Genomic DNA, 53,908 nt, shown 5'->3' with positions numbered 1-53,908 from the left:
AAGCGGAAGCCCATTAACGAGTTAACGGCTAGGGGGAAAGTAGCCGAATTCAGGACATCGTTGCAGAACAGATATTCGGCTTTAACTGAGGTGGAAGACCTTAATGTTCAAGCAATGAATGATAAGCTCACAGCTATCGTTACGGAATGCGCCGTAGAAGTAGATAGTAGGCTGTTTCGGCAGGATACCAGCAAGCTATCTCAGGAGACAAAAGATTTCCAAGAAACGCCGAAGCATGAAGACGTCTAACCCCACAGACTGAACTGGCAGAGCTAAGTTAATAAGCGCAAGGTAACCGACAAAAGGAAGTTTAATATGGAGAGAATCGAGCATACTCTAAAGAACGGAGGTGGCCTAAAAGCAATGAAGAGGAAACAAAGCATGCGCCGTGCCGATACGTCTGCGCGCGATGAGTTCCCGATACGAAGCTGTCTCCCGTGGGCGTGCGCAGCAATCGCGTTGTCCGTGGCGCTCTGTCGCTGCGACGCCGGCGCCCGAAGTAACCAAAAAGGACACCGCGGGGAAACAAACCCTAAAGGGGGCGAAGCGGTGCAGTCCCCACACAACAACATTGGCGTGCCAATGTCAGTACCATACTGCTGACGTCACATGTTCCCCGGAAGTCGCCGCGAGGCGCAGGAATGGATTTTTAAAAAATTATTTGTAAATTATTGCCTTCCTTTTGAGGGCTTACACAGAGTATAAGCGGTCAATAGCTTTTACTCTTATATAACGCACGTATTTTATAGCCACTTGGAAAAGAATTGTATGACTCTGTAAGAGCTAAAACCAGCAGTGCCACTGTCAAACATTCTTCACCTTCGTTGCGCTCCCTTCTTGCGGCGTTTACATGGCTGCGACAGAGTCAACGCGGGGCCGGTCTTTCTCGCGTCGACGCCATGTAAACGACTCAGTTCGCTGCGGTGTCGCTGTTCCAGCAGGTAATGCGCCTTCCGGAAATGAATGTAAACGGGAAGGTGCTTCACAGCGAATCGAATATGGAGTAGTGGGGGCTTCGAGGGAGCGAAAAAAAGGCATTTTCGGTGGCTCGATGTGTTGGCGGGGGTGTTTTCTTGTAGCATGAGTTGACGAAGTCGGCAGGAAACCGGGAATCGCTGTAGCCTGACGCAGAAGCCACACCTCAACGCCCTGACTGCTATACAGGGTGGCGCCACCATCGAGAAAGCTTCAATACGCTCCCACGTAATCGCCAGCTGGCTGCGATGAGCTGAAGTCGCAGCCGTGTAGACGCCGCTACAGGCGCTTAGTGTGAAAGGGATGGGGGGTCTCTCGACTCGCTGGCTGATTCGGGTGGTTCAGCGGCGCGTAGCCTCGGGGTGTTTTTCTTAACGCGTCTCCGCCAGCAGTCTAAAGGTAGTGGTCGCTGTAACTACCGTAACTGCGACCGTGCGGCAAATGTGGCTAGGCAAGCCTGTAAAGTGTAGCAACGGTAACGCGTTACCGCATTTGCTGTACGGCTGTGCTAAAACTCTCATAACCTGCCGCACGCGCATGCTTGCGCCAAGTGCACTTCCAGCCAACTAATCTTCGCACCAAGACAATTTATTTGAACATACTGCTAGCCTCACATTTGAGGCCGTTGCAGGAAAGGGACACATTACACATTGAAAGCAACAAACTTGAAGTAGGCACGGTCATAAGCAATTTGAACTGATGAGGCAGTAGATATGCATTCTATCTTGGTTTATACAAACGCTAAAAATTGCAATAAGAGGAGTAAATGATAGGTTAGAATATTTAGCACACGAAAACAGAGACAAAAAGCTAAAAAGTGAGTACATATTCAAGAAGCAATGATAAGACGCATCATCTTTTGACAAATATCAAACAAACAAACAGACAACGAAGTCAAGAAGCAACATAGCGCGCATGCGTCCCGGTCTAAACTATACAGCACTGCTTGATATGTAAGCGATGAAAGTTTCGCGTGATGCGCAACTGACAGCATCGCTAGCCAAGCTGTTCCACTCACGGATCGCTTGTGGGAAAAATGAGTACCGGAATATGTCGTTGTGGAATCTGTGTTCAGTTAAATATTTAGCATGTTTTGTTCTGGGCGGAGGAACGCTTAGTACTCGGGCGAACAATCCCATGCGATTCAGCGTATATCTGCGACCCCTTACAAGCATGTTGGATCAAAATTTCGGTTTGGGCTATTGGTTCATTGCAAGATACAGATGAAACCAGCGCAGCCAAACCAGGACATGAAAGACGCACACAATTGGACGGGCGCTGACTACCAACTGTCTGTTGTTTTGCAAATCAATCCAATATACCGGGTGTTTCAGCGAATACTGTCAGAATTTCTAAATATGCGGAGTTCGAAGTAGAGGGCAAATCTTACCAGGAGCAAACTGTAAGCCACGGCGGATGTCAGCCGCTATATAAAAAAACTGGAGGAGACACTTAAGCTCCGCCTTAAGTGTATGACGCGATAGCGTAATAGGTTAATTCCCATATATGCAGAAGGTCAGTCTCTACTTTACATTCATAGATCCCTGGGAGTACCCATACCCCTCCTGGCGCAGTGGTGCAGCGGTTAAGCGATGCGCCACTGCCCAGCGATGGCAAGTGCTCCCGGCGGTGGGCCTTGCGCGGCCCAGGTTGCTCATCCCCAGCGACCAATCAATTCAACCGCCACCTGCCACGGTGGGCAGGTTGTGATGATGATGATGATGGTGGATTTTTATGACGCAAGAGCATCTGTGGCCAAAGAGCGCCATGATACAAGGTATTTTTTCGTCGTCTCAAGGTGGGGTCAAATACCCATTTCCCAAGCATTTCACCCTATAGGTACCCGTACCTATAGGTGGGTTTCCCGGCGGCACAGGGGATCGAACCTCGCACCTACCGCATGCGAGGCGGATGCTCAAACGACTAAGCCAGCGCTGCGGTTGTAATGACGTCCCAAGGTCACGTGACCTATAGGTGGCCCTCCTGTCTCCTAGGTTGCTCTATGGGACCACCATGATATTGATTTCTCGCTCACAACGCCGACAACGACGCCACACGATTTTCTGCGTAACAGGGTCTTTAATGCCATCGTGTTAAAAATTGCGATAATTAAGTCACTAATTAACTAAAATTAAGTATTTTTTAATTTACACAGTCTAGTGATTAGTGCCAATGGGGAGCTCGGAACTGGCAAGACAATGCAATATCGGCTTTTGAAAAGAAGAAGACATTCTCTAAAACTCTGCAACGTGAGGAAATCCGGTGCTTCTCTCTGCACGAAACCGAAACAGCTAGCGCATGAGGTGCGCAGGAATCTTCGTGGAAACGCAGTGTCCGCTGATGGCGTTTTGCAGTCCTGCGGCGGCCAATTCGAACTGCCTGTTCTTTTGTAACCCATCATGCACTTTCTTTTACTTCGAGCGACGGAGCAGCTAACATAATGCGGAGGCATTGATATCTTTATTTGAGTCCTTCACAATTTAAGCGTGGGCACAGACGGAAAACAAAAGTGACGTTTACTCTAGCTCTCACTGAATTTTTCGATTTAGGCATAGGCTTAAACATCGCTAATTTTTTACGATGCTAGAAGTGGCAGGTGAACAAACGAGACAAACAATCCTCGAAAATGTGTTCATTGATGCGACGCTATTTTAGATTCATATGACACGAAAGCGGCGAGTATCTGAGTGTAGCAGCTTAATAACGTTCCGCATAAAAAAGAAAAAAAAAACGTTAAGGGCGTGTTGGTGATGGTGTTGGGTGCGTTAAAGAGCAGGCATGGTGAGCCTTTACGTTAATGACGCCGGCAATTGTTCCGCGTGCTTGAAGGGCGTGTTCAGTAGCTCCCCGATTGCAGGCCGCACCAACACTCTTCCTTCCTACGCCTCTGTGAATCTGCCGAGTATTTTGATGGCTGTACATCACACGTGTTGAGGCGGAAAAAAAAAGGCTAAGCTCCATGGTCACATTTCTCACTTTCCTCGATCGCGACCGCCATTTTGTTTTTTCTTTGCCGCGCCCTGTGTCTGGAGGTCGTAAATGATCAACACATTTCTTAGCGACGAATCTCGCAGCGGACTTCACACCTTCACGAGGTCAGAAGGAGCGTCTCTCATTTTAAATAAAGAAAAGAACGGCGCATCAACTGTAGACACCTCACCGCAGCGTGAGGGGAGGGACGGTGGTAAGGTATGTGGGGTTTAACGTTCCAAAGCTCTAAGAAACGCCCTGTGTTATCTTCCGGTCAGGAGCCAACTGAAGTTTGAGCACGATGACAAATTTTCTAATCATTCGTCCACTAAAGTTGAGAATGACTTTTGGGTACTATACGCCAAGAGAAACACCAGTTAGAATAAAAGAAAACAGAATGCTTTTCACGCATAATTATGAAGTAATTACTAACTGAATCGCGAACTTTCATTCCCTTTAATATTGTAGTCACCTGTACACTGACAACCCATTGAACCCCGTAACTGCGGTCCGAAAGAAAAAAAAAAGTAATGCCGGAATGCCTTACGTCGGCAATGCATAATAACCACCGACATTTGAAGTTCTGAGACATGGATCTCAGGGAGCCATGTTTGCGCCGCGAACGATTTGAAGCTTGAATTCACCTTTTTCCGCACGGCCATCAAAGCGCATGCGCACGTTAGTCTTCCGTGTTTTGCTGTGTTACTCTGCATGGTTGGAAATAACCATCTCATTGCACAGGTGGAAATGCGAAAAAATATGTACAGTTTTAGTACAACGCACGACACGCTGCTGCTATATAATCTTCCTCGATGCGCCACCTGCGTTGTATTGCTAACAGGTGCGGAAGCGACCGCTACAAGTGCACACCCGCCGCTTCGCATCTACAGGAAAGTATACAGCAGAGGCCACAGGAGTCCCTATGTGTATGTTTTCAAAGTTTCCTGCATAGCAGGCGTATTTACGCCCACTGAGGGAACCATGCCTAGTGAAAAAGAGGCAGCACCCTACTATAGCCGTTTCAATCGAAATCATGGCGTCGCAAAATACGAAGCTATACAAAAAGAAATTTCACCCAGAGGACGACACACGCGCAAAATGTGGTAAATGCGTAGGAACTTGAGCATATTTTACTAAAATGTGGCACTATCCGGACCGATGTCGGCGCAGGCACAGTCAGCTGAGTATAGCCGTTCTGACATTTATGTAAGCCCCGTTTACATGAACTTGATAGCGTCGGATCGAGTCGGGGGTCGGGATGAGCAAGTTCAACCCAGCATGACGACTGCGTGCTTACATAAATTCGGTTTACTTGAGCGAAAAACAGGTTCGCATTTATCCTCTCCCCTTCTACTGACCTGACTCTTTGGCTTGACAGCGCTTGCAAGCACGAGTCAACCTACACCTTTTACGGCAAAGTTGACTGGATTCGACCCGTCGACTCTCGACCATACTCGGCGCGCGTTTACATGAACCCAGTAACCTGTTTTCGGCCCTATAATACCCTTGTCCCAATCCGTCCCTGTCGGGTTCATGTAAAGGCCGCTATAGTGCCTGCAGTCCTGGTTATCTTGGGTATAGTGTGGCTAGGACAGCTCGAGACTATTTTTTCGGACCTCATTTGGTTTTAGTCGCGTCGTGTTCACGGAAGGACGCAACCGCTTTTTTTTCTTCTTGCGGTCTTCACAGGTTTGCCAGAGTGTGTTTTTAAGCATGAAATGCTTTTAGCTCCAGTTGTTGTCAGCGTGCCGCGGGTGACCATGGCGCCAGAACAGAGGAGTACACGGAGCCAAACCTAAACGAACTTTAGCGCAACTTTCAATCACTCCCTGGTGCATACGTGCTACGCTGCCCCCGGAGCAAAGCATGCGTCAGCAACAGCGTGTGATGTGAAAGTCTACACTCTGAACAGGAATACGCCTATACAGGAGCAAAAAGGGAGTAAGATCTCTTATAAGGCGCTCACTTTTATTAAAGTGAGGCTTTAAGCCGCAACGCAACCAAGTGAAAGTGTCGGCGTGTTCCGTAATCCTCACGCCCATGGACAACTCGTCTCGAACAAAGGCGCGGACATTGAGGTGCCCTATCTACTTTCTGGACATGTGTATATATGCTCCCGATTTTGCAATAAACCGTCTGTTGAAAGTTGGCGCTTGTCTGCGTCTCCTCGCTTGTCCAGTCTACACGTATGCGCTATTTTTTCCCCTTAAATATGTCTTACCAACATGCCCAAGACTCATCTCTTCTAGAAAAGTAGAATAGGTTGGTTTGGTTTATGGGGTTTAACGTCCCAATGTGACTCAGGCTATGAGACGCCGTAGTGGAGGGCTCCAGAAATTTCGACCACTGACATCGCACAGTACAAGGGCCTCTAGAATTTCCCCTCCAAAGAAATTCAACCGCTGCGGCCGGGCTGAACCCGCATCTTTCGGGTCAGCAGCCGAGCACCATAACCACTGAGCCACGGCAGAAAAGCAGAATAATACAGCACAAACAATTAGCACTGAACAAAAATTCAGGGGGGCTTTTTGTTGACCTAAAGTGCGGTGAGGTGAAAGCCTTTTGCGCGGTGTTGCTGCTTGTGTCACTGACGCGTGGTTAAAGTGTGAAGTACACAATTGTTTGTGAATATCAAATGCTGGAGACACTGGAGGGCGTTTGGGAGGCATACGTCTGATTTGACGCCTTTCTGCAAAAACTCTCCAGCACCCTAGACAAGAACTATGTGTGCGTTGGTAGGAAGTAGCGTAGCCATTAGCCCGCTCGGCTGCGGAATGGAAGGATGGTGGATCGAATCCCATTTTTTTTCTGGTCCGACTAGAAAAGTGCAACACCTCTGCTGACAACCTTCTGTCGACAACGATGAGGCATTAAAGGCTTTCTTTCGCCTTAAAAGGAACAATTACGGATAAATTCACGAAAAGATGCAGGGTACAGGCAAAAACAATAAAAAGCACTACAAGTTCATGAAAAGTCCAAGACATGAAAAGCTCTCCTGTCCCGGTGTCACACAGGCGAACGGGGGTTAAAGGCGCAGCAGTTAGCACGCTCATGAATGAAAGATGGCAGAAGGTCGGCTTCACGGGAGGCACCCGAGAAGCTAACTTTCCCAAAGTGCATTTCTTGATAAGGCGAAGACCACCTTTTTCATGCGAGAGCATCTCTCGAATTACTTGGCTCATCGTCGTGATATCTGAAGATATCGGCATGTCCCTGCTAAAACGTGCAGCTGATGTGCTTCAGCCAGACCAAATAGGGTCATCCAGCTGGTATGGGTAAGCAAGAGGTAATGATGCATAGTCATAACAGAGACCACATGAAGACGTCAGTGAGCAAGATACGTTTATTCAGGCACATTAGCAGACTGTGCACTACTACTTTTTTTTTTTTCACTCTCATATACAATTCACATTCACATCACTCACACAGCTTATTTACAGGGCTAAATGTACTTATTTACATGATAATAATGACCGCTCCTTTTTCCTTTGTTATCAGGAACTGATGGAAGATTAGTGGCTGGAACATGGTGCCTAAGCCTGAAATGCCTCCGGTGGTATGCCACCCCGAACCTGGAAAGTGAATAAAAAGAAATCAAGGCACATGAACACATAGAGGAAGCATCCCTAACAGCTCTTTCAACAATATTAGGGCACAGAAACTGACAATACAGCAATGGCTAGCAAGTCCTCAACTGAGCCAGTACAGTAATGTTGACTCCATGCCCAATTGCTTTTTCAAATGCTCAAATCTTATAAGATTATATGTAAAGCTAACATGGCAAGACCTTGCATAGTCAACTCCCCATGAGCAAGTTTTGTTGAGCTGTATGCTGATAAACCAAACAACTAGGAAGCCAATGCTTAGCAGATTAAAGTTGGGAAGCAGTGCACATAGATGCGGAAGTGCACGTCTTTGTGATTGAAAGCTTTTTGTGCTTTTTTTTTTCTCTGGACCACTGGGCAGTGAAACCTAAAAATACTAGTTAAATCCAAGACATCGACCAGCCATCCATAGCATGGTGCCACCGAACACCTTCAGTCAACCAATCAATAGCGAGTTTTAGCCTTTTCTGCAATGTCTCCTTCCTCACACACGCATCGTCCAATTGTTGCTGAAAACTGCCCAAAAACCTCCTGTTTCCAAAATTAACACACAATGTGCCAGAAAAGCACAGCGTGCCTCATTACGTGTCACTTTCAAGGTCACACAAAGTCCATGACTGTTTTGTCAGTTAGGCAAACAGCTGCGTATTCGATGCGCTCCAGTTCAATGATTCATGGTAAGGTGTTCTTGCACAGTCTGTGGCAGTGGGAAATGAAAGGACTGCTCCCAAACAGTTCCGACTTGTCAGAGAATTCTGTTAATAGAGTTGACCTAAGGCTACGCATATTCTAGCACTTGCAGACACACACCGGAAATACAATTCACTTAGATGCTCATCCAACTTCCAAGCTAAAAAAAAATGACATAAGAAGCTCACAAACACTTACATTGATCTCAGAGAAGACTGTGAATGCCTTCTGGATGTTCCAGTCATTCTGCTCTAGACATCTAAAAGAAATAGAATACATGCCACAGTGAGGCCAGACAACAGACCAGACTAGACTTCACACAGGTGCCCAGCCCCTCCAAACTCGTGAAAGTTACAACAGTAGAGAAAGCAGAATGTGAATTCATTTCCAAAATTGCACTAAGAGGGACACAGCAAATACACATGCTAGTACATATGAATAACATTTATTTACAAAGCAATCAAGACCCACAAATGCAATGACACGTGTAAACTGACAAAAGGTACATCATCATCAGCCTGACTACGCCCACTGCAGGGCAAAGGCCTCTCCCATGTCTCTTCTCTCCAATTAACCATGTCCTTTGCCAGCTGTGGCCACTGAACCCCCCCAAACTGCTACGCTTGCCTTCTCTTGAAATCCACTCCATTACCCTTAAGGACCAGCGGTTATCTTACCAGTGGTCGTCAAGGTACAGTCCCTGTCAAAGGTTTGGAGCCCACAGTGGCCGAAGCTGGAGCGCTGATGATAGGCAGTGCTATTATTGACAATGTGTGTTATAGTAACAAGACTGCGCCACGCAAGGTCAGTACCTCTCGCTCTCACGAGTCGTCACTGTCAGCACAAGCACGAGAGTGAGAGGCATTACCTAGTGCTGCCTTGATACCAACAAGCGCCACTAACAGCACACCACTCCTCAGCGCCCCCGTTCAGGTCACGGTCGCTACACGCTCAAAAGAGACTGTACAGCCTTTGTCAAAGTTTAGAGCCCAGGGGGTTTGCTTCTGAGCACTATTGTGACGCTCCTGTAGGCCTCATGGAAGTCCTACGCATCGGAGGGATCAGGACCAAAAATCCTCTTACCTTCAGGAGATTTGGGACGCTGAGGACGTATTACGAGCAAAGCAGTGTGGCCCAGAAGCAGACCCCCTGGGCTCTAAACTTTTGACAAAGGCTGTACCTCGCGCATCCCTTTTATAAAAACCATCAAATCAAAACAGGCTAATCTCCTCTCAATGCCATTTGCTCTCCTAAATGAGTTCACAACTGCTAACCAGATAGCCAACATACGCTAGTGATAGAAAATAAGACTAGGCACAAAACCTGCCGAAATTCCACTTCATTCACTGATGCCTTTTCCAACACAACTAGTGGAATGCTACACTACTCTGCCTGTTAGCCACTTATTCAAATGCATAGCCTACACCCGTCTCCTATGGCCAGGAACCATTGCGGTCATTGTAACTCAGATGGGCTGGGGTAGTAAATTCAACTGCTAAAACTAGTGTCAGCCTGTCATGGGGCTGCTTTAAGGTGAACGCTACTAAGCTTGTTTTGTGCTTCCATATTTATTCCCTTTTACAAGAAATCCACAAAAATTTGGGGGTGCAATCATTAGGCATGTAGCGAAGCTTGATCTTATCTTCTTTTCTGGAGTGAATGCAGGTTCAACCTGCACTGGGACTCAGCTGTACAGCTGCTAGGCATAACACACAGCGACAGTAGTTGTAGACCACGCTCGAACAGAACAACACATTGCCAGCTTGGCCATCATTGTTGACGAGTGCTAGCAGCCGTATTTTCAGCTGGCCATCTAACGGCCAGGACTATGCATATGAGCCTCCTCCTCAACGTGCACAGCCAGGAATGCGTACGCACCTGGCCTATGCTGAAATAGCATGGCCTCCGTGCAAATGCTAACTGAACGATCACGGAGCAGTGTTTTATTATTCAAAGGGAAGCGGGTTGCACACGGTGAGAGTCATAAACAGCAGCACCCACCTTTCTGCAAATGCCCTGTTCATGCGCGTCTGAGCACACAGCTCTGTGATTAACCTGTCCCGCTCGGTTGATGCAGTTGGCGTTGCTGCGGATGATGTTGACGGTGTGTTTTCTGGCGTGGGGTATGCCTGTGGATGAAGCCACCGGAGAAGAAGAGTGTAAGCAACAACCTTCAGGCAAGCAAGGCACACAGTGTGTAGAAGACTAGGGCATACAGTCGTTTCATGAAGAGAGTTAACATGCCCCCTTGTGTTAGTAGCCACGGCAATATCATCTTGTCACTGTAAGAAGGTCTACAGCATTGAGGCATATTTGGAGTGACAAAGGCCACAATGAGTGCTGTGGTCGGTTTCTTGGTGCAATAAGCAGCTAAGGCTAGCAAGCATTAAACACAAGGTCAAGATTGTCCGCTTTTGTGTTCAAAACTTCTGCCCTTTCGGAGAATGTAGACAGAAGAAGAATCAGTAAGTCCATTTTCACCAAGCAGCAAGCTGGTGCAAAAAGGAATGAATCTTCCGCAATGCGTTTTTCTTACTTCAAGCTTTGTGCACAAAAATTGAAGGATGGTTTACTGCAACTACTGTATTTACTCATGTAGTTTGCACACTTTTTTCGTTTAAATTAAGGCTTTAAAAAGGGGGTGCGCAAAATATGTGAAAATTTTGTGAACATGTCCTAAAAGCCACTACATAGGTGATAATGCACAACATAAACTGTACATTGCCGCCTATACATGGATCCCTCTATTTCCCCATCTTGCACCCCTCGCGGGCAAAAAAAGAAGAGAGAGAGAGAAAAAGAAAGAAGCCGACCCTAAATGTAAGACGCATACCCTCTCTTACCCTGCACCATGTTAGTACTTCCACACACGATGGCATGACAGTGTATGCACGGCTCAAAGCAATAAATGTGCGATGATACAAGCCCACGCAATCTCTCCGACTTCCCCCCTTCACCTTTTTGAACCTCTAGCCCGAAAAACTGACAGCCCATGGCATGGGAATAAAGGTACATTGCCTTCCCTTTCCTGCCTAGCCTTGGCTGTAGAGCCACAGAAAGTTGTCTGGGAGAATAGTATAAACTTGAGTCTCAATCTTACCCTGATCTGTTCTTCCGTTCCTCCCGTGACGAAGAGAGTTTCATTGACGATAGAAAACCTGAAATCAAGAATACAACCCATCAGAACCAATAACAGGGGCAATGTTACTGCACTATATCACACAGCCATGCTCCACTTATATGCACCAGCAGTTAAAGCAAACCACACTGTGAACGTGGACTACAGCTTTAAATGAGAACAATAAAAGTTCCTCTCGACAAAGGACAGAAACACTGTTCATGCAGTAATCTGTTACGCAACTACTGACCGAGTGAACAAAAAAAAAAAACCCAGGTTTTTCGCTCTCCGAAGGGCAAAAAAGATGCCTGTGGTGAGAGCCTCAGTGGAAAAAAAAACTTCCAAAATTATTCACATCAGAGCAGCAGCAGCAGTAGTTGGTTTTCTGGGCTGACACAATTACTCTAAACGAGAAAGACCGACTGAAATCAGCACAAAAGAAGAATGAAGCTCTCTTTCATGCACAGTGCGACTGATACTGGTAAGAGAAAGTAACATCGCAGAGCTCAGTCTTGCATTTTAAAGCAAATTAATTATTATTAATTTTAAACACAATTATAACAGCGGTGTCCTGCAATGCGGTCTCCAAATTTAAGCTTCTGGTGGCAACTCCAACAGAGCAACGTTTGTGCCATGCTACAAGTGAAGTTTATGATTTTTGCTTCAGTCCAACAACGCAATGGTAGTGTTCATAAACGGCCAAGAAGTACAGTAATCCCTCGTTAAAACGAAATCGCTTTACTCGAAATATCGCTTTATTCGAAAAATCGCTTTATTCGAAATTTCTTTCGGTCCCGACCCAAACGCATGCATTTTAAGCCGCATTACTCGAAGCGCACGAAGAGCTTGACCCGCTTAGAGCGAAGTGGCGAGCGGAGGCATCACCGCCGCCGTGCGTAGGAATCGCTGCCGTGGTGGCGACCCTTTGCGCATGCAGTGCCAAATTAATACCGCCGACGAATTAGACTCATACAGGCATAGAACAGGCCACAAAAGTACCAAACCCACTATCGATGACCTGCCTAGTAACGTGCACCAAGAGAGTGCCGAGTGTCCCCTGCTCAGCGAGGCCGAATTCCATGGTGCAGCGCGCCCGAACCGTTAATCTCGGTCCGAAGCGCATTCCTGGTGTTCCCCGTGACAGAATTCAAACGAAAATAAAGTTCTCCTCGCGCTTTGCGATGCCAGAAAGCCGCGGTGTCTTGGATGCGGAAAAGTGACCAGTCATACTCGATTCGCACCAATCAACAAGACAAACGGTCTAAATGCGTGGTAGGGTCACTGAATTTTGTTGTTACGGCGGGGACACATGTGCGAAAAGCGAGCGCGATTCACCGCGGCACGAAGTTGCGAACGGAATTGCAGTGTCCGATCGCATCTCGCTGCCTGCGCCATGTCAACGACGGGTCGCTCGCGGCAAACGCAACAACGGAGCGGGAGCCAACGCGAGCGCGGAGAGCCGCAACGTCATGATGACGTAGGGCGCGCTCCTTTGAGCCGGGCCGGCCGTGGCCTGCCAGCCTTGATGCTGGCCGCCGGCGTCTGAAAACGCGATAGTATTGTTTGTTCAAGTTCATAGCAAGCCCTGCGGGTAGAGGTGATGACTGCGATACAAGCAAATTTCATCCGCTTTGGTGCTGCTCCTGCCTGATGCGGTTCGCCTGCCGTCTGCTAGCTAGCTCTGTTACTGAAGGCGTCGCGGAAATCTAGTTTCTTTTATTATGGGGCCGGTTGACAGTAAAGGGGTGCCGGGTGTAGCGCCTTTATTTGAGTGCTGGCCAGTCCCGAAGCGCTAACAGCTGCAGCATCGGTGCAAAACCGGCTAGGCTTAGCGGTGACTAGGGCAGTCAGGGAGCAGCGCGCAGTTTGTCACCCGGCGTTCCTGTATTACTGGATTAATGCGAGGGATTACTGTATCAGAAAGACAAAGACGAAAAGACCAAGACACCTCTAACTTTTTGGCCCTTCTTGACGTTCAACACATCCTAGCTATCGTGTGCAAGTGGACCCAGACTGGGATCAAAAGTTCGAACAGTCCTGCCAAATCTGGGACAACTGATGGCTGCAGTTACAATCAACTGAGGCACCAACACTATTTTAGCCCAGAAGGAAAAGAAGCCTTTTTGGGCTTTGGCTTAGAGAACGTGTCATGCAAAAATATTGCCGCAATACAGCTCCTCATAACACTTCTTTTCCCGGAATTGCATTACTTGCTGGTGACTCTCAGGAGAAAAAACAGAGGAAAATGTGAGCACGTTTCAGGAAAAGCATACCCAGTGCCTTGGGGGACGACAAAGAAATTCCTCGTGAAACTCCTCAGCGGTGGCAGAATGAGGCCCTTGTGCACTGGGAAGGAACAATGTGGAAAAGTCATCAAGCAATAAGCAAAGTGAACTTTAACACAAGGACACACAGAACTGAGATAAAAAAAAAAGTAATAACGCTGCCTGCACATTTTACTACAGCAGAACCCCGCTGTTGCCTTCTCGGATGCTGCATTTTCCCAGCTGCTACGTTTCCGTGAGCCAATCCCATCTAAGCTCCCATAGAAACCCATGCAATACAGACTCGGCTCTTACATCGCAACTGTGGCAGCGTTCCCCCATGCTACATCGCGGATGTCACTCCATGATAGTGCTTTGCCCCGTTCCGGCATTTTTTGACAGCCTACGACCAGTCAAAATGGGGCTCTAGACTCCATCGGCGTCTGGCCGCTACAGTGTTCGGCGACTTCCACATTGATACGAAGTGCAGTTAAGAGCAACTTGAATTTTACGGCAGCTGTTGGTGCGGTTCCAACACCGCCTATGCTGCGGCCATTTAGAATACAACAAAACCTGGCCCACAGTGGCATTAGGACCCAGATGCAACTTAAACCGTAAACTATGGTTACAACATAACGCCACATCAAAGCTGCTGTTTCAAGGGTAGATGAGAGAGACAAACTCACCTAGCCTGAGAATTCCAAACACCGAGAAGCACATCAAGGTTGGCTGAAACAAACAAAAAGAGATCACAAGCTCAAACAAGAGGCAACGGAATGTTTCAACGTTAAAACAGAGAGGGTACACTAAATAGTGTGTTTTTGGCACAGATATCAAAACAAACTGCGACCGTTACCATTACTACAGTTGAAAGGGCCCGACAAACCATTTCAACTCACTACTCTATTACGCTAGTAGCGTGCAATGCCTCTTTCATCACAGGTGCAACTGAATCTGACCAATATTCTTACTGAGCTGCGTCCTTGCCCAAATGAGAATGAGAACTCTTTATAGTCTCCAAGTGCCGAGACACCTTGATGAGAATGCCTCAAACAGGCTGACTGCCGCCTTACGGGGCCAACAGGTGTGTGGAGACTTGCATCCTCACAATGTTAGAGGTGCACACATTCATGATGTCATTCCCAGTGACACATGGGCAGAATAACTTCTTCGCGGAAGTGAAGCTCACAAGCAGAAAATGACCTCTAGCACCTGCAGGTTTACCTGAATCAATGTGACATTAACCAAGCAAACGTTGCCAACAAAGTTAACAGAAAAAAAAAAAAGACTTCCGACAACAGTTCGATCCTGATATTTCAAGCTGAAACTTCCATCAAGTTCGAAAGTTTAATTTAAGCAACCTGGAATCGGCGAGATTCCACAGTACATGAACTAGGTAACTTGAGAAAAAGTCTGAACACCAGGAGTGCTCTATTAGGTATCATCCGTATGCAGTACAGCACGTTTTTTTTCCTCACGACAGTGCTGCAGTCATGGACAGAAGTTTCTGAGATGTGGGCTCTTGGCAAAAGTTTATTTTTCCATGGTCAGGCAAAGCAGGCCAATCAAAAGCCCACAAGAATGAAAGGACATGCGCATATCATCTCCTGTAACAAACGTCAGCATACCTTAACGTTTAATGAAGCAAGAGAGAAATAAATTTTAGATCAATAGCTATACTGGTTGCGTTTCGAGCGTCCAAGTTATGCTGTGTCCGCAGATAGAATCCAAGATGGTGGCCTCCATAGCAACGACATTGTATTCCAGTGGTTGCCATGGTAACAGAGGTGGTTACATAATAGAACAAAATAATAACAGGCGGCCATGTAATGCCCGAGTACCATAACTCGAAACTAAACTATATCAATCCGGCATATATCCTGTATGGCAGGCATCTAAGTGTGGCCACATAGCCCCAACATTCGTGTAAAATTTGTGGGCCAACCGTTTGCCACAAAATGCTCCAGATAATGTCATATGATTCGGTGTTTTGTGCAGCATAAATTTACTGCTTAAGTTAGAGCGTAGCTTGCGGCAGAGACCCGAACCAGCGACCTATGTACAGTCGGGGACAAAAGTCTCCGGACCACGTGTTCCTCTAACGAAGCCGATAGCTCTGGTATTACTGATATTAGTCGGCAGCTGGAGACCACACTTGGGGAGGTAAAAGTTAAATTTTTGTTCTTTCATCGCCACAAGTGCGGTCTCCAGCCGCTGTCTGATAGAACTATAAGCTTCTTTTGAGGAACATGTGGTCCGGAGACTTTTGTCCCCGACTGTAGTCCCAATTTTAAAGTCTTTACGAATCCTCATATGAACATTGTGGCTCAACCGTTTGGCGTCTTCAGAGTGATGGCATACGGTTTTGCTTTTGCGTTCCGTGGAGTGTGAACTTACTAGTTATGCTGCACAAGTTAAGAGTCTAGTTCACGGCAGGGATTCGAACCGGCGACCTATGTTAGGTGTGTTTAAGCTCGATATTGGAGTGCTGCCTAAGTGTCGGCTCATTTTCCCCCCACAAAACTGACATCCTGTAAACATTTGTCCATGACTGTACACTGACTACATGGTCACCAAGCATCAAGCATACATGGTTCATGCATCAAGAACAGATGCACGAGTACATTACCGTCACAAGAGGGACGTCCACTGTGAAGGAGCTTGGGTCATGCCTCGTCTCGGGCAACTGGTTCAGGAAGGAGACGATGTTCAGGCGCCCCGACTTTAGCCTGTCTCGCCTCGCATCTGGAAGATTACAAAGACGAAGAAAAAAGCCCAACAGGCAATCGTTAGATTGTAAACTGTCTGACTTCACACTTCTAGTTTGCAAAAGTCGCATGGCTGTAATGGCGAAATTGCATGACCAGCTTGGAATGGTGACAGTCTACAAGTGCAGCCAGTCAAGCCCAAAGCCACCATTTTAGAACAATGTCTTGAAAACAAACAGCAGCTCAGCTCTTGCTAATTTTGTTCCTTTTTTTTTTGTCAACTACCGAAAGAAAGAAAAAGCCAGAACGGCACGGTTTGAAACGAGGACAACACTGTGCTAGTGTAGACTGTAAATTACTGCCCAATTCTGGAGTACAATATTGCTGCAAAGACCTGTAAAGTTTGCTTGCCCATGTGCAAAGCCACCGACATGCGGCTTTATCACTTTATGAAGGTTTATCAGTAGCCACACTGAACTGCTTTGGTCAAATGTTTTTAGGGGAATCCCCCAAGGTGGAGTAGATTTGTAATAAGGGAGTAATTACTCATTGGCATCCACCCAAGCGCAGCCATACGGCTACAAAGGAAAGCTATACAGCTTTCTCAAAAACTTCGTAGTTAAAGAAAAATTCGTCCTGGTCCGGGGTTCGAACCCAGGACCACCGCTTCACCGGAGCAGTCGCTTTACCAATTGAGCTAACCAGGACGGCAAGCTTATGGTAGGGCGAGAGCGAATTGATCAATAACTCGAAGTGGGAACATGAGTAATTACTCCCTTATTACAAATCTACTCCACCTTGGGGGATTCCCCTAAAAACATTTGACCAACACTGTTCCCACTTCGAGTTATTGATCAATTCGCTCTCGCCCTACCATAAGCTTGCCGTCCTGGTTAGCTCAATTGGTAGAGCGACTGCTCCGGTGAAGCGGTGGTCCCGGGTTCGAACCTCGGACCAGGACGAATTTTTCTTTAACTACAAAGTTTCTGAGAAAGCTGTATAGCTTTCCTCTGTAGACGTATGGCTGCGCTCGGGTGCACTCATTCAGTGAGCTGACCCAGGCATACAGAGCCTCTCGCCAGCTCTACCCCCCGCCCCACCCCTCCCTAGATAACAGACGCGCAACACTCTGGCGCAGATTACAAACACATACTCTCCCCTCGCCCCTTACCCTAACCCACTATCATCCCTCCTTCCCCACTCCTGCTTGCGCCCTATGCCCAGAACCCTTCGCTTCTTCCCTCCACATCCTTTCCCTCTGCCCGGCGGACCCTCCCCCGCGGGACCTAGAGATCCTCAAGACCTGGGAGGACTGGGAGACCCTGCTGCGCTCGGAGGACCCGGCCGTGCAGACCATCGCCAGCGGCCGTGCTGCCAGTGTTATGGACCTTCGGAACATAAACACTTGAGTGCAGTGGGGTCGTGCGGGGACCCTGGGGCGTGCCCCGAATTCCTCTGTAAATAATGTTTTCTCTCTCTCTCTCGGGTGGATGCCAATGAGTAATTACTCTCTTATTACTGAACTGCTTCTGCAATGAACCAAGACAGGCGTAGGTGCTTACTGCACCATACCTCTAGAGCTCTTCACCAGCTTTAAGAGCGCGGCCGCGAGCAGTGGTGAACCTGTTCATTGTCCGCCGAGTGCTTGCTGCCATTGCAATCGCCGAGTTGTTTCTGTGTGCGGGCACAAGTTTGCCCTAATAAACCATTTTTGAGCGACACCGGTCACCCTTCTTTACCGATGGCACTGTCTGGGAATATTGTCATACCTCCCATGGCAATACACGACACGAATAAGATGGTATTTTTGCAGCCAAAATTCCCTGACAGGTGCGTTAAGGTGTCAGGATCACGAAAAAGATAAAAGTGAAAGTCTGGTTTTAAGATTGAACAAGTTGGATTTGACAACAGGAATTTATTCCACTAACTACTATAGCAACCAGGACTGCTAGCAATACAAATCCAGTCTAGGGCACTGAATGATATAAAGATATTATTCAAGAATCCTCAATATCATGAGAACAAACATGACGAACTTTACAGACATATTAAAGCACGAGGCTTGGTTTTCTTCTCAGCTTTACAAGCGTTTGTAAAGATATCAAACAAAACACAAAAAGATGACAAGTAAAAGGTCAAGGCTAGCAGTTTACAAGAAAAAATTTTCATTAAAGCTAAAAATTGAAATGCTGCTAGCGTGCTTGCGTAGCACTGTGCTGGGCTTTCACCAAATGCCTTCCTTTATCCCTTGCCAGCTATGCAAATAAGGTGCAAGCCAGTTTAAAAGGCAAACGAGTGCTACTGTCCCTTGGGTCTAATGCCATTTAGGCTTAGGGTCATTTGCGCCGCATGTCACAGACTGCGCATAAAAACGAGCGCGCTAACCACTGCCTTGTTCCACATGACCTACCGATGTTTGTCAGTCTCGCGAGGTTCCTGCTCTCCCTCTGGAACTCCTTCACGTCAGTCCTGGACAGAAGAGAGAGCACACTCCACATGACACGAGCTCCACGCCGAACATTTCCCAGTTTGCGGCAAACGCACCCCGTGGCAAAAAGGTGACCGCAGAATTTCCGCCTTTTAGATCTGCTGCATTTCGCATGTCCATGTTTCATGCACATTGTGAACTGACCAATGTTCTCTCCTTCACCACATTGGTGGGATTGATATGCCTACAACTAGTAGGGCACAGAAAACTACAGAAACAGTACCCAGAAATGGATCACTTGCCATATAGCGCTAGCAGGAGAGCTTTTCAAATCCAGATATAACAGCCAGGACACTTCTTTGTTTTTCCATCTTTTTGCTAAAGAAGTGTCCTGGTTGTTATCCGGATTTTAAAAGCTGTCATTGATTGCCACAAAGATCAGTTTACAAGGGAAATTATAGAGGTCGCAAAAAGAAGATACGTGCGTCAGTGCTGCCTCAGTGTTTTCACCTCACAAGGAAATGCATTTCATGTCTGCTAATCCGTAAATGTTGTTCGACGATAATGCTGTTTGAGTGTTTCCTATATTTCAATGGTTTTATAGCTCTTCTCTGTTAAGACAGTGCGTATATATTGCCTGGTTTCATGCAATAAAACTTCAGTTGTAAGTTAGCGCCCGTCCTGTTTGTCTCCTTGTGTCCGTGTCTCTTTAGCACTATGTAGCATGTGAACCGTCACCAACTCGTCCAAGCTTCCAATCCGGCAGAAATGGAACTACAGCCGAACCTCATTTTAACGAAAAGGCTTATAACGAAGCTACGGCTACAACGAAGTAATCGCTGGGCCTCAAAAACTTTGTTATAAAAGAGGTTCCACTGTAAAAGTGCAACATGCTGGGAACACAATGCTGGGAAAAAATTTTGCCTCCTTCTTAATTGAGGTGCATTTCCTCTTGACCAGACCACTGGCACCTACATATTCAAGACAGCTTCACAGTACCATGTAACTTTAAATAACTGTGTAGTGAAAATACTGCGGTCAGAATTAGGTGAAGTAATGACAGGCACATTGCGACACAGTCATAGAAAGTGCCATAATGGAGACAATTCTCATAAGCTTGCCTAGTTGAAACTGAGTTAGGGATATGTCAGGCTCAAACAAGAACATGCTCGCGCAAAGGAAATGCAAAAATAATAAACTTACTTTGTAGTTGCCAGCTTCATGGCTGTCAGGGAGAACACAGCCTGGGGCAAAAGAAGGTACATTAGATCCAACATGAAGAAAATGGCCAAAATGCAATGCAGTCAAAACACTTAAAATAAAAAAGCAAGAAGCCCACTGACTTCATCACAGAGTGCACGACTAGGAACGAAGTGCACTTTACCAACACCCAAAATTACATAGAAAAGGCCGTGCCCATTGTTCCAATGATAGCCAGCAATCCAGAAATCTTGGCCATCAGCAGAATGTGGTCATGACCTAGCAGGGTACAATTAACTGGAAACCCTGGAAACATAGGTTTGATAAAAAAAACTATTCAGCACCTTTTCAATTTATTTCCCTTTAGAAACTGCCACCCATCTAACGGACCCTAGCTATGTCGAACAGGCAATCTATGATAAGTGTAGGTTCAAGCAGCATCTCAAGAAAAGGCGGAGAGCTTCACAGGCTCAACCTGGCTGACGATCACAATTTCAAGTTTTGATGAAGACGCAGAAGCCCACCCCTCGTGTAATGTCCCTTGTCGTTGACGTCCTTGGACTCCAGAAGAAAAAAAAAACTATCAACTATCAATGTGACTGAGGCGACAGAGTATGTGTTAGTGTTAGTGTTCCCAGCTACTTCCGAGGCGCTGCCGGGAGTGAAAAATCTGGCCATGCAGTGTCCTTTGCAAAACCGAATAAACTTCATTTGGCAGCCAGTACCCGTCTGACATTCTATGCCTCCTTTTTGACCCTGTCTTCTTCTCTGCTGTTTCTTTGAATATCCTCAAAGAAATTTTTCACTTGTACGAAACTAGTCAAGCACTCAAGGCGCGCACTGCCACTGGGAAGAACAGCAGATGACAAGACTCACATTGTCGTGGTAGGCATCAAGCAGGCCACTCCTGTCCTTGGAGTCAAAGATAGAGAAGTACCTGAAAGGGGACAATTAGAGTTCAGAAAAAAAAAAGAATAAATAAGAAAGAAAGAAAGAAAGAAAAACAAAATTAAGGGGGGAAGAGGGTCTTAGAAATAAATTTTTATTAATGAAGTCACAACCATGAAATCTTCAGGGAACATGCATTTTTGCGTGCAGATTCTAAATATGTAATTTAATTTTATGTAGAACAAGTCGTTGTGCACTTACGCAATAAGTTAGGTAACTTTTGTCAAGAGCTTGAAAGAAATTCTACTGCAGGGAACTTGTTAGATCACATGCCATTGGTTTGTCTTGACAACAAGGGATGCAATAAGGGTAAAATTATCATCCTGCCTGTTATAGACTAGGGGAGTTATAGGATTGCTTCTCTGATAGGCAGGATAATAATTTTGCCCTTACTGCATAGTTTGTGATGTCAAGACAGCCTGATGGCATGCATCCTAGCAAGTTTCCTGCAGCAAAATTTATTGAATGCTCCTGGCAAAAAGTTACATAACATATTATATAAGTGCACAAGGCTTTGCTTTACATATTAATCAAATTACATATTTGCAATCAGCACGCAAAAATACATGTTTCTTGAAGATTCCGCTATTGTGACTTCATTAACAAAGATTTTTTTTTCTAAGACCACCTTCCTCCCTTAAAGGAAGCAAGGAAAAGAAGGTGCAGTCACTCACTGCTCCAAGAACTGCACCACGACCTGCTTCACTTCTTCCGATGGAAAGTAGCTGGGCTGAAAAAAAACAAAACAGCAGGCACGTTTTGCGTCAGGAGAACACCCCTAAAAATTTTTGGCATGGGTGTGCGTGACCACTGAGACAACGCTAATCGGTACTAGCTCGGGACATCCCGCGTCACTAACGTGAACCTTTGATTGATGTGCAACAGTGGCTACTGCAATGAAAGACAAAGGGAAATCAGTAACTCTTTCATTACACCTCTATGTTCAGATGTGAGACAATGACCTCATCTTAACATACTCTCGACATCGTCAGGAAATGATAGAGGAATAATCAAATAGTGCCACTATATCCAGCCCCAAACATTACGGCGCTATGAACCCTGTGAAAGTACAATGGTCTCAGTCCACTGATTACACCGGATAAAAGGTTTGGTTTATGGGGTTTAACGTCCCAAAGCGACTAAGGCCATGAGAGACGCCATAGTGGAGGGCTCCGGAAATTTCGACCACCTGGGGTTCTTTAATGTGCACTGACATCGCACAGTACACGGGCCTCTAGAATTTCTCCTCCAAAGAAATTCGACTGCCGCGGCCGGGATCGAACCCGCGTCTTTCGGGTCAGCAGCCGAGCACCATAACCACTGAGCCACCGCGGCGGCTACACCGGATAAAAGAAATATGTGGTTATATGCAAAAATTAGCACTGATTATGCCAAAGACAACACAAATTTTGAGAGTTCACCTCAGACCGCTGCAAACGACCACTGCACTCAAAACATCAACTTGGGTAGTGAGTTCAGTGTAAAAGAATAGCCCAAAACCTAAATGTTTCAAATAATTTGGGGTTTAATCGGAAAACTTTGTAACTTAACACTTACAGAGGCAGCAGGTTCTGCAAGATGCATCAGTTGCAGTCCTTAAAGCGAATTTAAAAGCCAAAATTGGCTGCGAGTTTTAAGATGTGAAATGCACACTGAAGAAAAAGAAAATAAAAGAAGTAACCCGAATGGAGGCGATCAGTCTCAACACATCTGTTCAAAGAACATCCACCCCAACTGTTAGAGCAAGCACCTGGGGCTGGAAGTTGCCTACCTTTGACAACGGCATCGTTTCCTCCACACCGAGGTCAAACGAGATGGGTGGCGGAAGTTCGTTGTGGTCCTGTGCAGAAAAAATAAGAAGAAAAGCCACTGATTGCCCATGAACTGGCCGAACTCTACACTGCCAAAATTGGCACCCGCTGCAAAGTGCAATGCCTGCATTAAGTGAGGCCAACAAGCATTAATGTATACAATGCATTCTTCAAACACCCTTCCCCAAAAGTTTACAAAACTGAATGTGCTAATCAGGATGGTGTGAGGAGTGGAGGGTGTGGGGTTGCATACATTTCGAGTCTATGTATATGCGGCGATGTATGGCGGTACACCGCTTCTTCCATAAGAATAGCCTGCGGCACTTTGGAAAAGTGTTCACCAAGGAGATGAGAGATACACCATTACAGTCAAGTCCACTTATAACGATACTGGTTATAACAATATATTGGATATAACAATGGTCGGTCATGGCACCATCAGCTTTGCCATGTGTTCTATGGTAAAATAAACTGCTTATAGCAATGCTATCAAGGCACATTATTGGTTATAACAATTAAATCTGGTAATTGGGTGTCAACCATTGCAGAAAAAGAAAAGAAATGCTACAACCACACCAGCAAAACCATGCTTACAACACAAAAGCGCGCATGTGGGGGGCCGACCAATGGACTAAGCTGGCGCAGCAACGCCACAAAAGCAAAAGAGGCAGGCGTCATCGCGTCAGGAGAGCTGCTGCATTGCTGCATTGGCTACGCACGCCATGCGTACCCCTAATCAGTCAGTGCAGCGCGCGTGCATGCAGCCAGCGCGGTTTTTCTCTTGTCAGCTGTCACCGCACCCTTGGTTCTGCATGCTTCTTGAATTTCCCTTAAGAATAGCTTCCAAAAAGCCGGCTTGATTCCTGTGACGTGGAGGTGCGCAAAGCTACCGGTGGCGCAGTGATGGCGGTGCTTTGGTCATCGGTGAACGGTGAACATTGTTCCGGTTCCCTGAAGTTAGATTTAACGAGCTTTTACAGGCATTAGAACAATCAAACCCCTCTGGGTATTTACTGTCAATAAATGCTCTGAAGTTTGTCATCCTTTCTTTTTTTTTTCGGCACAACCCTGTTATAACAATTATTGGTTATAACAATGGTATTTCCATGGCACTTGAATATTGTTATAAGTGGGCTTGACTGTATATATTTACCTTCTCTGCAATAACACTGAAGCAAACTACACAACATCACTGTAAACATTACTGTAAACATCACTGTAAACATTACTGTAAACATCACTGCAAACATCACTATAACCATGACTGCAAACATCACTGTGAACATAACTGTAAACATCACAGGCAGAGCAACTCACCAGCAGGATGACCTTGGGGAAGCGCTCCCGCACGGCGCTGCAAAGAGAAGACAAGAGAAAGACAAGGCAGAGCAGGGCCCCGCCGAGCGCACGTGCCGAAGCAGTCAGGCAAAAGCGGTCCTCTCCCTCGCGGCCCCCGTCGTCGTCGCCTCGGGCGGAAGACGAGCGGGCCGACTGCGCAGACAAAAGACTCACGGCACACGAGACCGCTGGGCGAGCACCCATTCCGAGAGGCCAATCGAAAACACTGGGGGGGGCCGCAAAACCACCCCCAGCGGCGCCACAGTCTCAAGGTGCAACACGGTCCAGAGAGGCACAAATATAATGCAAAAAAAAAGAGAGACAGAGAGGTCAGGGCCGCTTTTAACCAGTACAAAACGAATAGAAAGAAACGGCGTAGCCATTTCTCCTGCTGGCCACGAATTTGTCGAATTTCTGGCTGGAAAGGGCACTTTGCCACACCATTCACCCTTTCAGGGCATAAGACTTTACGAGACTATGATTATGCGCACTATTGATTATTGATTATGCGCAACATGACGAACGCATTCTCACTTAAAACAAAGTGCGAGCTCAAGAGTTCTCTTTCAAGCGTACTTCGCAACCAATGCAAGTGCAATAAAAAGTGCGAACGCCAATCAAATGTGTAACAATGCCATTGAACAGAAAGTGCCACAAGTTACGTCGTCAGTGTGGTGAGAAAAATGAGAATCAACAGCTTGTGCCAAGGTTTTGCATGCACACCGTTTTCAGGAATCTGTGTACCAATGCAACAGAATCTAAACGGGGCTTCTCAAGCAGTCCAGTCGAACCCAGTCATGTCGAACTTGCAAAAAAGTTTCAAACTTAACAGAGATGGATATTTTTTTTCATCTGAAAGCCACTCACAGTGGGCATATTAGAGTGTGAAAAAAAAAAAAAGGCGTTACTTTTTGTTTGTTCTTCACTCCTCTATTGAGGATCCCTTTTTAAACGCTATTAATGGACACACCTTTTCTTTTTTTTAAGCCTTAGAGTATGTTGTATTTCACGCTTGCATGCTTCAATCCTGACACACTCTATTCATAATGCTCTCATTATTAACTGCTTAAACTTCGTTATGATGTATTCCAGCATGCTATTTATATGCCTTTATACTATTACTAATGAGTTCTGTTCACTATTATTAACTGCTTATACCTCTTATTATGTATTCCAGCACGCTCTTTAAATGCCGTTATACTATTACTATCGTGTTCTGTTCACTATTGTTAACTGCTTAATAAACCTCTTATGATGTATTCCCGCGTGCTCTTTAAATACCGTTATACTATTACTACTGTGTTACGTTCACTATTCCTAACTGCTTAAACCTCTTGTGATTCTTCCAGCATGCTCTTTAAATGCCGTTATACTATTACTATTGTGTTCAATGTTTTCTTGCATGATGTCCCCCATCCTATGTAACGCCTACATGAGCCTTTAGGGTAAATAATGAAAAAAAAGAAAAAAAAATAAATAAAAATAAAATGAAGAGAGGTCAGTCATCGACAGTTCCACAGAAGCGATGAGTCACACTGATCGCGCACCACACTTGAAAGCACATAGGCACGGACGGTCCTTGTCAGAGTCAGCAGCACTAGTGATGACGTCTTCAACTGCAAGCCACAATGTCGTCGTGTGCAGACCTAAAGTCACCTGCTACTACACCACTACACACAGCACTGGGACAAGTGGTTCCACGATGGTCTTGGAGAGCTTGCCCATCAAAGAGCCTGCGTCCTCTTCACAGCAAGTTTCTTTTCTGATGTCGTTCGTAGACCAACTTGACATAAAGAGGGCACCGAATAGACCGACCTTCAGCTCTCTCCCAATCCTCAGGAGCAGTTAAACCTCAATGTAACGAACTTTAATGTAACGAGTTTCAATGTAATGAAATCGTCGATGTGATGAAGTATTTTAGCTTCCATAACTTCGCACCCATAGAACACCATGTATTTTCAGCCTCTGCGCAACGAAGCAAGTCCTGGCGCACTTTCAACAAAACGAAATTTCGTTGCTGGCTCGAAGAGAACCAGAAGCAGAAATGTAGCACCTTGCCACTAGAACGGCAGCCGAGTGTCACTGAAGCCAATACTGCAGCCGTGGGCAGAACTGTTGTCAAAGAGTAGGCAGGTTGTCTTGCCAGGACATCAGGACTTGTGAAAGAAATCTTCTGGTCACTCCTGCCTTTCAATCCCTGCAGGTCACTCGATTCAAAAGTGTATTCTTCAAGCATCACCAAGCAGCACGGGGACTTGCTTGTTGCAACGAAGAATGGTCAAGCTACGATGAAACATCCAGGTTTGTGGCTGACGACATCAGTATCTTCGCCTTGTTACCTTACCCACCACGAGGCTTCGCAGGGATCGTGCTTCACTGCAGTGCACTTCGAAGTTTGATCCACTCAATCATGCTATCCATGGCACAGCTCTTATTAGTGACTGCCTTGGAAGATATTCATGTGGCACTTCAGAGAAATTTGGTTGCTGTATCATGGGGCAGGACACAGAAAAGACTAGAGATTAAATGCCGAGAAACAACTTGAACACTCCCACCAGTTCATACTTATCCGCACGCATGTCCAGGAACAACTTGTATACCCCCCCCCCCCCCCCCACTTCATAAGTATCCGCGCACACAAATTTGGCTCCACGGGCACCCGGCCTCTTCTAAGACGATGCTCGACATGCTTCCTGGAATCTTGCACTCTGCAGTAACTTCCTATTTCTTCTTGACTCTTGACGATTTGCAGTTCCACAGACAAAGGGAGAGTTTGCCGTTTCGTGGGAGCCGTTGCACACACACACTAAGTTCAGTCGACAGCACCACTATAAACCACACATAAAGTGTATGGCACAACGCACCAACAACAAAGTCCAGTTGGCTGCTGCGTGCCTCATGAGAAACCCCCACCATTGACGATTAGCACACGCACTGCAAAAGTACTCGCAGGCCCATGCAGGATGGCCAACCTCATGGCAATGTGGAGGGAGGTCCGAGTCTAACAGCACTATCCCAAGTTCAGACAGACTGTAAGATCAGACTGCAAATTTCTGCTCAATGTGGCCGTATTTTTCCTCTACACAGTCGCAGTGTAGAGCAGAGTTGAGAGCATTCAGAAGTTGTTCCATATAAAGAATGGTTTTCTATCAAGTTCAACACAACTGGGTTCCACTGCGAATGCTTTCGATGCCCAAGATCATCTGCCCACTTTTCTCTCTACCTGCGTGTGCGAGCCAGCATATGTATTTCCATCTTTTACGACTGCTGTATTTTGCAGTTACCAGTGGATTTGCCCTCCTGGGGTGTCTGTGCACAACAGCTTTCTACAATAACACACTAAAGGCAAATGTGGAGAACGTGTATGAAAACAAGGCCTGTTTTCCAGCTCAGATTGTACTGAGCATTTACTCAAATCCATGACAAGTCCATCCTAAATATTCAAACAGAACTCAAGCAAAGCCAAGGGAAGCTAATGAAAATCTTCAGAACCAAAAAGAATCCTAAAAAAAAAAAAAACACCTGCAAGCATCACTCATACAATGACTGCCATTCACGAATGGCCTAACAAGAGCCTACACAGCAGGCCTAACAAACCTTGAAACAAGCTGACATGATGCCAGGCAAAAACAGAACCTGACCTCTTTTTGTCCAACTGGCTATGCAACAATACAATGTCATGCATGCACTCGTTCCACCACCTTAATCGAACAAGTGCCACAGGAAACTGCGCAGAGTACGCAGAGGTCGACTCAGGGCCCTCTGGGAAAACAGCTCGGCAGTAAGTCTTCGATCCTGAGAAACGAGCCTTTCAAATCGGATAGTGGTTGTGCTGTGCACCATGCTCCAGAGCCCGCAAACCTCGACAACGCACGTGCCCGCCAACAGCTGCGGTCGAGTGCCCACTGTTTCCCCTCACATCTGCCAAACTGCTTCTTCTTTCTCTCTCCGGTGGCAGCTGCATGTATGCAAGCAACCTGTTCCTCAAAATGGCCGCCGCCCAGAGCAACGGCATGCCACTGCGCTGTTGCCAGCGCTCGCCGCACGCAGCCCTTTCTTGGCTCGTCTACCTAGAGACAGCTTCTTTCTTCGTCTTCTATCAGTGGCGAGCTTTCATCAAATGATTTCCATGCAAACCCCTCCTCAGCCGTTAAATTGAAACCCGCTGGCGCTGAGGAGAGGCGGGGGAGACGGAAGGGAAGAGCTTTACTCTGAACCAGCAGGTCAACAGCAGTTTTACGCAGGCACGATGAAAATAAAACGGCTAGCTACAACTTTTCAGACGGCGCTGGCCACGGCGGCGGAGACCGCAAGCATCCGAACCAGACGGGCTGGTCCCTGGTGGCTGGCGTTCCCGGGGAACAGGGAGACCGTACCAGCCGTCACGGGGATCCACAGACCCATTTGTCTTCACAGCTTCCTGCCCTGATGTCAAAGACATTTAGTTCTCTTCGCAAGCAAATAGGGGGGGAAAAGGGGGACCTTCTACAGCACGAAGGGTCTTGCCCCGCCGCGGATGAGTCTCAACGCTCAACCGTGCCAGCCAAAAAATGAAAGGGGGTGACGACATCCTCAACGGCGCTTGTTTTAAGTTGCGGTATGGTAGAAATTAAACGGCAGAGAAAGAGCAAAGTAGGAACGACGCGGCTGATTTGTCTGGGTGCTCTGGTAGACGCCAGGGCTGGAGCGGTTGGCTTTGTCTGCCTGGGGCTTCCCATCGAGCCCAGACACAAGCAGTGAAAACGGATGTGCGGATGAAAAGTGGGCACAAACGCGGGCCGCGTTCTACGGCGAGGTATTGTGGGCACCTGAAGAAGTGGCGGCTCCGTGCCGTTTGGCTGGCTCTGCTCAGAACCGAAGGCAACCTTGCAAATGTTTGGCAGCTGCCCCTTCACCGTTTACTCGGCAAAATTCAGATGGCCGACAAAGCAGTCCACTCCCATGAAATGTGTGTTTAGCGCTTGGCTCAGAGTCGGGCCTCTGCAGCTCTGGGCACTCCCGTGCCTCGCCAATGACTGCTCGGCAGCTAACAATGACACCGCTTCCCCACCACCTGATGATTTTGACCCCTCGCTTTCTTAGAGGCAATCCTGTTTCCATGGCATCCTTGTCACCAATGCTCAAGGATTCATGCCTGCAACGCTGCCACCTAACTCTCTTCTTCGTGTGGGAATAAACAGTTCAGTCTTCAGCTCTAAATCAACCTGGATCCAGGAGCGTCTTTGTCGCTACGCGACAGCATGCAAGACACAATGGCCAGTTTAATTTCATTAACGGTGGCGCAGTCAGGGCTCTGACCCTGACCCACCGCTGGCTCTCACACGCACGCACCGAGAGCTGTTGGCAGATGACATCTCAATGGCAGTTCCAGGAAAGAAACACAAATCATTTAGGCAAAAACCAAGGCAACGATCCCGTGCCTCAGAGAGCTCAAAGAACAGACAGTTCAACAAAACGAAACTAACAATGCTGCAAAACCTAGAACAAACTGTGCGTGAACTGATAGCAATGTACTCTACATAGTACAACTGTGCGAGCCGTACTCCCAAGCACATTACAAGTCCCACATGTTCAATTAGGCATTTTTATGTTGAGGTATAAAACAATGCTGCTCTGAATAGCAGCTTACCAAAAGCCACATACTGCTTGCCATTCGTAGAAAATCCCTCAATTGCAGAGTCACAGACCTTGCAAGATCTCATGTGATCCTAATCTCATGACAACTTGGGAGGAAGCACCCTTTCAAGGAGAAAAAAATAATATGATGGGGTTGTTTTTTTTTTTGGCTACAAGCTGTTCCACCATTCGAAACAAAGGGCTGATGACTACAGTTTACAAAAACAATTGTCACCGATCAGAGGCTATAAATTTGGGCTCAATAAAGGCTCGACTGCTTCGTGGTGTGCCTTACTGCAGTCTCGTGCCGTTGCGTGAAGCATGCATACGCGAGGTGGAAGAAAAGCTTCCCTAAAGTGCAGCTGCTGGTGAAGATGACCACCAGGGTACCGGTTTCATACCAGTTCAGCTGGAAGACATCGTGCCGTTCGAGCGCCATTACCTGATATACTCCGTCTTGTCGTTGTACGAGCTGCAGACCGGGTTTCCTTCCAGGACGAGCTCTTGCAGGGAGGACATGCCCTTCAAGCTGTCCAGCTCAGTCATCTTCGTAATCTGCGCAGACCCAGCCCATGAGACGCACTTGCCAGCTCATTTATCCGACTATGCTAATCAGTTAATCAGTTAACAATTGCATTAAGGGGGGACACTGGTCTTGAAAAAAAAAATTTTATTAATGAAGTCACAGTTACGAAATCTTCAGGGCTTATGTATTTTTGTGTGCTGATTCTAAATATGTCATTTAATTTCATGTAAGACAATTTCTTGAGCACTTATGTAACTTTCTATGCTAGTATTTTGCGGAGAGTTTTGAAGAAAATTTGCTGTGGGAAACTCGCTGAAATGTATGCCATTGGGTTCTCTTGACACCAAGGAATACAATAAGGGTGAAATTGTCTTCCTGCCTATCATAGAACGTAAGTTATAGAGTTTTGAAGTTGTTGCTTCAGAAATGAGAAGAAAAGTGTGTATTGCTGTTTCTGAAGTGGCAGCTTCAGTACCCTATTACTCAAGTTCTACGAGAGCCAGGATGATAATTTTACCCTTATTGTAATCGTTGGTTTTAAGAGAAGCCAATGGCATGCATTGCAGCGAGTTTCCTTCAGCAAATTTTCCTCAAAACTCTCCGCAAAATACTAGCATAAAAAGTGCATAAGTGCTCAAGGAATTGTTTTACATGAAATTAAATGACGCATCTAGAATCAGCGCACAAAAACACATGTGCCCTGAAAATTTCATAACTATGACTAAATTAATAAATTTTTTTTTCAAGACCAGTGTCCCCCCTTAAATTTCGAGATCTCATGAAGAATCATCACGCACCTCAAGGGTAAGTGTTTACCTTCACGAACAGCACTCCACGCTTCGTAGAGGCTTCGTCGCAGCTACAATCGGACAATTCTATGCCATTGGGGAAAGTGCCACCTTGGATTCAAATGGATTCAGTGTGAGGATAGACTTGAGTTGTGTGCTCTGCACTACTCCATTTAAAAGTGGCCTACAAAGAAAAGTGCGCAAGCTATGGGGCACCATACCACTGCTGAGAGTGCGGTAACAATAGCCTCCGCTGCTTCCTGTCCTGTGGGAGTTGTTGGAGGCACTCGATTTTCCCCACACGTGTCCCGCATGCCTGCCTGACTGTGGTGGTCTTTTATAGTACCTCAACGGCAAATTTTCGAGGTATTCAAATATCGCCATGCATACTTCAAGATAAGACTCCCCATGAAGCATCTTATATAATACCGTGAACCCCTGTTTCTTCTAGTTTCTAGCAGTTCAAGGTATCAGAACTACAACATTTCCCTGACAACATCAGTCCTCGTGTGCCTGCCGCAGTCTTCAGCAACTTGGGAAAAAGTAAAGTGGAACAACTCGATTCAGCTCCAACTTCTCAAATCAAGCATTTAAGACTCCAGATCAGAGAACTGGTCATTAACTGGGCTTCTCGCCATTGCCTGTCCTGCCCTCGAATGCTTCCCCCTCAGGTACTGTGAATATGCAGCATATTTCGAACAACCTGATACCTGGCTTCCGTCTCTGTCCTCTAAATTCCACTTACAGAGCCTTCTTGTTCCCCAATTCGGTGCCCGTAACCCTTACAACTAGTCCCTAGCTGCTGCGTTTCATTCAGGAAGCTCATCAGAGCTAAGTGCTCCCGTCCATTTCTCTTTATTATAAACACCATGGAGTAATGTAACAAGCCCGCCCCCCTTCTCTCCTTTCGCCCCATAACTGCCCCTCAATGAGAAATACTGCAGCTGAGCAATTCTGGTCTTCTGGTTTTTGTCACAACATAACAAAGTCATACAGTGCAGCTGCACGTGGAGCTCGACACCCTAAACGCAGCTGAGAAATGGCACAATATCTCCCGAGTCTGCATATGTGCTGCTGCCTGAGCAATCAGTCCGACGACAAGTGCAGAACTGCATCTGTTAAAGGAAAGCACCTTATCCATTACATTCGACCGCGAAATAATTTGGCAGTGAAAACTGTAGTGTTAGTAATCATAGGTCCCCCTTACAACCACGATCACAATGTCACCAGTCTTCATGATCAAATTCATCCATTTCAATAACTCACATTCAGAACCAATCACGCACTGCGAGAACATAATGTCTTGAACTGCTTTGCAGATCTCTAACAGCCTGTACATCTAAAAAATTAAAAAAGACTTCAATGTGAGCTTTTTAAGAAAGTAATTGAAAAAAGAGAAAAAGTTCAGAAACTTCATAGCTGCAAGCACTGTCAGAACATAAATCCAAGCCTCATTCCAAAAGCTTAGACTCGAAATAGTGTAAAAAAAAAATAAAATGTTCAGCCAAGAAAGTTCACGGTTTGTGCGGTTTGATGTCCCAAATCAACTCAGGCTATGAGAGAGTCCAAAGTGGAGAGCTCCAGATAATTTTGACCACCTGGGGTTCTTTAAAGGGGGACACTGGTCTTGAAAAAAAAATTTTTATTAATGAAGTCACAGTTACGAAATCTTCAGGGAATATGTATTTTTGTGTGCTGATTCTAAATATGTCATTTAATTTCATGTAAAACAATTCCTTGAGCACTTATGCACTTTTTATGCTAGTATTTTGCGGAGAGCTTTGAAGAAAATTTGCTGCGGGAAACTAGCTGAAATGTATGCCATTGGGTTCTCCTGACACCAAGGAATACAATAAGGGTGAAATTGTCTTCCTGCCTATCATAAAACTCAAGTTATAGAGTTTTGAAGTTGTCGCTTCAGAAATGAGAAGGAAAGTGTGTATTCCTGTTTCTTAAGTGGCAGCTTCAGTACCCTATTACTCAAGTTCTATGATAGGCAGGAAGACAATTTCACCCTTATTGTATTCCTTGGTGTCAAGAGAACCCAATGGCATACATTTCAGCGAGTTTCCTGTAGCAAATTTTCTTCAATACTCTCCGCAAAATACTTGCATAAAAAGTGCATAAGTGCTCAAGGAATTGTTTTACATGAAATTAAATTACACATCTAGAATCAGCGCACAAAAATACATGTGCCCTGGAAATTTCATAACTATGACTAAATTAATAAAATTTTCTTTTCAAGACCAGTGTCCCCCCTTAATGCGCACTGACATCACACAGTACACGGACTTCCAGCAATTTCTCCTCCATCGAAATGCGAGCGCCGTGGCCGGGATCGAACCCGCATCTTTTGGGTCAAGAGCCGAGCGCCATGACCACTGAGCCACCATGGCAGCTCGTTCACCCCCCAAAAGAAGATTACCTGAAAATGGCCTCTGCCCTTACCTTGTTGTTGGCAAGGTTGAGAGAACGCAGCTGCTTGCATGCACTGTGAAGTGGGCCAAGCGGGTAGAGGGTGACCAGCCGGTTGTTCGAGAGGTCCAACGTCTGAACCTGCACCAAAATAACACAAGGCCACAAGTGAACATGATTCCCTTTCGATATTGCTCTCGGGACAACTGTACCCAGCAATACCGAAACTTTCCCATGACAAAAAGGTCTGAAGAGGTACAAGGATTGAGGTAGTGTGGAATGCTACCCAGTACTTAAGGAGGAATAGGGTCTTAGAAATAAATTTTTATTAATTAAGTTACAACAATGAAATCTTCGGGGAATATGCATTTTTGCGTGCTGATTCCAAATACCGTATTTTCCGGTGTACAAGACGCACCCTCGTACAAGACGCACCCGCCATATATGCAGGCTGTCATTGAAAAAATTGGTATATAAGACGTACCCGTGTATAAGACGCACCCCAATTTACCCAGTTAGGCTAGTGAGGCTTAATTTAGCATGCTTATGCGACCATCGCAAAATGCACAGTACGTGGGAGAAGTTCTTAAGCAACGCTAAGTGATCGAAAAAGGCAACACTCACGCCATACCCGCCCACGTTTTAGCACAAAAGTAAAAAAAGCGAAAGAACTCTCTTTTTGTCCACAACAATTTATTTTTACATAAAACCTTCAAAGTCTTCATCTTCGGATGCGCTATCGAAAAGGCAACGCGGCTGAAGCATTCTCTTTGCACTACATACTTGCAAAGGGTGACTAAAAAAAAACGCCGGCTTCTCTTGGCCTGTCTTGACAATGGCGAGAAGCGCGACTGTCGCCATCTTTTGGCATTTCACATTACCTTTGCTTGGAATATTAGCTCTATGGCTTGGGCTCTCCGAAACGGCCGCGTGTTTTAAGATCCCGGAAGTGGTCAACCCCGTCGTTTCATGATAAAGTTCACCTAAAAAAGTTGCGCATGGTGGTACCCGCATTGAAGTATTAACCATGTTACAACGGCGTTATTGGTAGTAATATTTTTTCGGTGAAAAAAGCTTGAACATGAACCTGAGTAATTTCTGAACTCACAAAAAAAAAAACGGAAAATTCGCATATAAGACGCACCCTTGTATAGGACGCACCAGCAAGATTTTCGAAAAAAACCCGCGTCTTATACACCGGAAAATACGGTATGTAATTTAATTTTATGTAAAACAAGTCCTTGTGCACTTATGCAACATATTGGGTAACTTATGCCGAGAGTTTGAAAGAAATTCTACTGCAGGGAACTTGTTAGACTGCATGCCACTGGTTTCCCTTGACATCAAGCTATGCAATAAGGGTAAAATTATCATCCTGCCTCTAGTAGAAGGTGAGTTATAGGATTTTGAAATCCCCAGTTTCTTCCCGTTTGTGAAGTGGCAAATTCAAAACCCCCAACTGAACTTCTACGATAGGCAGGATAATAATTTTGCCCTTATTGCATAGTTCGATGTCAAGACAAGCCAATGGCATGCGTCCTAGCAAGTTTCCCGCAGCAAAACTTATTGAAAGCTGTCGGCAAAAAGTTGCATAGCATATCATATACCGTATTTACTCGCGTAATAGGCGCACTCGCATAATAGGCGCACCCCTAGTTAGGGCGCGAAAAATCAATTTTTTTATTTCCGCGCATAATAGGCGCACCCCGAACTTGGCACTGTGATCAATACTGTATTTACACGATTGCAAGCCGACGCCTCGCCACCCCCCGCTTCCCAATCTTTATTTTAACAAAGTTTTTGCTGAACTGACTACTAGTCCCTACTAGTGCTGCTGCCGTCGCAGCTGCTGCGGACCCACAGCACGTACAACGACATCGCGTAGAACAGCCGCACACAGTTTTCAGGGATGCTCACTTTAAACGTCTGTTTGGAAAGCTTAATCTCCAGCCGGAAACGTTCCCGAGTTAGGCCCGCGAAAACCTCGGCGCTTGGAGTCGCGTACGAAAATTTAGGGACGCCGCAGTTGCCGCACTTCTCAGCCACGTCGTATTTTCCGACCTGCCGCACGCTTGCCGCGTTCGAGAGCAAACTCCCAGCCGTGTAGCTGTTAAGGTGCTTGCCCGTAGAGCTAAAACATGAACGCTCCGCGGCAAAGCCATAAACCACGATAACTATCGCGCTACCGCAAATCCCGGCACTTGACAGCAACAAAAAAAAAAAAAAACGAGCTGGAGATGCTGATGGCGATATAGATAGCGAAAGCTCGCGGCGGAGGAAAACGATGATGATGATGAGCTTGGCCTTGGGCGCTCTCCGTGGGCGGCGTCTGGAAGCTCCTGTGCACGTGTGTGGCCTCCGCGATCAAGCGCTCGTTGCGCGCAGCCGGAGCCGATCGCGGAGGCCTCGGTGCGTGCATTCCGAAAGTTTCGGTGCGGCCCTTACGCGGACATTTTTTTTTTTAACATTTTCTTCGCGAAAACGGGGTGCGGCCGTACGCGAGTGCGTTTACGCGGTGTGTTCAATTTTGCGAGTCGAAAAATTTCCGGAAATTTTACCCCGCGTAATAGGCGCACCCCGAACTTTAAGCCGGATTTTCTGGAAAAAAAAGTGCGCCTATTATGCGAGTAAATACGGTAAGTGTACAAGGACTTGTTTCACATAAAATTAAATTACATATTTGCAATCAGCACACAAAAATACATGTTTCTTGAAGATTTCATTATTATGGCTTCATAAACAAAATTTTTTTTCTAAAAGACCAGCTTCCCCCTTAATTAGCACTAGACAAATGACATGCAATGACTTACAGAACTTTAACTCGCCTATTTACAGCGACACTTTCATATAATGTTCAAGCATTCCTCTAGCTCTTGTCCATTCCCTGTGGTAACTTTCCAGGTGATGTATAGCATTGCACACTTGCATGCAAGCACCAGCTAATGAAGCATGGGAAGGTACCGTATTTATTTGAATCTAGGCCGATAGTTTTTTCAAAAAAACGAGATGTAGAACTCTTATGTTGGCTTAGATTCGAGGATTTCGTTTCGAGGTTTCGTATTCATAAAATACGAATAAATGTAGCACGCAGGTGGCGCCCCCACAAAATGCCAACGAAAGACAGCACTGTAGCCGTTGCTATCCGTAGCCGATACTGATCAAAGCACACATGAGCACTGGCTGCCATTTTGGCCTTGTTCTGTTCTTGTGTGGTAGCGTGAGCACATTCGCAGCAGTGAAGTTTTTGTGCGTGGTTTTTATCACCAACACCATGGCACCAAACAGGCGGTGCCATTAAAGTGCCGCCTTCAAGCGGAAAGTTAGTATACTCGCTGCAGAGTAGTCGTCAAATCTTCAAGCCGGGCGGGACTTCAGCGGCTGATCCCGGGCTGGCGTTGCATATGTCTCCTCGCCCAAACGCCAGCCCGGGATCAGCCTGAGCGGGTTCCTGGCAATAAATGTCGTTTGCGTGCTGTACCTCTTGTTCGCAGTTGTTTTTTCGGCCGGCCTACAATCGAGGTAAGTTTGTTTTTTTTTCTGTGGCCTTCAACTTTCGGGTCTCGGCTTAGAATCGTGGCCGGCCTAGATTCGAGTAAATACGGTATCCCAAACTGCTTCGTTCCGTTGCTTCAACAGATTCGGGTAGTGACACGCCTCATCGTACCAAAGGAGAACCTCTGACTGCTGCTCAACCTTACAATTGTTCATGGCCATCTCAATGTCACCTTAGCATAAGCCAAACAGCTTCGAGTGGCTCTAATAAGTGTCCACTCTTGACCGCACTGAGTTTGCGATTCAAGCTACAGATGCGAAACTGTCCTCTTTCAATTTGGCCACACAAAGTACCACATTTACGCGAATAAAACGTCAAGGGGAAGTTCGAGGCAGCAGAAAAATTGAATCCAAATATAGTTTGAGATCCACTCCGAAACCAACGATTAAAGCCCCGATGTTACATTCACGTGAATGTGGCATATGATGCTACCTCTGGAATGTTGTCAACGATGATCTTGATGGCGACCGACATGACGCTCGTCCGGCTGAGGGTGATGTACAGGTTGAGCTCCTTGAGAGACTCTTCGTTGTGGAAGTTGGACAGGTTGAGGACGCAGCGGATGGCATCATAACGCTTGCCCATCACCATCTGAAAGAAGATGCGCAGTGAAAGCATGTTACAGTGAACCGGTAAAAAATCATAAAATAAGTTTCATATACCCTAAATTCGTAACAGACTTTTACCAAAAACTCGCTCTGGAAAAGCTAAATTCAGTCAGCAAAAGAACAGCACCGGGAGAGACCTCTTCCGTAGTTTTTGCGGTGTTTCAGAGCCACTCAAGGTCATTGTGGAGGCCACAAAAAAACGACCGGCAAACATCAGTTAAGTCCGCTTCATCGCAAAACACCGCAGCACGCAACGGCAGTAGGTCAAATGCCAGATAGGGTGGCTTCCGCGCATTACACCGCTGTCGCATAAAAAATCGAACGCCAGGATGAAAACTCTCGGCGTTCTCATCACCTCTGCTCCGTGACAGCCATAAAGAACAGAGGGTACCTCCCGCAAAAAGCTACAACAACCGACCAGGTCGCTGGTTCCAGGGCAGTATCAACGGGTGCGAGAGACGCAAACGAGGGCTGACCACTTGGCTACCAGCCGTTCGTGCCAGAATATCGTCTGTGGCGCTGTTGGCAAATGCGAGATAAAATGGGAACCGCAGCGCAAACGCTTGCTGTTCCACCACAAGTCACCCGTGCACCGAGGCAAAGCCTGCTGCCTGCTAACCGAGCGGGCACAGTTTGGCGCTGTTTAAATAGTAAGAAATGCATGTGTTTGTTAAAAAATATTTACAAAAAGTTCAATATAGCCAATCATTCGTAATATCCATGTTCACTGCAACAAGATTTGACTGTAAACTCCTTTGATGCCTGCTCAACACAAAGCGGAAATCGCTAATGAACAATGCAGCTGCTCGCAGCCAATATGAAAGCATACGCAGCAAATTCAATGATATCGATCACACAGGATCACACAATAGATTCACATCACTAGAATTCGTGTCATTAAAAAAAGCGAAATCCGCATGCCGAAGCACACAAAACGCATTCACGCAACTTTACGGCCGAAGGAAGGAAATCCCTGGAACATGTGAGGACTCCTATCACACACAATTGGGGAAAATGCACAACGCACTGGCCACGCTGTTTCCTGCACCAACAAGCATTACCCGCATGCACCGACCAACCGGTTATCCTGTCTAGCAGAAGAGCAATGGGCGTGCGAGCTGTTTTCCACGTCCGACAGCTAAGCATAGCCAATGAGAAGCGACAGCTTTCACAATGCCAAGACAATTCTCTTGCTGCTAGATTGTAAACATGGCAGTGCAGCAATTAAGGGGGGGCAAGGGTCTTAAAAATAAGCCTTTCATTTAAGGGGGACATGGGTCTAAGAGCATTTTTTTTTTATTTACAGACCAAATGCAATGAAACTGCACAGACTTATTCAGTTTTTTCTGCTGATTTCAAACATGCAATCTGTTTATTTTTAGGCCAATTAGTTCCTGAGATATTAATATATATCATGCCATTGTCTGCTCAAACAATAGAAAAGAAATGGGCCACCAGAAATTTAATTTCAATATGTGGGTAGATACTACAATGTGTGAGGAATGCAACGCTGGAAGCAGTTTTCAGTTTTTTGTCCGTGTGGACAAATGGGCTTAATAGTTAGTTTCATGTGTGTCATGGGTTTCTGGCCCTGTATGTCAGGTTAACTCACTTGAAAACTAACTATTAAGCCCAATGGCCCACACGGACAAAAAACTGAAAACTGCTTCCAGCGTTTCATTTCTCACACATTGTAGTATGTACCCACATACTAAAATTAAATTTCTGGTGGCCCATTTTTTTCTACTGTTTAAGCAGACAATGGCATGATATATATTAATATCTCAGGAACTAATTTCCCTAGAAATAAACAAATTGCATATTTGTAATCAGCAGAAAAAACTGAATAAGTCTGTGCAGTTTCATTGCATTTGGTCTGTAAATGAAAAAAAAGATGCTCTAAGACCCATGTCCCCCCTTAAGGCCAGAATCTCATGAAATTTTGCACAGATGCGTTTTTCTCTTCTGATACCAAAAATGTAATCATAATTGAGCGGGTGGTCTTAAACCAAAAGTTATCTTACAAAGTCTAGAGCGTAATTAGGTAATTTCTTATGCAGCTTTAATGAACTTTCTCATTGCATTTTGTTGCTTTTAATTACATGAATTGATAGCCAGCAAATTCCCATACCCAATGACATTCTTACTTTTTTTGTTTAGGCCACATATAAATAGCAATTTACAATTAGCTTAGCGAGTTGCAGTGTCAAATACTGCGACCTTTTACTCTCGACTTAGTACATCAGGATGACATGCCTCTAGAGAAAAACGAAGAATGTCACCGGGTATGGGAACTCTCTGGCTATAAATTCATGTAAGTAAAAGCAACAAAATGCAATGAGAAAGTTCATTAAAGCTGCATAAGAAATTACCTAATCACATTCTAGACTTTGTAAGATCCAAAGACCACCAGCTCAATTATGACTACATTTTTGGAATCAGAAGAGAAAAATGCATCTCTGTACGAAATGTCATGAGATTCTAGCCTTAAATAAAAAGGTTAGTTTTAAGACCCTCGTCCCCCCTTAAGCGGGCTGAGATCTGCTCCTGCCATTTCAGTCAAGGTGGTTAGATCCCAAACCATGTTGAAAATCTTGTGACGATGCTGTGAAATGGCGAAAATTTGGATACACGAAATGTTTGCCCTGCATTACCCATAACTTTTTACAAAGGAATTGATAATATATAAACGAAGGGACAAAACAGAGAAATACAACACAGAACTCTGTTTCCCCTCATGGTTTTGTTATCTCCATTGAATCAATCTTTTGCAGCACTAGATAAAAATCTTTAGCAGCTTTACTCTGCAGGATGACCACTTCTGAGCCACATCCGAGAGGACCAAGATTAAGGGGGGATGAGGGTCTTGAAAACTTGTTTTTTATTTTTCGACATAACTTGTTGAAACTTAGCACGCAGGTGTATCATAGAATGCTGATTTCAAATATACATTTAGATTTCAAATATCTCACTTGGAAGAAAATTTATCGCAAAATAACATTCAAATTAGGCAATTTCTTACGGGCCTTTATAGTAATTTATCAGTTAAAGAATGATTTTTTAAGAATAAGTAGACATTTGCAAAGGCCCAAAGCACATGCTAAAGCTTTCTTTTTTCCTTTAAACATGATATATGAGCAATTAGGCGAAGTGTGGGCTAATTACCGCCACGTCATTTTTTCTTTCCAACTTTGTTGTTTATTTATGATTAACAAAATTAGTTTGTAGACATTCTGTTAGCTTTAGGATGTGTATTGGGCCTTTGCAAATGTCTGCTTATTCTTTAAAAATGTTTATTTAACTGATAAATTTCTAAATAAGCCCGTAAGAAATGACCTAATTAGGATATTTTATTTTGCCATATATTTCCTTCCAGCTGAGATATTTGAAATCTAAATGCATATTCGAAATCAGCATTCAATGATACACCCAGGTGCTAAGTTTCAGAAAGATGTTATAACAAATAAAAAAAAAGTCTTCAAGACCCTCATTAAGAGCCAACCCAAAGACTCACCTTGAGGCCACTGAAGATCTCTTCATCAAGGCTCACAGTTGGCAGCTCGGAACCCTTGACTGTGATGTTCATCTGCAGAAAGCGAAGTGTCTGATCAGAAGACTCCTGGTCACAGCGAGCGACAAAACACTGATCACCTGAGCCTGCTGAACGAAATGCAGCGTATGTGCTGTGGACTACGTGTCAAACGACAAAACCATACGCAGTGGTGGGAATGGCCAAGAGCATTTTGGAGCCGGCTTTGTAGAGGGTTCAATTTCACAACTCAATTTCGAGCAGCTCCCTTGCGATTTGTAGTAGGAACCCAGTAGTGAGAAAGGTTTAGGTTTATGGGGTTTAACGTCCCAAAGCGACTCAGGCTATGAGAGACGCCGTAGTGGAGGGCTCCGGAAATTTCGACCACCTGGGGTTCTTTAATGTGCACTGACATCGCACACTACACGGGCCTCTTAAGAATTTCTCCTCCAAAGAAATTCTAGCCGCCGCGGCCGGGATCGAACCCGCATCTTTCGGGTCGTAGTGAGAAAGGTAAAAATGCAAATTACGGAGGGTGTGTTTCAACTAATTAGCCGTGGAATCAAGCTATCGCCTGGAGCACGTCCGAAACCTTTCTCATGGTCATACACTGACTTTATAGGACACACTACGGCATTGCACAAAAGGTAATACAGTATAATCTCGGCACAACGAACCTCAGATTAACGAATTTTTCATATTTACGAACTTTTTCAAAATCCCCGCCAAAATATCTATATTTTCAAAGTAAAAATATTTCACTACTACGAATTTCAAAATACCGAACATTTCAGAATAACGAGCATAATTTATTTGCCCACCTATTATAAATGCACCTCATTATTACGAACTTACCCCGGAGAAGTGAGCCAACTCCCCGAGAGGCACACGCTAACTCTGCTAATCGCCAAGGGCAGGCATCCGATACAATCCAGTCCAATCCGAAGCTGCCTCGCAACCGGAAGTTGGCTCGTCTCTCCTCCTCCGTTTTTTTTTTTCTGCCACGGTGTGCATGTGACTACCTCCGCGCTTTTCTTTTTTTGCGTGCGGCCGCCGTGAACGCGAGGCCTAGTCGTTTCTCGCCGCTGCGTGTTGACTGTGCTGACGATGAATTCTGTGGGCGCCAGCGTCAAGATGAAGCGACGGCAGTTCACGCTTAAAGGTGCACTGAAGAGGATTCTGAACTTCTCTTTTTGCCGCAGGAACTCGATCTACACGTTCATAGCATTCTTAGAAACAGTGACTTATTGCCCTGTGTGGCCGATTTCCCCAATTAAATCGAATTAATGTCCAGCTCCCGCCTTTTTTTTTTAATTCTCCCTCGTACGGTGGGCGGAGTCGACCAATGCGTGGAGCGCCTTTCACCCAGTCCCGTGGGCTTTGCTTTCGCTTTATTTTGTTTTTTTTTTTAGGTTTCCATGAATAAATAGTTTCATTCGCAGATAATATAGCCGCAAAATAAGCCCGAAGAAATAAAAATATGCGCGGACTATTTGCTACTACGGACTACTACGTATTACTCCGCCGATGGCAGAGCGGCAAGCCGCCACGGGACTGGGTGAAAGGCGCTCCACGCGTTGGTCGACTCCGCCCACTGTACGAGGAAGAATTAAAAAAAAAGGCGGGAGCCAGACGTTAATTCGGTTTAATTAGGGAAATCGGCCACACAGGGCCGATTCGAAGTTCGAATCGAAGGAATAAATCGAAGTTTCTAAGAAAGCTTGGAACGTGTAGATCGAGTTCCCGCGGCAAAAAGACAAGTTCAGATTCCTCTTCAGTGCACCTTTAAGGAAAAAGTCGATATTCTTCAACAAGTGGACGGCGGAAAAAGCAGGTCGACATCGGCAAGGAACGCGGCATTGCACCATCGACTGTCGCGACCATCCTGAAAGATCGGGAGAAATTAACGAGCCTTCATCGGCAGTCGCAGCTTGCTCCAACTAGAAAACGGCTGCGACTGGGGAATTTCCAGGACGCTGAGGCGGCAGTATTGACGTGGTTTAAAGAAGCAAGAAGTCAGAATGTACCAGTGTCTGGCCCGATGCTTCAAGAGGAAGCGCGTGGATTCGCCACTGCCTTCGATTTCTTCCACCCAACAACACATCGTTGCTCCAACCCTTGTATCAGGGGATTATAAGGTGCGTAAAAACAGAGTTTCCGATGCGCCTAGTGCAGCGACTGCTGTTAAACCTTTGGCTCGGACTCCCGACAGCCATAAATGTCCGCCAGGCTGCCAAAATGGTAACTGGGGCGTGGTGGAACGTAAAGGCCTCTACCATCAACAACTGCTGGAGGAAAGCTGGCCTTGTGAAATCACCGCTTCACACAGAGGACTGCGATGACGCTGATAGCACGGATGATGACAGTGCGAAAGAGATGTGGACTGAAGTCAGTGAGAAACTCTCTCTAGACTCTTCTGTAACTTTTGCCGACTACGTCAAGTCGGACAATGCTGCCCTGACGTCAGCAGAGCTGAATGTACCGTATTTACTCGCATAATTTGCGCCCTCGCGTAATTTGCGCACCCGTAACTTATTACCCGGATTTATAAAAAAAAACTTTTAACCGCATATTTTGCGCACTTCTTTGCGCGATTGCGCGAAAACGCTAGCATGCACGCGGGAACGCACAAGCAGACCGCATCGATGCCTGCCAAGGTCAAGCCAAAGCAAGCCAAGCCAAAGCAATCCCAGCCAACGCGAAGCCGCGACGCAGTAGTGCTCGTTGTGCGTCTGGCGCGTCGATCTCTTTGTGGTTGGTGGCTCGGCGTTGTGCGTAGTGGTTCGACGTACGGTTCTTCGGTTGCAATGGGCTACCACAACTATCCTGCGAAATTTAAACTCCAGGTGATTGAATTTGCCGAAGAAAATGGAAATCGTGCCGCTGCCAGGCAGTACAAGCTTAATGAAAGCCACGTGCGGTACTGGCGGAAGCAGAAGGCAGAGCTAATAAGTGCAAGCCCGGGAAGGAGAGCATTTCGGGGACCTAAGAAAGGTAAATTCCCCACCGTTGAAGAAGAGCTCGTGCGTTACGTTCGCGAGCATCGGGCTTCCGGGATAGCAGTGTCGTGCGAGATGCTGCAGTTCCAGGCAAGGAAAATCGCACGTGAGGAAGGGATCCCAGCTCCGACGTTCAAAGCAAGCAGGGGGTGGGTGACCCGTTTTATGAGACGCCACCACCTGTCTCTGAGACGGAGGACAACTCTCTGCCAGCGTTTGCCCGCTGACTACGAAGAAAAAGTGGTGGCATTTCACCGTTTTGTGATAGCGCTTCGCAGGACGGAATGTTTCATAATGTCCCAGATCGGGAACGCTGACGAGACGCCGCTGACATTCGACATGCCACCCAACATCACGGTGAGCGAAAAGGGAGTTTCGTCTGTTGCCATAAAAACAACCGGCAGCGAAAAGCAACGTTGCACGGTAATGCTGGCAGTGACTGCTGACGGTCGCAAACTACCACCCTTCGTGATATTCAAGCGAAAGACGATGCCGAAATTGAAAGTGAAAGGACGCATCCATGTTCGTGTCCACGAAAAAGGGTGGATGAATGAGGCATTAATGCTCGACTGGCTGGACACTGTGTGGGGGAAGCGACCAGGCGCTCTTTTGCGGCTGCCATCGATGTTGGTCCTTGATAGCTTCAAGGGCCATCTAGTCGACAGTGTGAAAGAAAAGTTAAAGGAGATGAAGACCAACCTGGCTGTCATCCCAGGCGGCCTAACATCAGTCCTGCAGCCGTTGGATGTTTCTATCAATAAGCCGTTCAAAGACAACGTGCGGAAGTTCTACGTCGAGTGGATGGCCAGCGGAGAACACGGTCTCACTTCGACTGGGAGAATGAAGAGGCCTCCTTTGGAGACGGTCTGCGAATGGATTCTGGCAGCGTGGGACAGGGTCTCTCTCAACATTGTGGAACACAGCTTCAAAAAAACTGGCCTGTCGAATGCGCTTGACGGAACAGAGGACGACGCGATTTGGGACGCCAGCGACGATGGTGACGACGGCCGCGACGATGTCAGCCGTGGCTCGGAATCCAATTTATCTAGCAACGACTCCGACTAGACAAAGTATGTGAATAAAGGAAAGTGTTTTGCTTGTATATGATGCCTCACTTTTTTAGATTATATTGCGTGTTATGTCCTTTTTGTGGGTGAGTTTTTAAGGCATGTTTGCGAAATTTTCGCGTAATTTGCGCACCCCCTTTTTGAAGCCTTAATTTTTGGAAAAAAAGTGCGCAAATTATGCGAGTAAATACGGTAGAAGAAATTGTGAGCAGCGTTCGCAAGAGTGAAGAGCGCGGCGAAGAAAATGAACTGGACGGCGATGCTGACTCGCCGCCTGCAGACCAAGCGGACGAACCTGTGTCCAGTGCGGAGGTTCTTGAATCCATAGGCAAACTTCGCACATTCATCGGACATTGTAGCGATGTGCCTGATTCTGTGCACCACAAAGTTGAAGAGTTCGTCCTGGGGCGCCTCTGTCGCACCCGCCAGAAGAAAATCACGGATTTCTTCAAATAAACGAGCGCTGAACCTCTCGTTTGCGTTCCTGTTTGAAAATTACATAGCTTGTCGTGTGCCCTTCCTGGAGGTACAGTATTTTCATTGTTCAGCAATACTACTACCTTTTTTCGCGAGTATTTCGTTATTACGATATTTCAAAATAACGAACGATTATTCGCGACCCCGCTAAGTTCGTTGTATCGAGATTTCACTGCAAACCTAGCAGAACCCAAATTTCGCGCTTCTTGAGTCTCTAAAATGCAATTTCTTCTTTGCATGTGCATTCACCGCACTGGCTAGGAAAACTGTTGAAAGGAAAAGCAGAAGAGCCGGTGCAGAAGCAGATGTGAAAAACACACGCACACCGCGTGCTGATAGTAGACGGTAAAAAACTGGACAGGGTTGCATTTTGTCAATTATCTCGTCACACACAGGGAGAAGGAACTAGAGTCACACCTTTGCACACACGAGGCCTCAACCTCTTTGCATTCGCCGCCGCTCTTGGTTGTGGAACAGTACTTTGGTGCAGCCTAGGCGCAATTTCATTAAAATCCACCAATCAGTAGCAGCATGCAGCAGCTTTAATGCAATGCCGCAGGTTGGCACAATTGACGCAGTATCCCTTCAACTGGGTGTGTACGAAATCAAGATTCACAATATGTTCTCAGTGTAACATGAACAAGCAACATTACTGCGGCCATTATGGGCATATGCCCAAGGCATGGCCTTTATGCAAAGCATTCCACACCTTAAAGGGGCTGCGAAACACTGCCTGGGGGAATACCGGCTATACTTCAGGTGGGTTCTTTATGTCACACAGATAGATGCTGACTTAAAAAGAATTACAGGAATCGATGCACAGTAACGGGAGTTATTCAGTGAAGAAATTTCAAAATACAAGCAAACAAAACGCTGCCCTCAACTCGATTTTGGCGGGGCTTCCCACTCCTATTTCGCTCTCCTTAAGACGGCACCTGGCGCAACCAATCAAAACAGCCAGCCAGAGCACGTCGCGGAAGTTTGTACTCCATGGTTGCCTGCTCTCTGTAACTCGTTCTTGCTGAGACTGGCAGCGTTGTTTCTATGCCAGAGCCCCTGGTAGCGTATTTTTATTTTACTTGCTTTGCAGGGCTTTTATCTAAGACAAACAAATTGTTTTTGTTGATCTAATATAAAACGCAGACAGGTGACAAAATGTGTCTCTCAATTTGCAGTATATTTACTGTTTGTCCGGTCATCAAGCTCGCGCCAGGTGATGTCATATCCGCTGCTAAAAACCCGCCACTGTGTGGCGAGACCATCAGAGCCATGAAGTTGTTTTTGGGAGGACATTAAAATATTAAAAAACGGAATGTATGCGGTATTACTGACGCTAATAGCACCATTATAACTCACTGTATGCAATCAACAGGCAAAACAGTTAACTAAGATTGTGTTTCTGGGCCCCTTTAAGTAGATGACACAAGAACTGACCTTGAAGCCTGACGGTGTGTCGATTACTCGGTTGAGACTGCGCACAGCAGCAGCAGATGCTGGGTCGTTGATGTAGAAGATGGCGTTGTTCCCGTCATACTGGAACTAAGAGAGGAAGGGACATTTTAAGAGGCACATAAACTCGCTTTAAATAGCAGACAATGGGAGAGAAAGCAACGCTTACATTGTATGGAATGAGCGGGGTACTTATCCGCGCTTTTATCTCCCTCAGGATGAAATCCTTGCCATGCTTCTTTCCCTGGGGAATCTGCATCAAACGTCAAAAGGGGATTATTGCATTAACTTCTCGCTTTCACTACAATGTGAATCTACATCAAATTTCAAAAGCGGATTACCATATTAAATTATCACTTTTCACTACAGTGTCATCCTATTGCAAAACAGAGGGCCACTGCAAACCAACATCGACAGCCGGGGTTTCAGCGCAATAAAAATGACATAGGGCCCTCGCATTGCAACGGGAAGGAGAGTAAAACGAGGCAGAAATAGGAAAGTTCCTTCGCAATTCTTTCGCCAAGGGAATAGTCTCTCCATGCAGAACAGACAGACTTGCACTTCCTGAAGGCCAATCCACCTGTCCAGTGAAACCAATTCCTTTCCTCACTCTTTCTCTTTAGTGCCACTTTTAAGGGGGGACGAGGGTCTTAAAACTCACCTTTTTATTTGTGGCTAGAATCTCGTGAAATTTTGCACACAGATGTGTTTTTCTCTTCTGATTCCAAAAATGTAATCAAAATCTTTAATTATAGAGTGTAAAGAGGTAATTTCTTATGCACCTTTAATGAACTTTCTCATTGCATTTTGTTGCTTTTAATTACATGAATTGATAGCCAGCAAATTCCCATACCCAATGACATTCTTACTTTTTTTGTTTAGGCCACATATAAATAGCAATTTACAATTAGCTTAATGAGTCGCAGTGTCAAATACTGCGACCTTTTACTCTTGACACAGTATATCAGGATGACATGCCTTTAGAGAAAAACGAAGAATGTCATCGGGTATGGGAACTCTCTGGCTATAAATTCATGTAATTAAAAGCAACAAAATGCAATGAGAAAGTTCACTAAAGCTGCGTAAGAAATGACCTATTACATTCTAGACTTTTCAAGATTTAAGACCACCAGCTCAATTATAACTACATATTTGGAATCACAAGAGAAAAACACATCTGTGTGCAAAATTTCATGAGATTCTAGCCATAAATAAACAAGTTAGTTTTAAGACCCTCGTCCCCCCTTAAACAAAACGATTAGTGTTAAATTGAATTTTTCCCTATGAGTCACCTGCATTTGTTTAATGATGTTGCATACTGTGCTCGTTGTTGCATTTTACGAGCAGAAATTCGTGCGGCTCCAACTTGCCCTGGCTTTCCTTTTCTGCAGACTAGCCTTCCCTTATCTGCTGTACTTCCCATCCTGCTAGAATCACTTCCTTGGGATTGCAGTAATCCATGACTAAAGATGACCAAGAACAGAGTCCAGAACAGTGGCGCTTACCGCAACCTTGTACCACATGGCCTCGTTGCCTCGTTTCTGGAGGTGCGGCGGAACATAGACATCACGGCCTGCAAAGGAAAACACAACACACTGAAGCGAGAGCAGGGGCCCATCAAGGCAGTGTCTCATCATCATCATCAGCCTGACTACGCCCACCGCAGGGCAAAGGCCTCTCCCATGTCTCTGCAATTAAAAGGGGACCCTGGTCTTGAAAAAAAATTTTTATTAATCTAGATATAGTAATGAAATTTTCAGGCCACATGTATTTTTGTGTGCTGATTTTAGATATGTCATTTAATTTTGTGTGAAACAATTCCTTGAGCACTTGTGCAATTTTTATGCAAGTCTTTTGGAGAGAGCATATAAGAAAATTTGCTGCAGGAAACTCGCTGAAATGCATGCCATTGGGCTCTCTTGACACCAAGGAATGCAATAAGGGTAAAATTATCATCCTGGCTATCATAGAACTTGAGTTACAGGGTACTGAAGCTGCCACTTCACAAACAGGAATACACACTTTTCTTCTCATTTCTGAAGCGACAACTTCAAAACTCTATAACTCAAGTTCTATGATAGCCAGGATGATAATTTTACCCTTATTGCATTCACTGGTGTCAATAGAACCCAATGGCATGCATTTCAGCGAGTTTCCTGCAGCAAATTTTCTGCAAAACTTTTCCCAAAATACTTGCATAAAAATTGCACAAGTGCTCAAGGAATTGTTTTACACGAAATTAAATGACATATCCAGAATCAGCACACAAAACTACATGTGGCCTGGAAATTTCATAACTGTGACTTCATTAATAAAAATTCTTTTTCAATGACCAGGGTCCCCCCTTAACCCTGTCCTTTGCCAGTTGCGGCCAACGTATCCCCGGAAAACTTCTTCATCTCATCCACCAAAACTTTCTGGTGGCTATAGACCCCACGTCGGCCAGCCATCCAAGCCCAGTTGCACACTATTTCCATCTGCATGGTTCTTCCATTGTGCTGAAACTGCGGGCTTGTCACGTGCCGTTCGCTCGTTGTGCGGTGAAGCCTCCTCACACGTGGTTTGGTTTATGGGGTTTAACGTCCCAAAGCGACTCAGGCTATGAGAGACGCCGTAGTGGAGGGATCCGGAAATTTCGACCACCTGGGGTTCTTTAAAGGTGCACTGAAGAGGAATCTGAACTTGTCTTTTTGCCGCGGGAACTCGATCTACACGTTCCGAGCTTTCTTAGAAACTGCGATTCACTGCCCTGTGTGGCTGATTTCCCCAATTAAATCGAATTAACGTCCGGCTCCCGCCTTTTTTTTTCGAATTCTGCCTCGTACGATGGGCAGAGTCGACCAACGCGTGGAGCGCCTTTCACCCAGTCCCGCGGCGGCTTGCCGCTCTGCCATCGGCGGAGTAATACGTAGTAGTCCGTAGTAGCAAATAGTCCGCGCGTATCTTTATTTCTTCGGGCTTATTTTGCGGCTATATTATCTGCGAATGAAACTATTTATTCATGGAAACCTAAAAAACAAAATAAAGCGAAAGCAAAGCCTCCACGGGACTGGGTGAAAGGCACTCCACGCGTTGGTCGACTCCGCCCACCGTACGAGGCAGAATTAAAAAAGAAAGGCGGGAGCCGGACGTTAATTCGATTTAATTAGGGAAATCGGCCATACAGGGCAATAAGTTGCAGTTTCTAAGAATGCTAGGAACGTGTAGATCGAGTTCCCGCGGCAAAAAGACAAGTTCAGAATCCTCTTCAGTGCACCTTTAACCCTGTCCTTTGCCAGTTGCGGCCAACGTATCCCCGGAAAACTTCTTCACCTCATCCACCAAAACTTTCTGGTGGCTACAGACCACACGTTGGCCAGCCATCCAAGCCCAGTTGCACACTGTTTCCATCCGCATGGTTCTTCCATTGTGCTGAAACTGCGTGCTTGTCACGTGCCGTTCGCTCGTTGTGCGGTGAAGCTTCCTCACACGTGGTTTGGTTTATGTATGGGGTTTAACGTCCCAAAGCGACTCAGGCTATGAGAGACGCCGTGGTGGAGGGCTCCGGAAATTTCGACCACCTGGGGTTCTTTAACATGCACTGACATCGCACAGTACACGGGCCTCTAGAATTTCTCCTCCAAAGAAATTCAACCCCAGCGGCCGGGATCGAACCCGCGTCTTTCGGGTCAGCAGCTGAGCGCCGTAACCACTGAGCCACCGCGGCGGCATCAGCAGCTTGTGAGGGGGCTCCACTGATAAGGCATCATGAAGAGGCCCTTGCCATTTTGTAGTAGTTCCGCTTTGACATTCCCGAAAGTTTTCACGCAATAAAACACTGATGGCAATGTAAAATATAATCATTTCGCACCATTCTTACATCTCTAAAGCAGGCAACCATCGCTCAGTTTTGCACTAAATAAATTTACCCCGACGCGAAAGGTTATTGTCGGTTTATTCGGGGTCATTTGATAACTCAAACATTTTTTTTCCAGCCTCTTTAAACTCGAATTAACAAGCCTTTACTGTACAACTAAAGTTGCACATGTAGAAGATTCACAATCAGTGACCATTGTTTGGAGTGGGAAACATTCAGGAGTACAACACAATGAAATTGGGAAGAAATGAAGGCAGCTCACCTCCTCTCCTGTCAGGCATTCCCCCTCGCCTTTTCCTGTTGCGGTTGTATGAGGTGTAAGGCTTGCTGCAATTCAGAAAAAAAAAGTGCCACCATCAACTAAGGTACACAGGCCGAAAGTTTTTGCACCAACCAGTGAAACAAGTTCCACTTTCTTCCTCTGGTTTTTGTTTCGTATCCAAGAACACAAAGGCTTAGCGTACACAGTGTCACCACGACAAACACAACTATGGAACGAGTACGACAAGTGAAAAATAAATGACAAAATACAGCACATACTGCACTGCTCAGGTTTCTGCTGCACAAGAATTTCATACCAGATCTGGCAATTCCAATGAATGAACATTCAGAAAGAAAAATATTATGCTACAGCCGCTGTTTTTCCAACAGCCCCCTTTGCCTGCAAATCAGAAAATGCCAAGATTTCTCCAAGACCCCCGAACTTTAACAAAAGAAGCTTGCACACGGCACCACAGCATGTGCTAAACTCAAAGCAAGACACATAATGCAACTTCAAGCACAGCAGTCAAAGGTAAATCGTGATCAAAGCCAATAAAATGCAGCACTTTTCATGCATTCCCCACTCGTGTGCGGACTGGCTGACTAGCCTTGCAAGTATCCTAGTAGTAACTGTAATCCTGGATTCCAGCATGACGCAGGCTCGCTAGATTAGCGAAAGTCTGCCCTCAAGCTACATGCCGAAAAGCATATTTACAGAATCAATGCAGCCCAAACCATTGAGAGTGCTTCCTGCACTTTTAGTGCATCCTTTGTGAACTGAAATCCGTCCACTCATTTTTGCAGACCTTAAGTCCCCTTAGGTAGCCTCGCTGAACGCATACCTGTTTTAATAACTCTCAATATGCAATAGACCCAATGTTACGCACGCATTGTCAAAGGATTCACTTACAATCGGTTTCTCATGTGATCTGGAAGGTTGCCTCCGCCTTGCATATCAACATCTCCATCTTCATCCTGAAACCTGGGCCTGTGGCCCCCATCTCGACGGCCTACGAGAGGGTAAAGAGAAACAAACAATACTGCAAAAGGGTCCATCAAATCAATGCGAAAACGCACTCCAGTGCAGTGGGGTCCATGGGCAGCATGGGTGCTTTAGTCCCTTACATGCTCACAAGCTGCTTAAGGCTGAATGCAGCTGAAAACTAAACACAAATCATATCGATTGGGTTGCCTTTTGTCTCGCATGCTGTCAGAGAACGCATTAACGAGTCGCTGCACTAAAATCGCCCTAAACCGGATCTGAAGGTCACCCAACACGGTTAGGATAGCGCATGCGAAACGGTCGGCTGCGCACTTACCAAAGCCTTGTCCACCCATTGGGCCGCCGAACTTTGGGCGGTTGTAACGCTTTATGATGGGCGCGCCAAATCCACCTCGGTTTCCCATTCGGCCACGACCGTCCCCGCGACCGCGGTTACCGCCACGGTCTCCACCGCGATCGTCATGACCTGCGCACGATCGAAAGTGAATATCAAAGGTAAGGCACAACGAAGAAGACAACACGATCGCATGCACAAGCGTGATGCAACAAACCCTAAGCAGCGCTTTCTTCTATCAACAAATGACTGCCCGAGGCGCAGTTACAACGTGATCGTAAGCACAGCTTCCCTATGCATACGGCAACAGTCTGGATACAACAACTCACTTCACAACAGTGCAACAACACTTTCATACCACCCAGTTTTAGTCACTCCTTCGTATTAAAACTGTACTCAGTCATATTGCTGCCAACGAGGAAGAAACAACCGCAGTGTGCAACTTAGCTAGCTCACTCGACTTCGCGCTGGTTTAAGCCTAACGCAGATCTCACCGTAGAAGCCGCGCGATCCTCTCGCCGACATCGTGGGACACGACGAGTAGCCGCAGCGCAACGCTGTAACTCAGTGCGGAGCTCAACAGGCAAGTTTTTATCAAAACGCACGGTTCGATGTGCTTTAAAAATACCGTTAATGCCAATTTCAATGGGTGCACAAACGCACGCTGCACAACACACGCACAGCGAACTAAAGTCGCGAGTCAATCCAGAAAATCCCGTTGGCTTTGTTGGCCCCTGGTGGAGGTGGGTGAAACTACGAAAAAAAAAAGAAAGGAGGCAGTAGTATTGTAGTAGCGGTAGTAGTGCTTTAGTAGTGCCTATCGAACCGGCTTTATGCCAATTTTTTTTCTAGACTGACATTGTTTGTACCCTGTCGTAATGACGGAAAGAAAAGTCAAAGAGTCTACTGCGACTGCGGTGAGACGGGTTAAATCAGCGACGTCGAAGAGAGGAAATTGTAAACATAAATCCCCTTATGCTGTTTGTCTACGCAAGGTAACTAATTTTGAAATTAAATATCACCTCTTAAGTTGCTACAGTTTCAATAACCATCGCAGTTTCGGTTTCGATACAATATTGGCTAGTGAGCCGACCGTGCCCTCCCTGGGGGCACCGCGAGCGATGAATGCCGACGGCTGCCGCATGGAGCGCTGCAATTAGGTAGGCGTTAAAGTCACCAGCGACTTTAGTAGGTGTTAGGGAAAAGCATAGAGCTAATATACCAACACCTCTTCCGCGAGTGGTGCAAGACTACAGAACAGCTCACGGAATTCCTGTGGAAAATTGTGCGCTCTTCGTTTTCAAAAGCAGCCAAGCGGCAGCAAGCTGAAGGTAAACTTTTGGTGCTTGGGGACATCACCGTGGATCCTCAC

General features: G+C 46.0%; 1 protein-coding gene across 1 annotated transcript; it reads right to left on the bottom strand.

Moving 5' to 3' along the window:
• Nucleotides 1-7,274: 7,274 nt before the first annotated feature.
• LOC149332254 (nuclear RNA export factor 1-like) lies at nt 7,275-53,239 on the bottom strand. The gene is made up of 24 exons (XM_089557170.1): nt 53,031-53,239; nt 52,519-52,668; nt 52,110-52,209; nt 51,201-51,265; nt 48,588-48,655; nt 47,252-47,335; nt 47,068-47,172; nt 41,076-41,147; nt 37,386-37,544; nt 33,434-33,541; nt 30,114-30,226; nt 24,035-24,071; nt 22,678-22,746; nt 21,581-21,636; nt 20,835-20,895; nt 19,962-20,002; nt 18,741-18,799; nt 16,252-16,367; nt 14,309-14,351; nt 13,632-13,704; nt 11,341-11,398; nt 10,242-10,369; nt 8,439-8,499; nt 7,275-7,517 (listed from the first exon to the last, which is right to left on the bottom strand). Exons 1-24 carry the CDS (start codon nt 53,059-53,061, stop codon nt 7,479-7,481), a joined length of 1,896 nt encoding a protein of 631 aa, XP_089413296.1. The 5' UTR covers nt 53,062-53,239; the 3' UTR covers nt 7,275-7,478.
• Nucleotides 53,240-53,908: the final 669 nt, after the last annotated feature.

The sequence above is a fragment of the Amblyomma mixtum genome, chromosome 8 (assembly GCF_055824585.1).
Source record: "Amblyomma mixtum isolate Tamu chromosome 8, ASM5582458v1, whole genome shotgun sequence".
Taxonomy (NCBI): Eukaryota; Metazoa; Arthropoda; class Arachnida; order Ixodida; family Ixodidae; genus Amblyomma; species Amblyomma mixtum.
Note: the sequence above shows the minus strand (reverse complement) of the source record. Positions and strands in the feature narration are given on the sequence as shown.

What these genes read in the sequence shown, in the direction of transcription:
- LOC149332254 (XM_089557170.1), bottom strand. Translation starts at nt 53,061, where the DNA reads ATGTCGGCGAGAGGATCGCGCGGCTTCTACG. An exon ending in AATGGGTGGACAAGGCTTTG is followed by an intron (nt 52,210 to 52,518) that starts GTAAGTGCGCAG and finishes ACCCTCTCGTAG; the next exon opens with GCCGTCGAGATGGGGGCCAC. An exon ending in TTGATGCCTACCACGACAAT is followed by an intron (nt 20,003 to 20,834) that starts GTGAGTCTTGTC and finishes CTTTTGCCCCAG; the next exon opens with GCTGTGTTCTCCCTGACAGC.